This window comes from Tinamus guttatus, unplaced genomic scaffold (genome assembly GCF_059628265.1).
Source record: "Tinamus guttatus ecotype Peru unplaced genomic scaffold, ASM5962826v1 Tinamus_guttatus_pri_ptg000033l, whole genome shotgun sequence".
Lineage (NCBI taxonomy): Eukaryota > Metazoa > Chordata > Aves > Tinamiformes > Tinamidae > Tinamus > Tinamus guttatus.
The window spans coordinates 6753564-6808286 of NW_028288567.1; the positions used below are offsets into that span (position 1 = coordinate 6753564).

The 54723-nt window shown below is 53.7% G+C and overlaps 1 protein-coding gene across 1 annotated transcript; it reads right to left on the bottom strand.

Moving 5' to 3' along the window:
• Positions 1-8916: 8916 nt before the first annotated feature.
• On the bottom strand, positions 8917-43561 carry ITPKB (inositol-trisphosphate 3-kinase B). The gene is made up of 7 exons (XM_010226543.2): positions 42695-43561; positions 15309-15408; positions 14740-14953; positions 13553-13757; positions 11801-11902; positions 11352-11423; positions 8917-9273 (listed from the first exon to the last, which is right to left on the bottom strand). Exons 1-7 carry the CDS (start codon positions 43559-43561, stop codon positions 9058-9060), a joined length of 1776 nt encoding a protein of 591 aa, XP_010224845.2. The 3' UTR covers positions 8917-9057.
• Between the last annotated feature and the right edge of the window lie 11162 nt (positions 43562-54723).

Consider the following 54723-nt stretch of genomic DNA (forward strand, 5'->3'; position numbering starts at 1 on the left):
ACAGGACATTAAATTGCCAAAATCCTTTTCTCCTGAGGTGTCCACTGTTAGACACTGGATCTCTGCATCAGATACCTGAGTCCTCTGGGAAGCTTTCCTGACAGGACAGGGACCTAAAGCCCTTGAAAAGTCTCTTGGGAACGAAAAAAGGCAGAGGATTTAGCACTTTGTCAGCATCACTAAGGTTTTGCTGGCTTACTTTCAGCAGACATTTGGCATTGCCTGTCTGTGTGCTCAGGTGAAGACGGAAAATCGGTGTAGCCATGGAGAGCTCCTATGGAAATGCTGAACTCCACAGGCTTAAGACTGCTGTTTAATTTACAACAGTATTGGCCATGTTTATTGCATTAGTGAGTCTGGAATGAGCAATGCTACACATGGTGCCAAACAGAGGCACGATGTGTGATGTACTTTTATGTTTGCCTCTGTAAGAATTAATCTTTGTGCTTCATTTTCGACCTATCCCTCAAACTGGTGAGAGGGAAAAAGCAGCCAACCTGCTGCTTGGAAAGCGCTGAAACCTTTTCGAGGGATGCGTGGAACAGAGGGCCATATTTCTGCCTGCCCCCATGGTTTACTTAATTGATTTTAATTAGCAGTAGACAGATTCCTGCTCAGTGCTTTAGGACAGGAACGACTTTGTAGGGCGGCTGGCTAGCAGGGAGCAAGAAGAGCTGCATGTTCCTCAGAGCCACCTTGCTGCAGTAATCAGAGCAACAAAGACGCATCAGGCCTGAGACTTGTGCACCAAGGAGAAGGACCACATAGGAAAATTGCATGCAAAGGACTAATAGAGTCTTCTTCAGTGAAATTTTTTTTCCTTTTTTTTTTTTTTTTTTTTTAGGGCCAAATTAATCCCCCGCTGCTTTCATGCCTCTTCCTGGAGAGGGAGGCTGCCTCCCCCAGGATGCGGGCACCCAGCACGGACCCCGTCTCTCTCTTGCTGGCCTTGGGAGTCCAGGGGCCTCGTCCTGCGGCCTCCTGCCCCGGCACATGCCCAGGCTCCACAGAGCGACAGAGATCGCGGTTCCCCCTCGCCCAGGCTCTGCAGAGAGATGGAGATCACAGTTCCCCCTCGCTCAGGCTCTGCAGAGTGACGGAGATCATGAGTCCCCAGCGCTCCCACCACACCGCCCCCTCGCTCGCTGAGTGCTGCCTGCGTGCACTGTTTTGGTGCAGCAAACGGCAAAAGACTGCGACTATGTCCTTCATTGATCCCTGCATACATCCAGCTCTGGATCTGGTCTCATGTGCATGGCACCAGGCTAATTCAGTATCATCTTTCACTCTATAAATATAGATGTTTTAGGTGCAATTTTACAACTAAGAAGTGATAGTAGGCAGTGAAGAATAAATACAATTGTTTCACCACCATCAGCTAGCAACAAAGTATGTTCTGGGGCTCTCTCCTCCTTATGAAAACAAGGTCTCTCTAAAAGGGCTTGAATGAAATCGTTTCTTGGTACTTGAACCTAGCCAGGCTGAAAGGGGTGATGTACTATTTGTTGGAAAACAAAGCCAGATAAGAACAAAACCGAATGCATTTATGGAATTTGTTGTAAATCCAAAATAGTTTCATTCTGGGTCAGTTAAACCATTTCAGGGTAGCACCCGTTAAAATCTTTCTGAATCTGTCAGTGCTGCCAAGCCTGTATTTACCATGGAAAAGGTGCTACAGAAGACAGCCCCTGCCCTCCCTTTGCCATCTGCCAGCGCTCGCTGTGGTGGTTGAGCACACGTTGCCTCCTAGATGTTTCGGGGCGGGGTACTATGAATGCCTACACACCCCTACACATATATTCGAGCCAGCACATACACTTGCCCCACATGCTTTCAGGTAGTGCAGCTAGTTATTTCCCAAACTGGAACTCGGCATTCCCATCCCTCCTCCCTCCACATGTGCTACCCACAGGAGCACCCTGCAAGCAGGGAGAGGGTCCCAGCCACGGCTGGAGCCCCACTGTCCCTGGGTCTGACTCTGCTCGGCGGCGCTGGACCCTCCACCCTGGCGCAGGAGGCTCCGGGCCCACCTGCCGCCTCCTCCCCGTGCAGGAGTGGAGCCACCCGCCCTGTGGCCGCAGCCTCCGCATGCCTTCCACGCTGGAGTGCCCCGCCGCCACACAGGGGTATTTGTACGCCTGTTCATACCGCAGAGTGCTTGGTTGTGACTTGCTGTGTTTTGATACTGTGGAATTTCTCTCTCCTTTTCTTTTCCTTTCTTTTTTTTTAAGTTAAATATATTCTCTTGCTGTACATCTGGAGTGAAACCCAGAGTCTCTTTCTGTAGTAGCCTCAAGGAACACACAGGGCACAGGGCTCCAAGGAGCCCCCTCTCCCTGCCCACCCTCGTGCCTCTGTGGACGGCAGGCAGAGGACTGGGAGCCTGAGCACCCAATGAGCTCACAGAGCTCATTGAGCTCCTCACAGAGGTGCCAGCAGGGAGTTCTGCTTCAGTGCCACCTCCTTGCACCTATGTGGCGGTGATGGAGCAGGTGGGAAGCCACCCTTGCCACCCCACCTGCACACTGGGATTTTCCTCCTGGCAGTACTTGAGCTCTCCCCATCCAACATCGCTCCACAAGAGCATGGATCATAGTCACCCCTTCTCTACCCACAGAACATTTACACAAGACCGGCTTTGGCTGCCCCTTGGGGGTGCCTCGGTCTGCTGCACACTCTTTCCTGTGCAGTTGGAAATCCAAGTATTCAGAGAGGAGAGTGCTGCCACCAGCAATTCTTGGCTGAGAGAGCAAAAATCTGAGTACCTCCCCTCTGTATGATACTGCCAGTGAAGCCCCTTCCATGGCCTGCGTGTCCATGGGGAGGAACTAAACTGAAGTAGCCAGAGCACCTGACCTGCACACACCAAGCACTGATACTGCACACCAAGGTCTAAAGCAACTTTGCACTGAGACATGAATCCATACCTTAAACCTGTTGTCATTTTAGTTCTGCAGGCTGAGGTTGAGGACAAAACTCTCCCAGACTGAGATCTCCAAGGACAACAAAAATGCTACCCCACCAGCATTAGTGCCAGCAGGGACTTCTCGGGAGGGAAAGGCACTGCCTGGCAGCCCTGACGGACCCCTCGTAGCCAGGCTTGGGAAGCAGTGCCTCGCTCCGGCTGCCTGAGCACAGATGATGCTCCCCTTCACACAGCCCAGCCAGCTTGGGCATCGCGCCACCGTGCTGCCTGACCCAGCACCTTGCAGCTTCTCCTGCCTCTTGTTCTCCATGGGGAAGCCCAGCTGGGCACTGGCAGCAGGGGATGTCCCCATCATCCACAGGGACTCACACAAAAGCAAGAACCATTGCACTTGGAAGCAGCAGGAGCTGAGCACCCAGCATGAGCAGGATTAAACACGGCCCCCACAGGGGTGAGTTATAGCGTGCAGAAGTTGGTGGCTGGCAGCAGCCCTGGCCCCAGAGAGCCTAACACACACACACTAAATAAGGGGCTGTGTGAGAGTTACAGTCTGAGTTTATAGAGGCAGCGCTGGCAGGAGAAGCACTGTGTGCGGCCAGCCCTGGCCACGGGCAGTTTTAGCTCACACCAGCAGCCCGGGAGGTGGCACTTGCTCTCCAGAGTGGAGCAGCTGTCACTGTGAATGACACTTACTGAGCACTGCCTGGCTTTGTGGTGCTATGAATTCCCCTTCACTGCAGTTGCATGCAAGCACATACACAAAAAAAACCCTGTGATCTGGCTTTTCACTACATTATCAGATGCAGCCAGATACTTTCCAGACAGCTCTTATGGCTGCCCTCCCAACTTGCCCACATCTTTCCAAGCCTTGTAGGGGACATCCAGGTTTGGATGTGTGCCACCTCCAAAGAGGTTTGAGATGTTCAGGGTCTAAGCAGCCCAGGTACAGCAGTGGCCCACATTGCCGTGTCCAAGGCCTCTTCGGGCACAGGGCAGCACTGGCTTGCTCACGCGCTGCGTCTCCTGAGATCCCTTGCTCCTCAATTCGTGTTCTCTATATACAGCATTAGCTCCATCCTCTCCCTTCAACCGCTCTATGCCAAAGGACCCCTTGTCCTGCCAGTACCAGCACGTGCTCCTAGGGCAGCCAGGAGAGCTGAGGTGCCCCAGGGGACAGCTGACTCTCAACCACAGCACTAAGTGAGCTGTAGGGACCAAAAGCAGTAGCCTTGGGCCAGCAGTGAGGTGGGGGTCCATGATGGGGTGGCATGGGCCAGGTGATGGGCTTGGGACCAAACCAGCGTTCCTCCTACAGCCCTTAACACCAGCCAATCGCCCCTATCAAAGCAGAAAGGGCAGTTAGGAGATCTCTTCTGCTCCTTCCCCAAATAGGAAAGGTTTCTCCCAGGAAAAGGACCTGCCCAAGGCCCTTTCTACAATGAGGCCACGTCTCATGTGGCTCCCAGCTGCCGCCGGCCTGGGGTATTTCCCAGGCCCAGACCTTGGCCTTGGCTCCATCCTGGCCACCTCCTCTGGGAGGTCACCGCAGGAGCACCCAAGGGCTTATCCTGCAAACAGGCACCTCGCTGCCAGCAGACCTACAGCAGACGGCACCTTCCTAAAGAAAAGGTCTTGGTTCAAGGCCAACCACATCAGAGTTGACTTCTGTTTGTAAATGCTGCTTGCATTTTCACACGAGGTCAAGCTGCTGCCCAGCACGCTATGGTCAGCCACCTTCACAGCCCTCACCACAGGGAATGGGAAAATCCCACAGGAAGGATACCGAGGATGTTAGAGACGCCCCACACAGTCTCCCACTGCTTCCACCACCTTCCTGCGGCAAACCAAGGCCAGGAGCACCCTGCTTCCACCAGGACTTGGAGGTCAGCACCCAGAGACATCCAGGGACACCCTAAACCTCTGCTACAAGCTGCTGGTCCCCACCACTTCATGCCCTGGGGTGTCACAAACCCCAGGGCGCAGCCTGGCTCGTGTGCCAGCCAGCCAAAGGCTGGGCTGCTGCGCTCACCTAACACCACGAACGTCACGGGCAGGGTTATTTATACTTTTGTGGGGGAAAGACAAACCCATGGGAATGGAGGGAGCCAAAATTCCCTGGCAGCCTCCAGAGTGCAGCCCAGGGTCCTGGCCTGCTGCCCAGCAGGACCCAAAACAGGGGCTCCCAGCATGGAGCCTGTGTGCCAGGATGGGGCAGCTCACAGGGAAAAGGAGCCGCAGGCACCCAGATGTTTGTGCTGCAAAGGCAGGCAAGAGACTTCTACCCCCTCACCCTTCCCCTGTTTTGTCATGGGTATAAACAAAGTCCGAATATAGCACTAGCAAGAGATACTGTGTTGGCAAAGCTGTAGTTAAAAATATTTTTAAGCCAAGATTGCTGCAGATTCATTGCAAAGGAGGAGAGGCCACAGCGAGCAGCACCTCCCTCTGGCTCAGTTCTGCAGAGCTGCGCCCCTTCCTCCTGCCATGTTCCGTATCTGAGCCCAAGTCCCTGTGCAATAGGAGGAACTGGTTTGTGGGCATCCTCACAGGAAAGGGCGGATAAATCCCCAACTCTCTGCCAACAAAACCAGCACACGAGGTATTGGGGGGATGCAAATTCTAACAGTTAACAGGGGCACTGGAAGCTGAAGCACATGCCCTTCGTTTCCCGGCTCTGCCCTCACTCGCCCGCCTGAGCGAGTTGCTTGGTGCCTCCGTTTCCCCCCGGCTCCTCTGCCTGGGGTGTGTGGGCAGCAGCACCTGGGCGCTGGGGAAGGTGCGTTTGCAGCGCTGCAGGTGGGAGCCCCCACACCTGCACAGGGCCCCCGCGCACTGCCCATCACCCCCCGGCCTGCGCCGGAAGGCCACCTCAGAGCCACCGGCACCACTGCAGGCTGCTGCACTCCCACCTCAGCGCGCAGGAATCCACAGCTCTGCTCCGCTCCCTGGCTGCTCACACTAGGAGCGCAGCTTCCCCGTGCTGAGGCTGCCAGGGAAAAGACCACAAACCCAGTATTGCCCTGTGGCATGAGGCTAGTCACCTAAGGGTGGGGGTAGACAGGGCATCCAAGGAAAAATCCTACTAGTGTGAGACACATGAACCACTGGGACACCTGGCAGAAGATTAACCCCTAAACATCTCCTCCCTTGCCCAAGGGCATTTCCCATGCCTGTGAGTGCCCCTTACACTTCAGTGCTGGCAGCTGGCACCTTCCCAAGTGCCAGGGACATCTCATGGGACACAAGTCCTCCCACTTTTGGCAAGGAGGCAGCCAGTCTCACAGCACACACGCACAGCACCAGGATGTGCACTGAGCAAGAGACACACAGTCAGGGGAGCGTTGCCACCTTCTGGGCTGCAGGATCAGCACCCTGCAGGCCAGGGAAGCCCTCTGATTCCAGGGACACCCCAGGCCAAGCAAAGGGCTAGAAGCCCAGCCATGCTGCAGAGGGGGCAAAATCACCTCCTGGCCCCTTGCTCCATTAGGAAGTGGCAATTTAAATCCTGCACAGCATGCAGGGCTTCAGTAAAGGGGCCACAGAGGGGAGCTAGAGGTAGGAGTTGGGCTTGTCTTAAGCTAGCACAGAAAAAATACACCTCAAGCACAGCTCCTCATGGAGGCCAGACACCAAGATTCACAATCACTCTCTCTAGGGCAATGGACAGGCCCCACACAAGATCACCTAGACACCACACATACCATTTCCAACCAGGCAGGAACCAGGAGCTGCCAAACACACCTGCAAGGGAAGAGCTCAGCCCCAGGGCCCACAATGTGCTCTCTGCACCCCAGGCTGGGACCACCAGCCACAGCACCCTGCTGTCCTCCACCTCACACAGCCACCAAAACCCCCATGCACACAGGACAAGCATGAAGGCTCAAGTGTCTCTCAGCCCTGCAGTTGCACAAGATCCCCCAACTCCCTCTCTCCAACAGCTTAGGGAGAAGAGGTAGATTTTTAAAGGAAACAGCTAATTAAGGAGGTAATTAGCTGTCCTGGCACCACATGAGCAGGGTGGCTTTGCCCCAAGCAGTGCTGCTTTGGGAGCCAGTTTGAACATGTGGGCAGCACCCAGGGGAGCTCTCCAGTCAAAGTGCAGGACGCTGCGTGGCTTCTGGGGTCTGGGCATGGGGTCAGGGCTCTGAATTTCTTTAGAGCAGCCCCTGGACAGGCTCATGCTCTCTTGTGCTTGTAAGTGCAACCAAGGGGGACTGAAGGTGTCTCCAGACTCTACAGCCTGACATCCTCCTCAGTGGAAAACCAATCAGGATTTTTTCCTCCTGGACCTTGATCCTCTTTACCACTCAGCAAGGAGCAACAGCATCTTCTCCTAGAAAACCTGCTTTGACATCTCGGCTGCTTTTTAATGCCAGGATAGGCATTGAGAGATGGAGAAGCATGGCGAGGCCGCTTGCTCGTGGGCTGCCCCTCCAGCCACCCAGGCGGCCCTGGCTTCGCTCAAATCCAGTTCCCTTTTGCCCAAGATGCCTCCTAGGACCACAGGTCCTTTTCTGCTCTTGATTTTCCATGGCACTGTTGCTGGGGTGAGCAGACCCAGGCCCCGCATCCGTGCACCGCCACCAGCAGCTCCCACCCCACGAGCCGTGGACACAGAGGGCGCACGCTGGAGGACGGTTCCCATATGCCTTTATTTGGAAAGTTACAGGGTTTTTACAGGCACTGTGCGTTGGTGTTTCGGAACAGCTCGGATTTTTCTCTGTGTTACCCGATGGCCGGAAGGGGAGGTGGGAGCAGGGGAAATACCTCACAGCAAGCGCTCCGGCCTCCAGGAAGCCATAAGACATCTGAGTGAAACAACCCGCTTCTTTCGAAGCCACAAAGCAAGGGAGCTGGTTTATAAACAGGCTTAAAAAATAATATACATATATAAGAGAAACTCAAAGCTAAAGTACAGCGATAACTGGTTTGTATCTATGCATATCAAACCCTGTCTCCAAAGCTGGAGAAGGGGTGGTTTAAAAACTAAAAAAACATTTTTTTTTTTAAAAAAAGAGGGATTCCATGCATTAAGTTTTAGTGTTTTGTGCAATTAAAATGGGAGGAAAATAAATATAACTTAAAAAAAAACCAACCTTTCCCATGACACTAATGTGACAGAGACATGTCTATAAGGCACTTGCACCTGGGCAGCTCTAGGAAGCCTGGCAGGGAGCTAGAACAGTGCAGCCATCAACAACAGCATCATAGGAGCAAGAGACACCTCCCTGTGAGAGATGGATTCCAAAAAAAAAAAAAACAAAAAAAACAAAAACCACAGCTGAGGAGATTTTAATCCTGGGAAAAGAGGCTGGGGCACAGCTGCAGAACAACCTGTGGCCGGAGCCTTCTCCTTCACTGGTGCCTCTGCTCCCACTGCCCGGCCTGGGCCAGCCTGTGGCGAGCGGCTCTGGCATGAGGGAGCTGCGCAGAACATGCTCCAGGCAAGTAAGAAATGGCCGCCGCTCTCAGGGAGAACTGGCTGCTTGCACATCCCCGTCCCTCATGGCCGCAGCACCTCCACCGGCCAGGACAGCTGCCTTAGGTCTCCTGTTGCCCCTCAAAAACCACCTTCCTCTCCTCCAGCTCTGCCTGAGGGCTGTGGTCCCTGCGCGGGCCAGAGGTCCCTGTGTGTCACCAACCTCCACAGCATTCGTGGGTCACCTTGCGCAGAGGGAGAAAGCCCCACATCTGCCTTTCCAGGGGCTCCGAGGGACTTGGTCCAGCCACTTTCCAAGGGAGAAGACAACCAAAGGGCTCCTGCCCCACTGTGCCCTGCCTGGGCCACCAGATGAAGCAGGGTGGCCCTCCCAAAACATGGCTGCATGGGAGACAAAACTGCGATTGGAGAAGCAGGTGCTCACGTAACCAAATCCACCCGCGCCGAGGGCCTGGTGCCTAGGTTTCCAGTTCAGCTTTTGTTCTGGCGGGTTAGCTATGTATTTACAAAAACAAAGGAAAAAAGGAAAAAAAAAGGAATAACCCTAAAAAATACAACAAAAACACCTTAAATAGGGAGAGTATAGGTTTAAAATCAGGAGGGCAAGGGTTGGAAAGTGTCTTGTAGTGCAGTTCAGAAGAGTCAGTTGAGGGGCAGTGTTCAGGGTAGCGGCAGAGTCGGACGCCCGGCTTTAATGCAAGTCTTCGCTCTGAGACAGCTCCGTTAGGATCTGGATGAGGTTGTCAAGCCCCCAGAGGTAGCCGTCCTCTCTGTTCCCCTCTACCCAGGGCACATTGTGCTGGAGAACTTGTCCCTCTGGAAGTGGCGTGGTTTTCCCAAAATCGATCATCCACACTTTTGCCTGCTCCTTTTTGTCATGGATGAAGAGGAGGGAGCTCCCAATTACCTGCAGGGAGAGGAGACTCATTAGTCTTGTTTCTGTTTTCCATTCAGTGCACCCATGCCCTCCTCAGCCAGCCTTCTCAAAGACCTTATCTACAACTGCATTTGCAATAGGTTATGCCAAGATTTTGCATGAGCAAAACTAAGATTTTTGCTTGTCAGCTGTGTTTGCACATGTAAATCCGGCATTTAAACTGCTTCATTTACTCATACAAATCCGAGCTTTTGGCATAAGAAAAGGTTTGTAAAAATGCGAGCATGAAAGAGAGAGATGTAGTTCCTGAGACCAAGTTGAGCTCCTTGGGGAGGGAAAGAGATGAATTGTCTCTGCCTTCATATTAAGGTTTTTCCACAGCTTGATTCCTTATGAATGATTGGTGCAATATACCCTCAGCAATCTTGCAGGCATCACCTCAGGAAGCAGTTATACTGTAAGCAAGTTACATGCAAAGCTTAGCCTTGAAACACCTTTCATTTGCACTCTGATGCCACCAGGCTTTAATGAACTCTGAGGACATGTGCTACAGAGACATACGCATGAGTTTTCTTTTTCATGAGTTACTCTGCTGCATCTGCTTTGAAGAGCTCTTTTGCTCTGCTTGGCCTCTGGGAAAATCCTGCAAGAGATACCGGCCTGTGCAAGCGCCCGGGAAGCCAACGGGGGCTTGTGTTTGGGTCTGAAAGTCAAAGCAGGGTTGAGGTTTCCTTCCTCTCACGGTATCACCGTGTCTTGCCTGGCTCTCTTTGTGGAGAGTCCTCACCAAACTGGCCAAGGAGAGCTCAGAAAAACTTGGGAGCTGTTTCCTCCTCAGTTCTTCTTACCTCGGTGCCTTGTGCTGTTACTGCTGGTGAAAGGTGAAGCGCATTGTTGTCTCTGATTCCACCAGAACTGGATATGTTCTTACAAATTCACATTTCTGAGGACTTTCCCTCATCATGCACTGGCAGAATATCCAAGGTGGAGAGATTTGTATTACTCCCCAGAAATGCTTATTTTTAGTTCTTCTTTTATAAGCTCTTACATCTCCCTGTTGGCCAGAAGAGGACATAGTAATTTTAGAGGAAGAGACTTCTACTGTCATTCTTCACTCTTCTGTCTACAACAGGTGAATTCTCCCACAGCGCCCTGGAGGAGTCCAGGGTGAGTGCAGGGACTTCTGCATAAATTCTAGGTTTCTTCTTGAAGCAGGACAAAAAGTTGAAGTTTCTTCAACATTTATCTGCATCTTCCAGTTGGGTTATGGTCCCACAGCTCTCATGGTGTCTCCCACAGCACCGTCAGAGGCAGAGCGATGCCTCTGAGAAGGTGAAGCTGCGTCTCCTGCTTCCTTGGGGTCAAGCTTTCCTATGAGGCTCTTCTTCCCACAGGACAACACATACCAAGGAAATGCAGTCTCATGTTTGGTTAAGTAGATGCAATATTATATTCAAATCAATACCATTGACACTATGTCAATGCTAAATCAATAAAGTTGTTTAATTAAATAATGGAGTGCCACAATTCCTCTTGAAATGGCCAGGAAGGGTGTGTTTCCTCTTCATTTTCCCATTCAAACTGAAATTTCACTGTAGAAAATCTTGTTTTCTTCAACTTTCCATAGGAAGAGTCTTGTCCAGCAAGCTCTATGCAGGCAGTTTGAAGACGATCAGCAGTTCATAGCTAACCTGAAGCCTTGTTTGAGTGCACTGAGCAACCGGCAGCCAAATGATACCTGACATTTGCATTCAGACAGGAATTTCTCTCAAGGAGACCCTTATGCAATGAGCATTTTCCCCAATCATTTGCAACCATAAACAGCCTGTGTAACTCCTATATTAGTTTCAATCCATATGAATGTTGGTTTTCATTAGATTTGAGTCCATGTCAGATGCACAAACATTACATCAGTCATCAGCCATACTTCCCTGTAAATACTAGATAAACACAGTTATGAAAATGCAGATATAAGAATAAAGTGCAGTTGTAGAAATTTATGGCTGCTGCCTTCAACCCCTCCTCTCTCCATGGATAAACTGAGATTAAACCATTCACGTTTACAAACAGAGCTGTCTAAATACCATGGCAGGAAGGAAATGTATTACCTCATGGCACTTAAAGAATGGGGATGTCTCCAAGGTAGCCCGGATACCCTTCAACCGGTTAAGGTAACTGTTCTGGAATTGCAAAGAAAAACAAGCTGTCAGTGCGGAAAGAAGCCTATGCAAGAAAAGCGCTGGACAGAGTAAACAAGAAAATCCTCTATCCCTGTATCCTGTCCCTGATAACGTGTGGAGAGATGCTGGGGACAAGTGCTCCATGGCCACCCCAGCAGGCCATTGGGAGGCCTGTGCCATTGGTGGCCTCCTGGCCTCCCTCCAGTAGCGTGTCCTGCCTCTTTGTGGACCCACTTTTCCTCTGTCCTCCTCAGCATCCCGGGAAGTCCTGGGACTTTCTATTTGCCATTTCTCAGGCTATGGCCAAAGAGAGGAGGACCCCGCAGGGCTGAGAGCTGGTGGGGTCAAGGCAGCCCCTTGCCACTGCCCCAACTCACCAGGATGTTGCGGTTTCCCTTGGTGAACTCTCGGAAGGCCTCGGTGACTTGCTCCTTTGTCCGCGTCTTCTTGAAGTCCCGGTTCACGGTGCCGTCCTCTTTCTGAAGGAGGAGGAGAGTGCCATGAGCGAGGGTGGAGCCCCCGGAGATGGGGCCCCCTTGTGCCCCCTTTCTGCACATCCAGGGCCAAATCCATCCCTTGGGTCAGGCCTTTTTCCCTGCAACAGGGCAGAGGCAGGGAGCCAGCTTGGCCCGGCCTTGCCGACAGCCCTTCCTGCAAGCCGGCAGAAAAGCAGCCAGGAAGCTGCACAAACTGCTCATGCTTTAGATTAGGAGAGAATCATCGAGAAGCTGAGGGATTTAGGGAGAATTAGAGCAATTAGATGCATTGGCTCCTAGAGGCAGCAGGAGGACTGATCCTGGGGCCAGCACCACCCAATGTGTTGCGGTCCAAGCGCTGCCTTCCCTCTCCCGAACACCCGTGACCCACATCACGCGGCAGGCGGCTTTTACTTCCTACCACAGTGTGTGCCGGCCTGTGGGGGAAAACAATTTCGTTTCATCACATTTTGCATTTCCAGTGTTTCACTTATGACCTGCTTTTGATGTAAGGGCCGCTGAACCAGGTCCTTGGGCCACAGACTGAGGAACACTGCTGGAGGAATATCCTCCCCTGCTGGTGGATGCATTGCACTGGATTATAAATATAAATGATCCCAATGATAGCAAACAAGCGGGGAGCAGCAACAGCATGCATGGGTCCCGGCTGACCCACTTGCTTTTTATACAGCCTGAGCTTTATACAGCCTGAGCTGATCTGTAGTCTGAAAGCCCCTTGGTCTGCAGACCAAGGCTGCAGACACATGAGTGGGTATTCTAGTGGAATCATGGCCTACTCTTGGAGGGGAAAAAACATCTGTGACCAAGAGAAGAACTGATGTCCAAAGGGTCCTGCAGGTATCCCCAGAAATCTGAGTGACAGTTTTGAGTAAAAGCACGGCCAGCACGGGCACAGCTGCTGCAGTGCCGCTTGTCGAGCAAGATGCTCAGACTGAAGTGAGAGAAGGAGCTCAAGTGCAGATAACATGAGCTAAATCTGGAGGTTAAACCCACAGCTGGGTACTTGCAGAAAACAGAGTTGGTTGTGTTTAACAGAGCTCAGACTTCACAGGGAGTTTATAAGCTCCGCTTCATGGGATGAAGCTGGTGAATTATCCTGAGAAGAGGTCTAAACACAGTGTAGTCACCATGCCCGTCTAACCGTGTGGGCCAACGTGCGCCTGAGCTGGGATTTGGGTCGATGCCTCAGCACAGCACAGCGGTGCTGAGAGCCTGCGCCTCGTCTGAGCCCTCGAGCTGGAGCAGAGCATGTTGCATTTCACTCCGAGGGACAGCGACCCAGGGGCTGATTTAAGATTGTGGCTAAGACTGCCCTCCTCTGCCTGGCGGTGCTGCAGTTTCACCGAGGCACTCGGCCGGGCACCTGGGTGCAAGGGCAGGGACCAGGGCGGGGCTGCAGCGCTGCTCTGTGCCATCTGCCCCCTCCAGCCTGCCGCGCTGTGAAACCCACCAGCACGCTCCACTCATTCTGGGCAGACGTGGCAGTTTCGCCAGGCTCCCTCCCAGGAGCCCTGGGGGACCAGGGGGATGTCCTGAGGTGTCACCGGTGTCGCCAGCAGCCTGCTCCGAGCAGGCCTGCGTTACCCGGTTCAGTCAGGAAGTATTGCCACTGCAGGTGCTGAGCAACCTCACCTTTATCCCCTCAATCCGGAAGCCCAGCGTGGCCGTGGAGCTAATGGTCTCCCTCCACTGCATGTAGCGGGGCTTGGTCACTGCCCGCAGCACGTTCTCCTCCTCTGTTGGGGCGTCGGGATCCACCTCGATCATCTTCTGGTACATGTCCTTCCGCAGGCTCGGCTTCTTCCTGGCCTTTATCAGCTCCTCCTCCAAGTAGGTCCTGCAAAGGACAAAGTGATTTTAAAGTTGCAGTGGCTCCATCACTTGTGTGCCTGGACACAGTGCAGGGCTTCACTCCTTAGTGCAGAAAATCGTCACCCACTAAATGCTGCCTCCGACATCGATCATCATGCACTCAGTAACAACTCCTGCAGCTCCCAAACCTGCCCTGGCTCAGCTCTGTGGGTGCCCAGGTCCTCTCTGAACAGCCTGGCAAGGCAGGAGCAGTGTCCCAGCAGAACGAGGTCCACAATACCCACCTGCCACCTACTTTCCCCAAATCCGAACTGCTCTTCACTTCCTGCTAGCCATGCCCAGCCATGCAGGGGCTGTCCCCTGTTCCTGGGGACCCCATCTCGTCTCTGAATGTGTCGTTACCCCCCACACCTCACAGAACATGCAAGGGAGGGAGACTGGGCAGACTACACAGGATGGGGTTCATCTATCTCCCACAGACTCACAAGGCAAGTGGGTGTCTTTGCGCAGAGAAGGCATTTGATGGCAGAGCAGAGAGCCCCAGGGCACTGTCCCCTCTTAGAAACAACACAGGTAAAAGCACTGGAGCTGGAGCTGAGCTCAGCAAACCCATGATTTTGGGGTGGGCAGTATAAAACAGAGGGTGCTTAGAAGAGCTATCTATCTTGCTGCTTGGAAAGCTTGGTTTCCTCCTCATGTGAAGGACAGACAACGTTTGCTTGCAGCTAGGACAGACAGCCTTTGCTTGCAGTTCGGTTCCCTCCAGGCTTTAGCCATCACCAGGGCCTGCCTGGCAAAGCTTCCTTTGGGAGGGCCCCCATGCCAAAGCCAGGTCAGGAAGGGAAAGAACAAATGTGCATCCCATCCTTCTGGCAGGGAGCAGCTGGCTAAGGGGATGGGGTTGATGTTTGTTCAGATGCTATTGGCTTCAGAGAGTCTTACCCAAGAAATATGTCTGCTTTGAGTATCAGATTTTACAGTCAAACACTGCTGCAAAAGACACTAACCTGACCCCCATTTTGCAGTCCATAACGCAGGGGGAGTCAAATTCAGCCAGCAAGTCTTCCATCTGGTTGTAGCGCTCCCCATCCTTTACAATGTCCCCGTGGTAGGCAGGGACGTAGGGCTTCAGCACGTCATTCATCAGGCGGTCCAGGCAGCGCTGCTCCGACTCGCAGTGCTTCTTCAGGATCCTGCCGTTGGCCGCTGCCTTGAAACTGCCTGCAGGGGACAAGGACAACGAGCACTCGCTCTGGGGGGGCAGTGACATGGTGCCTTCCCCAGTGAGGAAGGACAGACCACCACCACGGAAGTACCTGCAGATTGCACCTGCAGCCAAAGCAGCCCCCACTGATGGGGCCTTGCCTGGTGTAACAGGCTTGTGCTGCTGGAGTCACGTACAATGTCAAGGGTTTATGGCCAGCAATTGCACACCTCAAACAAGGACACGGCTGTAACCACCTTCGCCTAACGTAACGAGGGGGCTTTCCATGGCTCTGCCTGTGGTGGCTCTCACGCCCATGGGTGAGCTGCAAGGGCGCCAGGGTGTCACCCTTCACCTCTCGATGGCCCGTACCTGCATGTCCTGCCAGCTGGATCCAAGGGTACTTCTTCTTGAAGGACATCACAAATGGGGACCAGTGCACCATATTCTTGATCTTCCGCCATGATTTGCTCTAAGGAAAAAAAAAAATCATGAAGGTGAATGCGAAGCATTAAGCTTTTTCTCTCCACAGAGTCACTTGAGGGAACACATGGATGTTTTGGACAGGGGAGGAGACACCAGAGCCAGCGCAGGATGGAAGGCAAACAGAGAATTTGCTCTTTCCCACTGCCCTGTGCCAAGCTGGAGTCCCTGCGCCTTGATTCCAAATGCAGAGATCCCGAAAAGCTCTGCCGAGGTGGATGGCGTCCTGGCTCCATTCCAGCCGGTGGCTGCTGAGGGAGAGAGCCCAGCCACATGCACCGCCTCGTCCCACTCCCCGCGCGCCTCTGCGGGGGCAGCCTGGATGGTAGCCCATTTGCACAGGACGTTAGCCTGTTCCTGCAGACAACCACGGGAGGCCGACACTTCCCGCAATGCAGCACCGGAGCCGGGGGGCATCCCAGCCCCCGCACCGCGTGGGTTCGCTCACTGGCCTGGCCTGCTTGCTTTGGCAGTGGGGAGGTGGGGGCAGCTCCCCACCTGACAAGAGGATGAATGTTTTTATTTCCAAGGCGAGTGCCAGGACTTGTGCACTTTAGCTGTTCTTTGTTCTCCTTTTGGCAGCACGCAGTGGCCAAGGCGGGGCGGGAGGGTGTTCTCCTCCTTTTGTTTTTAAAATAGTAACATCGAGTTCTGACCGATCTCATTAAAAAGGAGGGGAAAAAAAGCCTCCAAGGCGGGTCGGCCTCCCAATGAATGTGACCCACCATGTCTAAATTAAGGAGAGGGAGTCCTCCTCCCCCGGCGCCATGCGGCTCGGCACTGTGCAGGGCCCACACTGGGAGCACGCCAAGGCAGTGCGTGGAGCTTGCAGCTACAGCCCCGGAGGACGTCAAAGCGCAGGGCTGCATTTGCAGGGGTGTCAGCCCAGGTTCGCGCCGGGGGGGCCCATCTCAGAGCCTGGTGTCCCGTTGGCGCCTGCTCCTGTGCTCAGCTCGTGCTCGTCCCCGCGCAAGGCTGCGGCGCGAGGCACCCGCAGCTTCTCTCTGCAAGCCACGTGCAGCAAACAGCAGCTCTGCGAGCGGCTGGCTGTGCCCCTGGCTATGCACTGTGCTGCTCACACACGGCAGTGCTGCTGCTGCTATTTACAGTAAAGAAACATGCCCCAACCCAGCCTGCGGAGGGCTGCACGGCAGTGCCTCCGGGCTCTGCTGTAACCATCGGCTTCTACTTGAAGGAGCTATTTAAATATGAGCACAGAAACATGGCTACGGCTGTACGTAAGTGCAGCTCCTCAAGACAAACAGTTTTTCAGCATGCCAGAAAAGCAGCTTGGCAGCGACTACTGCCGAGGGATGTTTCAGGCGAAGGGCTACACGCGCTTCCCCCCAGCCTGCAGTGCCCAGCAAGCTGGCAGCTATGCCGAAAGCAGCCGCTTCCAAACGTTCTGCACAACAGAGCCCAACTGAACCCTCAACCCCGCCGCAAGAGCATGTAACCTGTACAAGCAGGGACCATGCAGGTGGCATCTGCAGCCATTTGACACCTTTTATTCATAGTTTGTTTCAGCGCTAGCAAGTGCCGATGGATCGGCTGTTAAGCAGCAAATTATTTAGCGATGCTTAGTGAGGAGGGAGGCTGTTTGCACCCGTGCTCTGCCACGTGGGAACGAAGGTGAGCAACGGCAAAACCACCTCTAAATATTAATTTGGAAGCATTGTTTGAGCAGCCCGTGACTTTTCGAAGCCACTTGCCAGCTTTCCTGTGCTCATCTTGGCACGTGGTGCCTAGAGCAGGAGGTGGACGGGGGCCAGAGGAGTTAAGCACTCAGCACGAGCCACAAGTCACTGGGAGAGGAGGGCTGGGAAAACAGTTTTATCTGCTGCTTGTTTAACTTTACTTATCGGAAGCTGAAAGCAAACTCTGGGCTTTCCCCATCTGTCAATAGAGCTTCGTATGGAAAGAACAACATGTGGGAACTCGGTGCCAACCCAGAAGGTCAGAGGATATATTATGCGTAACTAGATTACACAAAAAATGTGGCTGATGAGCTCAGCAATCGCTGTGTGTTTTCCCTATAGCAGATGGCTTTCCTTTATGTCTGCTTTGGGGAGACGGGCCTCTCCGAGACTGCCTGTCCCCTCCCTTTCCCACTGTGGACTTTGGTGGAATTTTACTGGTGTTATTCCCTGCACACGGAGCTTTTCCCTTTCCATGCATGCCACCAGAGAGATATGCGGTAACTGATTTAATTTGCTGAAATTGTGTTTTCCTATGGTTTTACAGGACCAAATGTTCCTGGAAATAGCTAGAGCTGGACTCACACTTCAGTATTTTTTGTTAGCCGGTGCACAGAGTCAAAATCATCCAGCTGGGCCAGGGAAGGGCGAGAGAACTTCAGAGAAGATGCTGAAGATGCTCAGAAGGTGCTGAAGTAGCCTTGGGTCAGGAGGGACGGAGGAAAACGGAGAGGAGACGGCAGCGAGAGCCATCCCGTAGAGTCACCGCTCCATCGCTTCCACCGGCGCCAGGGCTTAGCCAGCAGCTGCTCATTGCTGGAGTCTCACCACAGGAGAGTCCCCTTTTCCTCCTGAGCGAGCAGGCGGCAGGAGTGCTCATGTGTGAGGTTCCCGCTGTGCCAGCCTGCTCAGAGGCCCCTGCGCGCACAGCCAAGGGAAAAGAGGCTGCTCAGTTTTCTCCTGGTCTTCAGCAAGCGGCCCGCGTTGCCCGAGTGACGATTGTTCCCCGCGCTGGGAAGAGCCCCGCGGGGCGGTGCACACAGAAGGCAGCCTTGTCCCTGAGCTGGCCGCCGTGCGGGGCGCCTGCAGGGAGTGGCAACGCTGCTGTCTCCGGAGCACGCTGGGTTTTGCAGCGCCCCTCGGCCCCACTGACGGATTTGCTTCCGCACTGCACAAGGGCGAGGGAACTTTTTTAGGAGGTCAATTCTTCCAGACAGGATTTCTGCTACTTCCCAAGGGCTCTGTTGCATTGAGGGACCCTAGTTACGTGCACTGTGTCTACGCCCTGTCTTGCGGAATCTTAGCCAGCCAGGATTTTGCATCCCATGGGAGAGAGGCCGCTCCATTTGGCTCAGGCAGGAACACCCTTTTCTCCAGTGGGACCAGGGCACAGCCCCGCCAAGACCAAGGATCTGGGGTAGATGGTCACAAGGACGAAGTTCTTGCCTGGCCTGCAGTCTACAAGAGACCAGCGCGCGTGACACAGGAGTGCGGATAAAGGACGCATGGAAGCCAGGAACATCTGCTTGGCTCATCAAAAATAATATTCCAGTGTATTGGAAAAAAAACAGGGAATTGTCGCAAACTCCCTCTTCCTGCTCCCGATGCAGCGAGAAGAATGAGGCGCAATGAGTGCGGAGCTGCAAGAAGCGGCTGCGCGGCCAGTCCTCCCTGCTCACAATAGAAGGAAACGCGGCGGCTGTGGGAGCTGCCAGAGCCCAGCACACCCAGAGCACATGCGAGCACCGGCAGCGTCATGCAGCGCATCCCACCTCGCGCATGGCGCGAGCCCAGAAGGATAGACACAAGGTCCGTTCCCGCGGCTCGTTATGGCAGAAATGAGAGGCACAGCCAAACTCCTCCGTCCCATTTGGCAAAGAGGGAAGAAGCCAAAATCGCCTCAGTGGGAGCAAAGGCGAAACCAGAGTTATGAGCTCGGAGGAAACCAAACCTCAGCCCTCTGCCTGCGCAGAGCATTTCTTCCTAATGAAGCGTGTTTATTTCAGCAGCTGAAAACTTCCTAAATCGCCTCAGTCGTGACTGACTTTCCAGTAAAGCTGGTTGAATTATTAATTGCAAGCATTGGAAAAGTTGAGCCTGCTTTCCTGAGTGGGAACTGATCCAGATCTCTGGAAATGCATTTGTTACTCATTAAGTACATACAAATTAGTTTTGTTAAGCAATTTTCAGCTTAGAGAGCATAAGGGAATAGTTCAGAAATGGCTTTTGGTGCTTCTTCCCCCGTAAGCAAATAGCTTTAAAATCCTGCAGATTAGAGAAGTACTTGCTGGTAGGCAAAACTAGGCCTGAGTGCCCTTATTCCTGCCCGGAGCCCAGAGGACCCATCTGTGCAATGCGCTTGTGTACAAGGCTGTGGGCAGTGGGGTCGAGCAGGCGCTGACCCAGCGGCCAGCTGAGAAACGCGACACATTGTGCAAAGATCTGATCCCGTGTCAGGGACCTCTGTCATCAGTCTTCATGGAGACTGCCGTGTTTCCATCCACACGCGCTTGATGTCTTCCTGAGTTCAGGACTCTTTCTGCCTCCCTGGCTTCAGGTGCCGCCCAGAGGCTGAGCGGGACAAATCGTAGGCAGAGGCTGCCCTGGGGCCGGCCATCGGTGCTAAACTGTGCTGGGTTTAGCACTTCTCAGTGCCAAGCTACTGGTGGGGGGAGGACCCTCCAGTCTTGCCAGCTCTGTCACTGTGAAGTCTGACTGGCTGTTAGCCACCACGTGCCATCTGTGAGCAGAAGACATGTCCTTTTCGACCCCAAGTGATGGAAGTTTCTAATAATTGTTTTCAGAGTCTGATTTCTTCCTCTCTGCTCCTGGGTGCAATTCAAGACAGCTCAAGTCTGTTCTTTTACCAGTGTGATGAAGTGACTCGTTACGCCTGCAGCTAATGCCCGCGCGATGCCGGACGCGAGAGGGTCCTGAGGGCCGGCGCGGGGATGTGCTGCCCCGGCTCCTGTTTACAGCTTTCCACGGAGTGCCGGCGGGAGGACGTGGTTCCTCTGCGGGGCTGCAGGGGAAACACTCATCTGAAACAGGAAAATGGAGCTTTCGACTGAGTGCTAATGATGAAAAATATCGGCTGCAACGACCAGGCGCACAGCGGGGAGCCGAGGGTCAGGGCGATGTTGAGGCGAGAGAGACCAGGCACACTCGGCCTTTATGAACGGACAGATGGAAAAGCAAATCGCTTCTCTTTTCTTCTTTTTAAAGTGAAAGAGCTAAACACTATGTCAAAGCGGCTGTTTCTGAGACGAGCGGCACGACACAGACGCAGTGTTTAGGTCTCCATGCCTGCCTCAGCGAGCAGCAGCCTCCCAGACAAGCTCCATGAGTGCGAGGCACCTTGGGCGCGCAGAAGCTATGGGCTAAAACACGCCCTCCCAGACAGGTTCTGCGCGGCACGAGGGGATGCCCTGAAGCCACTTTCCACTGGGAAGTGCCACAGGGAGCCCGTCACGAGCACGGGTGCAGCAGCAGCGCCAGGGGGAAGCGCACAGGGAAGAGCCGCGAGCACGGAGCAGCCGGCAGGAAGACTTAGTCACCTTCTCCCCTCAGCCCTTCTGCTGTTCACCTGCGCCAGCGGCATGGGAAGGACTCGGTCACCAGCTGTCCGACCTGCTTTGTCTTTTGTTCTTTGTTTGCTTGTTCAACTGGAAAAATAAATAAATAAATACAAAGGAGAAAGCCGGGCTTTTTCTTGGCTTTTTCTCGCAGAAGGGCAGGGGAAACCTCACTGCCTAAGCCAGTGATGCAGCTGGTTGCCCTCCGCTCCCTCAGACACACAGGCCACAGTCAAGGCTGCTTTAGCACATCAAAGGCTCAAGGAGTAATTGAGGAGACTCTTGCCAAAACCATGTTGCTCCAATGCATCTAGAAGAAGCCCTTGGATGGGGGTGACGCTGCAGCCTCTGGAGCCGGGAGAGCCCCTGGCACCACGCAGTGCCGGTGCTGGTACCTGTGGATACCGCTGCTCCAGGACTGCACGAGTGACTTGAGACACGGCGGGTCTCAGAGGACCCACCACTATGGAGCAACCCCTGTAGTCCCTTCTACTACAGTCCCGGGGCTGTTCTGTGCGGGTTTCGGAGGCTTCCTGTCACTCCAGCGACACCACAGAGCAGCAGAAATAGGTCTTTGCTTGTGGTGGCCGCGCAGCACAACAACCTTTCTTACCCTAAAAATAGGAAACACTGGGGCAGCCTAGAAGAAACCCCAGGTTTTCGCTGCAGCGCTAGAGGTGCCGCGGCCGGACGCTGCAGCCCAGCGTTTCCTCGGGCACCGCGGGGGCGGCGGGGGCGCCGCTTCCTCGCTATGCTGTGCCGTGCCGTGCCGTGCCGTGCTGCAGCAGGCGGGGGTTGCCGCGCCAGCTGCTGGCGCACGGGCCGCTGCACCCTCCATTTTTCCATGACACGGATGGAGCTTGCCGAATGCGATGAGGGAGCCATGGGGCAAGCCGGGCACTGCGCCCCAAGTGCCAGGCCTGGAGCACTGGCGCCGTCGCGGGGCTTACTGCCCGCACGCGGCAGCACTCACAGCGCACGGCGCATCTGCTATGCAAATGCTTTGGGTAAATCCTCTCTGTGCTCAATCACAAATGGGATTGAGTATGCAAAGCTGGTGCCTTTCCCAAACACCCCGCCAATGGCGACAGAGCTGACTGCTGCTGCTCCTCCTTGCGCACCTCCATCCCGCACTGGGACCGGGATCCCCAGCACCGACAGGGCGAGCTTGAGCCCCACGTCAGGCTTAAGCATCCCACAAGAGGTGAAACTGGGTTTGAGAATGTGAGCTTCGGTGCCCAGGCACTAGCGTGACAGCAGAACTAACCTCCTTCCTGAATCACCCTGAAGATTTCACCTTGGCCCCTTACTTGACCCAGTGAATGGCAGCACCGCTTGGCCTTCTTCTGTGGGGTTGTGTCTGGGAACAGGCACCAGCAGATGCGGGGTGAGCTATTTTCTTCAGCTTATAAATAACTGCAAGTGTTTTTGATAGTTGCAGTCTCTGGCCCGGCACGGAGAAGCATAGGTGCCAGAAACGGTGTCTTGCTAATGAACTAAGGCATTAAAATAGCCAGTGTGTTAGAAGTACTGATGAAAATGCCCTGATTCCTACCTGCGAAGTGACTGTTACTGGCGGGGAGTGACGCGGCAGATGAGCAGGGAGCGATGCCCAGGCAGTGGCTGCGCATCCCTGAGCACAGCTAGATTTTATGGGGGGGAATTCTTTTCGCTGCAGGGAGACCCAGGTACCCAAAGGGTCACCTAAAGCACGGGGAAACAGTGGCCACGGGTGGGAGGGCCTCTCCTGAGTCCCAAGGAGAGGAAGAGAAGTATGAGGATGACTGAGGATGGGGGCAAAATCCCAGGGGAAGCTTAAGGCGTGTTTCAGCTACAGAGTAATAAGAGCTGGAATTTGGGATTAGCAGCGCTGAATGCACTCTCGTTTTCCAGCCCAGGTAAAAAGCCTGGCAGAGCCGGGCCTGGTGATGCCCCAGCCAAAACTCGTGAATGTGCCCGGTGCCACACGGGCCGTCTGCGGCCGCCGAGTGCAGCCCAGGCGGCCTCGGCCCCGCTCAGCGAGCAGCCGGCGCGTGCGGCGCTATCGCTTTGGCACCCGCGCGCCTGCCTTGGCAAGGTGGCCCGCAGCTAAACTTTTCCACTGAGACGGGTAAACAAAGACTTTGCTTTTCCCCCTCCCGCAACAAAGCTTAGCCCAGGGAGTCACATGGAGGCAGCCTGCGTCCAGCGTGTGCATCCAATGCGTCCATGGCTCCTGGTGGCAGATGCCCAAGAGAAACCTGACATGGGAGCTGGCCCTGCCCTGGGAAACCCGATGGGCAGACGGAGCCACGCTGACAGGATCCTGTCCTTGCACACGTGGGCCCAGCCTGGCTCCTGGTGGAAGTGTGTCCCGCGCCCACTGTACTCGTTGTGGCGAACACATTGCTGGGGAGGCCTCTGGACAGCCTGGCCCTCCAGCCCGCTGAGCTCCGTTGTGCCGGCAAGCCATGCGCTGTCTGCCCTGGAGGCAGCGAAACAGGGATTTACTGACAGTCGTTTTCAGCTACTAGAGCAATAAATCTGCTCGAGGGTCAGCCAAAATGCCAGAGAAAAGAATTCAAAATGAGGGAAAAAGGGGGGGAAAAAAGAAAGGTATTATTAGACTTAAGTATTTTCCAGCACTGCTTAGAGACACAGCAGCGATCAACCAAAATCCCTGGTCCTTGAAGCCAGGCTTCCTTGCCGTGCACTGATCTTTCCTCGTTTCCAAATTCTGGGAAGCAGTTTATCCTAAGCCCTCCATGATGGCCGCGAGCGCAGCGCGTCCCTGCCCCCTCTCAAGCGAGGACAGGCGGAGGCCAAGGGGAGGCAGCTGGGAGGACGCAGGACACAGCGCAGGCCACTGGCTCAGCCGCTGGCTTGCGGGTGCCTCGCTGGCTCTGCCCTGCTGCTGGCACTGCCCGGCCAACAGTGCTTTGCTTGCTTTAAGGAATCCTGGAAAATGTTTTCAGTTAACTCCTGTGGCACTGCAGTCCGTCTTCTTCCCCTGCCTCCCTGGTGGGCTTCACAGACGGGGAAGCCTTGGCTGGAGCTCTGTGAATAATCACATTTCCCATGGAGTGGGGAGCCACTGCCGCAGTTGGATCCCTGCACTGGACTCCTCTTGCAAGCCCTCGTGTTGCAACAAGCCGTGGCTGCTTGGCTGGAGGCAGCAGCAGGCGAGTCAGGAAGTCTCTCTGTGCCCATAGTTTCTGAAGGAAACAAGCTGTCAGGTCTGCAGAGCTGGAGCTGAGAGCTACCAGTGGTGCCGCGATCCGCAGGCGCGCAGCCCGTTCCTGCCGGGCACCCACATCCTGGGATAGATGGTTACTTTCCCCGTGTTGAGCAGGAATGTGTTTCATCCGGCATGGCCTGGCCCTGCCACCCCATTTGGGCAGCTGCTACTGGAGCAGCCAGCCCGCTCAGCCAGTGCTCTCTGTACCTAGGGAATAGGCAGCTGCAGAGCTCAGGGCTAGAAAATCAGCTCCTTCGTGGCGAGCATTCCCAGCTTTAATCCCTGCCAGACCAGCCAGCGCTCGTGTCACGGCATGCAAGGGTCTGTGCAGCTTTCTGTGCTCGGCACCCAGCTCTCCTCACCTGTGTGCATCTGGTGCCCAGTGCCCAGCACCGCCCACACACGGGCAGAGCCCCAGCGCGGCAGGGACTGCGCCTGCCACCGTCCCCACTCCTCGCACCATGACTTGCCTGAGTGACCACTAACCAGCACCACAGGTACACCCAGCTACACATATGCACCAAACCCTGAGTTAGGAGCGTGCGGGAGGTGAGCACTCCTGAGGCAGGGGCAAAGCTCCCTCTTTGGAGTTGAGCTGAAACACGATTGCAGAAGTGAGATCAGCGCCAGGAGCAGGGCAGCAGCCTTGCGAACCGCGGGCTCCCGTCGGGTGGGTGGGCAGCCCCGGGGCCACTGAGGGAGCAGCCAGTGCAGCCACACCCTGTGCAAGACGTGTTGAGGAGGCACGGGATGCGGTGCCACGCCGGCACGTCCAATGCCACTTTGCACACACAAGGCAGGGCGAGAGGTTCGTACTCACGTTTGCGCTGCTTGTGGAGCGCGCGCGAAGTGGAGGCTCATAGCAACGACGCAGCTGAGGCGACAGGAGGAATCAGCCCCACTTGCCTTGGGCTTCTGCTCAGCCCTGACGGCGGCCGCGCTTCTCGTTTGCCGATGTCAGAGCGGCTGACTCAATGGGAACAACCCCCCAGGGAAAGGCTCTCTTGAAATATCTGTTCCTATTATTTACTCTGTGGCTTAAGCAGGCAGCTCTGTGGAAAATCAGCGAGCACCTCCTCTCCCTGCTTACCAAAAATAAGGTCGCTGCCGCTGATTCATTCACAGAGAGTTTCCCAGGAGCCAGACGGCTGCAGTGAAGCAAGGGAACCCCAGCCTGTGCCATCCCACGGCTGTCAGCACTGGGAGCACGCGTGTTGAGGACTCGAACCTCAAGGCACGGGCTCTTTTTCATGACTCTCTTGCAGGCCCAGAGCACCTCCGTTAGCACGGCCTCTGCGTGGCAAGAGGGGCGCTGCACATCCTCATCGCATGCATCTGCACGAGATGTGCTAGCAGGCACGGAGCCCGGCCTAGGAAATGTCGAATTTTGGCTTCATTATTCCAGCCTGATGCAAAGCTTCCTTTGAACTTTGGGCTCTTCTTTTCAGCACTGAGAGGGAACATCTGCTATTGTGATGGGCTCCAGGGGAAATGTTGCAGGAGCAACACGGCAAAGAGCCATTTGGCACAACCACATCTCCAACTGATAGCACAGCCATACTAAATTAAGCTCTTTTCAATACACGAGGAACAGGAAAGGCAGAGGGCCCCAGCCTCTAAAGAACTCAGGCTTGATACTAGTGCTTTGCCTGAGTGACATTTCTTCAAAAAAGCAGCAGCTAGTAAAAAGTCTGGTCCCCCAAGTCACCTCAGTCCAAGTTCGGTTATGTTCTTTCAGTCTTAGGCTGTGTTTGCTTTTTGTTAAGCAATGCAGACTTGCCCCCCCAGCAGGAACTCCGAAGCTGTGTGAGCAGCTACACAGGCAGCGCCTTCAAGCGGCTGCTTCTGGCCACCAAGCGTCAGCTGATTTCCCACTCTGGGCTGCGAACAGCCAGGTACCTAATGAATCCCAGACTCACAGCCCATCCGGGGCAGGGACAGTGCGGCACATGGACTCCACAAGGCACTAGGCAGGGGTTGTAAAGCCTCCTTCCCCCACCCCACAGGTGATCGGGAGGTGCTTATGAACCACCGCTGCCAGGATCAACAGGCAGAGCGCCTGCCATGCTCCTCCGCTGGCATCTCTGGTACTGTCTGCCCTGCACACCAGGACACATTGGTCCCGGCAGCCAAATTCCCTTCCTTTTTCACTCTATTCACCCTTGCCACATCATTTATCCCTGCTTAACCCCAAATCCCGTCACCACTCGCTCCGTGGCAGTGTCACTGATAGCAAAAATCGCTCTGCAGCCAGTAAAACCTCTGAAGGGTGGCAGGTCTGCGTGCACATCTCTATGGGGGCACAAGCGGGACAAGCAAAAATAAAACCAGTGCCAAAGCCTAGCAGGAGACGGTCAAATAGGGATATGTGATGCCTTTTGTGATGGATGGCTTTTTTTTACAGTGAGATTAGGTCAAATGAGGCAAGGGGCTTAGTTCCCTTGCCCGTGAGAATGTGCGCTGCGCCTGCCGCAGCCTGTCGCCTGCCAGGTGCTCCATTCACCCCCGTGTCCCCCTTCTCCCGCAGCATCTCGGCATCCTCAAGCTCCCGTCCCTTCCCATCCTGCCTGCAGAGCTGCCTACCTGCGAGAGGAGCTCCCACAGCCGCTGCAGCCCGCCATGATTGCCGCCTCTCCTCGGGGCCCCTTGCATGGCACCCCGGCTCGCAGCAGTGTGTCCCTCAGCAGCTGGCAGCAGCCCCGGCCACGGGGCGCTCCGCAAGAGCTGGTGCCCGCAGCTACCTCCTGCCCTGCCTCATGTTTCGTGCTCCGGGCTCGGAAAGCAGGTCCCTGCTGTGCCCAGCAGGCTTTATAGCTCTCAGGTGGCAATTCCTTAAGCTATCAGCAGTTCTCCCAGAGGCTTCCCGGATCTTCTGTGCAAGGCTAATGCCATAAATCAACGGGATTGCTTAGTCACCTCTGTTTGTCCAGCCCGTGCCAAGGCAGGTCTGTTATTTCACAGCATGTACCGTACAAAGTAGCCAGTTCCTGTACATTGGATGCCCCACTGCAAACTGAATTGCATATTGTTTTCTACATTGTCTTGTTTTCTGACGGACAAGGAGAAAGATCATAAATAAGGGAAAAAATAAGGAGTTGAGAAGTCATGGTAAAGGCTGGTGGGAGGTGTCCGACCGAGAGCCGTGTGTGTTACAGAGACCAGGGCGTGAGCCCGAGAGCTGAGGAGCAAGGAAGAAGGAGGTCTAACCTGGGCTTCTATCCTTGGCTCCTGCATATCTAATATCCTGGTAGCTCCTGGGCTATCCAGGCACTAGATAGGCTCGCCAAAGCCCCTGTCTTTCCCACGGGGACATTAATCTGCAGCACTGTCTGGCCCGGAGGTCTGAGACCCCGAGGGCAGCATGTGTGGGGCTGGAGCACAGCCCAAATTGATACATGATCTTCACCCCCACCTGCCTCAAACAGAGCTCCGAAGGGCCGTGGGTAAAGTCAGCGAGTCTCCTGCAAGCAGAACTATTGGCAGGCCCACGTCGAGGGCGGCCGGGTGGGCGGCTGGCTTGTAGCTTCGTGGCTGCCTCACGCACGCAGAGCGCGGCAGAGCAGGACGGCCTCCCCGGCACCGCGGTCATGGTGCGGCCTGAGCTGCCCCGGCCTGCACACGACACCTGGGCAAACAAATGACACCCATCCATTTTCCACTGGAAAGGCTTCTACCTCACTTCTCCTGGACATATTGATTGCATGATGTGTTTGATTTGTGCGGGCTGTACAGATGGAGCACTTAAAGCCCTGGAAGGCCCGTGGCAGAGGGGAGGGGTAATGAGGAAAGCATGCGTAGCAATGCCATGATAGTGTTTAAGGTAAACAGGAATCAGGGCCTGCTTATGCTACATCCTGTGCAATAAAAAAGATGATCCACTGCCACATCCTATAGCATAAACACAAAACCCCTCACAAAACCTTAGGGATTCCAGAAGCAAAGAAACCTTCTGCATCCCAGGAACGCAGCTGCCTCTGGCAGCTCCAGGTAGAAGGGCCTGGCGGGAGATGACAAACCACTTCAGCTGAAGGACAGGGCCTTCATGAGGAGGCTGCAGAGAGCCCTCGGGAGGCAGCCCAGGGAACCAGCACGCTGCCGGTGAGGCTACGGATCTGATGCATGGATTCGAGAAGGTTTCTGCGTCTTCGCAGAAGGAGGAAGCTGGGTGCCATAGGGACAAGGGTGAAAGCAGAGGGTGCCAAGAGCCGAGGGTTTGCCACGGGCTGCGGGTTTGGTATCCAGCTTCCTCCAGGGGATGAAGCCACAGAGATCTCAGCTGCCTCACTCGGGGCTTGGCAATGAGGGCATGCACACGCTCTGGCCTGGCTCGTCTGTCCTCACAAGGGGGGTTTTGTGCTCTGTTTTGGTGGTGAGAGCCACAGAGATGCTGCGGGCCTAAAGATCTTCTTGCTCTCCCCTTAAACAGCTTGTTTCACTTCTGACATCAGAATTAGAGAAACTGAGGATGCTCGTCAGGTTTGTGAAACTAAAAGCAAAAGCAACTGGACTAAAGCCTAAAATCCCATTTTATTTTTTTACTGTCCTTATTCAGACAAAACAAAACAAAGCAAAAAACTACCTTCACCAAAACTCCAGTGATGGCTTTGCTTCCCAGTAAGGATGGAAGGAAAACTGACAGTCTGGACATCCTGTGTCCATCTACACCCTGCACCAAGGCACAAAGGCCGTGGGCTACCCACAGTTCCCTCCTTCTCAAATGAGCTCGTCCTCCTGGTTCTGGGGCGCACTCCTGTGACATGAGGCGAGGCTGGGGCTTGGGGTTGTCTGTGTTTATGTGTGTGCTCATGCTTTCCAGCTCCTCCTCGTGGCACTTACTTACAGTTAACCTTGCTGAAGTGTGAGGCTTCTTCCGCCTGCACATGGCTGAACCTCAGGTCAGTCAAAACGGGCTGCAAGTGAAATGCAAATCTGGAGAGGAAACCCGTATGCCCCAGTTTGAGGGCTGCACAGAGCTGCTTTTATGAGTGCTAACCTAACCTGCTTGTCTTGGCAAGCCGCCAGCAGAAGGAGGAAACATATTGCTGAACCTCTTGCATGAGAGGACAAGGACTCCCCTCAATGTGAAGTGATGCACATCTCTGCTGCCACACAACACTACAACATCTGCTGTTGGACCCAGCCTCACTTCTGGGCTCCTTTGATATCTATTTTGGAACATGATGCTTGGAAAATGAGGGGAGGCAAGGATCCTCTGCTAGCCAAGCTATGGATTATAGGACTAATCGCTGCAAGGAGCTGAATGCATCCGGCGTAGCATCGTCCAGAGGAGCTTGTTGACTATCCAAATCAAGAGAAAAGTGGTGAGGAACAGCAGTGCACATATGGATCTCAAAATACAGATGTGGTCCCAGCAACGCCTTCTCTTGCCTAGGATAAACAGTGATGTGTGTTGGTCCCCGGGACTCCTCGATGCTACAGCAGGAGCTGCCAGGTGACTCTACCACTCGGTACTTCCAGCTTATCAGCTCCCTAGTCTGGTGCCGCTGCATCGAGCAAACCCTCAAAATGTCTCATGCATGAACACCTACCTCTAGCATCAGGCTCTGACCTGAAAATCCCACTTTTTTTTCAGGTCATGCAAGTAGACCACCCTGGGATAGGTGGATCTGAAACTGGTATTTACAGGTCCACGACGTCATTGGCACAGTTCGCTCACAAAAGCATATGAGGGGCTAAGATCTTAAAAAGCCTACTGATGTTCCTCAGAACCTGCATTAAAAAATCCAAGCTCTTGGTCTGCCAAGGTGCTGAGTGTGGTCACCGCAGACCCCATTGGGACAGTCCTCATAACTATTTCCACTGAAGCTCCCCCACAGATACAATCACAATTAAGGATGCATAAATAATGTTTGGGGTCTACTTCTTGTTGCTTAAAAAGCATGGTTTAAAAATACCCACTCCCCTCCGTGCAGGCATGGAGCTCAGCTGCGTGCTTTGAAACAGGCGCCACGTCACCTTGTTTTTCCGCGTTTCTCTCACTCTCTGCTGTGACGGAGCATCATGAGCCACACGACTGCTCGAGCCCGGGCTGCAGGAAGAGGGAGGAGCCCTGCGAACGAGGCGCTGCCGCTTGCCCTTCACGCCAGCGCTGGGGTCGGCGGCTGGGTCCTCCCCAGCCTGAACGCAAGAACGTTTGCTGCTGTGAAGGAAGCCAAGGGCATCTGCACCGGGGAGGGCATGGCAGTGCAAGACGCCTGGCAATGCCGCAGTGATGGCGCTTGTGCCGCTGCAAGTCCTGCACAGTGTCTCCAGGGGCTTGCACCTCCTCTCCCAGCTCAGGTCCATAGCTTGTGAGGTTGGGTCCAGTGCACCTAAAAGTCTCAGCCCATACCCTCAGGGGCAGATTTAACAGAAAACCAGGGCAACGCTCTTATCCGGCCTTTTGGCTCTGCCAGCTTGCGGGGCGCAGGCCACAGGCACAGCGGAGCCGGTGCCATGGCACACTGTCCTCCAGCCCAGCCCTGCCTCGTGCTGTGAGGGGAGCCTGATGGTCGCCCTTGCGCTCAGGCTGGCCCTGAGAGTGCCTGAGGCAGAGCCCTGAGGTGTCAGCAGCGCCTGCCTAGAGGGTCTGCGCCCAAGGAGAGGATTGCGGCTTCTCCAGGCCCGGGGGCGCTTCCTTCCAAATTCATCACGCGAGCTGTTTGTCTTGCTTTGCTGGACAGGGTAAGTAGAAATGAAGGAATGGAAGAGTTTTCGCAATAATCTTAAATATTCCACTCCAAGCCCATGAGCTTGCAGGCTTGATAATCCCACACATAAATTCTGCACATCGCCTGCCCAGCCATGTTACCAGCACCTCTCCAGTTGCAGCGCAGGGCTGCCAGAAGGAAGGTTTCAAACAGGCTGTCTGGAAACTCCTGCCACGATCAGAAACTGGTTTACTGGGTTTTTGCTAATCCCCTCTAAATGCACATAAATCAGTTTAGTGGGATGACACCCAGCTCCAGCGATACAACGTGTTTTGATGGCGAGTGCGCGTGTGGCAGCACGGGGAGGGCAGCCTCCACGCTCTAACATGCGCCTGCCAGCACACCGCCACAGTGACACAGCCCCTGGGCGTTCCTGCCCGCTCCAGCTCCTCACGGAGCCCAAGGAAAGCTGAGAGGGGAGGGAGGCAGCTCCCAGAAAGTTAATTTCACACACCAAAATAATAAAAAAGGGACTTTTCCAGACTGTCTGCTGCCGCGAGTTCAGCTTGGCACCTTGCTGCTGCCAGACTGGCCCAGGTGCGCGAGTGATGCGTGCGTTAGTGCCAGCAGGACCCAGGGGCCTCTCCTCAGCGTGGAGCGAGTCCCACTGGCTCTTCTGGCTGCACCTGCTGTCCCTGCTCTCCTCGCGCTCCTCTCCTGCCTTTCCAGCCAGCCTTACACGACTCTTACCCAGTGCCTGCCTGCAGCCCCACAGCTGGCTTTGCTCCCTGCTTTCCGGCTCTGTGAGGAGCTTTTGCCCTCAGCTCCCCGCTGGCTCCTCCCACCCGCACGCGCCACGCCGCTCGCAGGCCGCATCCCGCGCCCCACGCCACACTGCCCCTCATGCGCGCCATGCTCACCGCCCCACGCTGCACACGGCCATGCTGGCTCCGCGAGTGTGCTGGTGCCTCTGACCCCCGGCCATGCTGCGCCGGGAGTGCACGGCACCTGAGTGCTCTGCGTGGGGCCAGAGCACATTCCCAGATGGCCGAGCAGCTTCCCGTGTATTCTCCCTGGCCTTCCTGGCCTCCTACTCACTTCCCTTTTCCATCTGCCTTCCCGCTTTGCTCCCTTCCTTCCTGCCCGCCTTATCTCCCCACACTGGCCCTGGTTCGCAGCTCTCCCTCGCTCCCCACAGCCTCCCCATCTCGCTCCCAACGGCTCTTCCTTCCTCCTCCCTTCCCTACCTCTCTTCTCCCAGCACCGTCTCCCCACCAGAATAGGGTAAGAGAGGAGCTGAGTTCTGCATACAGCCATGCTGGGATCTAAGAGTTTTTCCATGCCTCTGTGGGAAAGACAATCAAGGAAATGGAGACATGGTGAGACAGCAAAGAGGCAAAACCTAAGTGTAAATACAAGGAGAAAGGAAAACAGGAAAAAACAGGTAGATTCTTAGATGCATTCCACCCGCTTTTCTAAAATTTGCACTTCCTCTGAATTATCTCTGCTGCGGATACTTTCAGCCCAGCCCCACTTCCCTGAAAAATGGATCTGCCGCTCACTGAGTTCCCTCGTCAGCTTGCAAAACGTAACAGACGCCGCAAGCGTCACCAAAATGCAGGGCCAGCCCTGGCTGGAGGCAAAGGCCTGAGCATCCTCCTCCTCCTTGGCAGCAATATGATGCCTCCTTTCTCTTGCTGCCCTGCCTCATCCTGACGCCCCCAGGCCCAGCTACCAATAAACCCACGTTTGTTTTTCCTCTAAATGGCTTTGTGGGTGTTGCCAAGCATAGGGCATCACAGAGAAATGCCCTTTTTGAGGGCAGACGTAACAGTGGAGGCCATGAGTCCCCTGGCATGAAAAGCAGCCCTGATCTAAGAAGAGAAATTGCAGCAATTTCAAAATCGTCAGCTGCACTTTCACAAAACGTACCCAAACCTTTTTTTTTTTTTTCCATTGATCTGACAACTCTGGTTACTCAAACAGCTCCTCAGACAACTTCCTGTTCTGCTGGAGAGCTCAGCAGTCGTGTCAAGAAGCAGAGAAAAAAAAGTGAATTCTGGCTTTATTTTGAGGTCATCAGAAATAGCTCTGGAGGACGGTTCCTATTTTTGTTCCCAAACGTATTTATAACTTCACTCCCGCTGATCCGACCTGCCCTGTTCCCGGAGATGCCAGCCAGGCATGGCAGTGCAGGCAGACCCTTGCAGCACTGCCAGTGGCATACTCAACCCAGAGCAGAAAAAATGAGGGAAAAACATAGTTTTAAGAGGCTATGAGCTCTGCCTTGGCCATACGGTAGCAGAAGACAGCAAGGGAACGTGTAGACAAACAAGCTTTTTGCAGTGGGATCAGCTGGGACCTGTGGCTGTGGAGTCGGCCACTGTGCGTACACCTGGAGTCTCCCTCCCTTCCAAAAACTGCAGGATATTTTCAAGATCAGTGCTGAAATCTGTAGCTTTTCATTATCCAACATGAAAATAAATGTATCTTAGGGGTTTAAAGGTATTAGGAGGTATTTTCAGAACTATTTTATCTCTGGAGAAATTATTTCCCCCAATTAGCTGCGCTGCTTTGGAGAAGTTCAGCGCCAACCCGTTGCCAGCACTGCTTGGGCCAGGGCTTGTTTCTCCAGTCGCCGACGTGTTCCATGAGCCCTGCCACAATGCAGCAACACTCGTCTCGCGTGTTGTAATGCACCTTACATTACAGCTGGCCCTGCAGCTCAAACCCCTTGCAATTGAATTCCCAAGCAAGTTGCTTAATTGCACAGCGCGTGGAAAACGCAGCCATTGTGCAAGCCTGTGCTTCCTGGTAAGAGCCACTAATGCTGCTTTCCTCACTCGGCTTGTACCCTGGAAATGTTCTAATTCTGCATTCAGCCCATAAGTAGCTGGAGCTCATTTTCCAAGGGCAGCTGCTCTGCAGTTTCCCTGGAGTTAGCCTGGAGCACCTGAGAGGTGGCCTGGGAACAGGAGGCACCCAACATCAATGACTCTTCTTCGGGGAATATTCTCTTTAAACTTGTAGTAGCTCCAAGGCCCTGCTAAAAGGAAGCCATGGAGGTGTATCCTGTGAATGGGGAGGAGAAGAGTGATTTACTTCAAAAGGCAGCCTGGACCCTTTGCCTTTAGGGCAGCTGGAGGGCACAGGGTTTGGAAACACCTTGGTACCTGTACGCTGTTTGCCTGCAAGGGAGTTTGGGGTGCCTGAACAACCCAGTATTTTCCAAGCATTGTCAGAGCCCAATATTCTGTGTAGAAAGACACGTACAATCTTCCATATACCGTTGTCCCAGTGCAATTGTTCACCTGGAGAACTGTTGAGTTTGCTAAAATCCGACAATCTGCACTGAGAACTGTGCTCCCGTTTACCGATTAATATTCACAGCCGTTTTCCCATCTGTTAGGGTCGAAGACCTCCAAGTCCCCTTTCTTTGCAGAAGAAGTGACCAGGTTCAGAGAAAACCCAAGAGGAAAGTGACAGGGCCCTCCATGCGTGTGGTCCGCGCCGCCCTGGATGCCCAGAGTGCTCTGGGATTTGCCTGGGCGCTGGTGCCGGGCTCACAGGGAGCAGCAGGAGCGCGATGTGGCTTGCTTGCCTGGCTGCTTCGCCGTGCGCGCAGCCCCCGGCTGTGACTCTGAGATCCCATTTTCAAAAAAAAAAGCGCCGTGCAGGCCTTGTGGCTCATGCAGACACTGCAAGACTTGGGTCACTGAGTCCACAGGAACTAGCAAATCTATCCGTCCAAGGGCTCCACCAGGAAAGCCATTTTAAGGCACCCCTCAGGACCCAGGGGTGACGCCGGCCTGGCCGTGCTGAGCAGCAAGCCACCACAGGGCCTGCTCCTCTCCCCGAAGTCCCCAGGCTGAGTCCCTTGCTCCTACAGCAGACAGCTCTAGCCATGCCCTCTGCGCTAGGCTGCGCTCCAGGTTTCCAGAGAGATTTCAGGGCCTCAGGAGTCTGGGTTCTTTTTTTAAATGGGGTTCAACACTGTGTCTTCTGGAGAAGCTGCCAGTTATCTACAAAACCTAGGGCTCGTATTCACTCAATACCACAGGTTTCAGTCTGAATCACAGCAGAGTGTGGTTGACCTCAGATTAAACTGCTTGCTCCATGGCATGAGACTTAAAGGTTGGCCAGCACAGGAGCTGGAAGGAGATGGGATATTTTTACATCAGAAATTCAAACAAAACCCAGTGCAGGGAGAGGAAACATTCAGGTCAGGCTGAACACAGTCGAAATCATGGGGCTTTTGAAGGAAAATTCTCCAACGCTTCATTCAGTGCCAAAGCAAAAGGCCAGGTTTCATTCTGCTTATGTAACTTCTGAAAAACCTTTCCTCTTTTCTCCCTTCAATGGGCTTTAGTGCTGAGGTCAACTTTTAAGTGAAAAATGCCACTCTGAATCAAATCTACATTTCAGGTGCTTGCAAAACATAAACAAACCATTCCCCAAATGAAACGGTTCATTTTGAAAGTGTCAGAATGACACACATCACTATTTTTAACATCCTTCCCTCTTCCCCCACCTCTGTATTTTTTTAGGCCAGAACGATTCAGAAAACGTGTTTGAAATCGTGAATCATTCTGACTCCCTCTTGACTTTTGTTGGAAAATTCACTATTTGGCAAGAATACCCCTGTTCTTCCAAGGCCAGGCAGCTCTCACACTCTTCCATCCAGCTGAAGGTTTGTGTGCAATGACAGCCCCCAAAAACAGGCCCCCAAAGCAGAGGGCAAGTGGATCACGAAGCTTGGAGATGCTTCCATGCAAGCTCAAGGAAAATTTGGTGCTGATGGAAAGGTGAGTGCCTCGAGGTGTGCTGCATGGCCCAGCAATCCATGGGACGACCCTCCTGCCTCCACGGCGTGAGTGGAGATGCTGCTGCTCCCATTTGTGAGTGTCTCGCTCCCACCCTGACACTTTTATCAAGCGGCAGACTTGCATCTATCTATCTCTTGTCTTGTCACAGCCTGCGACTGCCTGTGCGGGAAGGACCCACCAAAGCCAGGGGGCATGGGCTTCGACAGACAGCCTAGTTCATGATAGAGCAGTTTTTCACCAGCTTGTCTCAAACATAGGAGCTTTCAGCTGATCCCTCCATGGCAGCACAGCTTCCCCAGAGCCCGAAACTTGGGCGCTCTGCGCGCAAAGGTGGCAACGCAACACCCACCGAGGCAATGCACCTGCCTGGGGTTTTCCAAACACCGGGCTTCACCTGTGTCCTGCGGCCTTTCCAAATGCTTGTGGATGAGGCACAGGTCTAAAACCTCTCTCCTTTGCTCCCTGTGCCTTGCTTCCAAGGCACATCTGCCCACAGCAGCCCCAGTTTGCCCTGGTCACAGGCCTAGCCCAGCCTGCTCCCCGGCCAGGGGAGGACGAGGTGGTGGGACTCAGCACAGGCCCATGGGCAGCAAGTCCTCGCAGCTGTCACGCTGTTGCAACAGCTTTTATGGATATAAAAGCCCAAAATACCAATGTGTGGTTCCTCACAGCTGCTCAGTGCTAGCACCCAAGTGACCAAAGGTCACCTTGCGTGGTGACCATGAACCAGCCCCTAATGTTATAAGCTGATGTTATATGAGTATGGAAAAAGAAAAAATATTGGGCTCAGTTTCAGAGTTCAAAGAAATGTTTGAACCTGTGGGGACCTATTCAGGCTCCTCTCTAATTATATCCTGAGCTCACTGTTTTAAGCTAGTTCTGTAGCCCTCAGCAAGGGCTACTTTGTGGTGCTTATTTGAGCTCCTAGCCAATATGCTGTTGGATTTTCCACTTGACATTATGAGAGGATTAAGTTGTTTGTCTCATCATCTTTTATCTGTCCTGCTGAGTTTCCTACAAATAGACGTTAGCCAGACCAGAAAAGATAGGGGGTGGGAGACGCTTTCAAGACACAATCGTGATTCAGGATTTGTCCTTATTATTGTTTAAATTTATTACTTAGGATATGTAAACTCTGCTGACTCCTTAAATCTGGAATGTATTAAAGAAAGCATTAGGCATTACAACATGTCGTTGGATTATACAGCCCTGATTCAGCTACAGCTGTGGAAGAAGTATATAACAGGAGATCCTGCGGAGTTATACGTTTTAGACTTGGATCATCAATTGCCATAGAGAAGATAAAAACAAATGTAGCTGAGCCTGGAAAGAATGTTGCTAAAATTGGAGAAGCATTTAATGTGAGTAGCCTAGGGGTGCAATAACTTTGCCTTAACTTAACAAAACCCACCCACATAAAACATACCAAGAGAGATTGCAGATTGGACTCTCTGATCCACGGGCTGCCAAAAAAGCAAACCTGGCTTTTTCTTTTTTCTGCCTTTCTTTCTTTTCCTGTCCCTGCAGAGCATTAAATGCACATTGCCTGTAATAGCGCCGCGGTTATGTTTGGGCACGTTGCTGGTTCTTGCCGACCGCAGCTTGAGGACAGCCCTGGTGACGTCGCAGGGCTCAAGGCCGCTGGCCGGGCACTTGCTCTGCCCCCGTGGCGAGGAGCCCGCTCACCTCCCCCTCCTCCTGCCTGCCCTCTGCACGGAGCGCCCTGGGGTCGGCTCTGCTCGGGTGTACGTGGGGTCCCTCCACCACTGTAATTCAGTTCCGCCCTTAGTGGGAATGTTTTGGATGCGTTTAGCTCAATGGGATAAAAGCTATCCTTACGCCTCCGGAGAACACGCCACATGGCTCCCGACAAGCTGCAGGCAAGGCTGCTTAGCGAGGCACAACAACAGCAAGCAATCCCTCTCGGCCCTAAAACGCAGTTTCCAAGCAGTCACCCTGTGTCTGTTCCCATTTGTACAAGCCCTGTCCGCAAAGGTGCTGAAGTGATTGCGCATGCACAGGCAAGAGCTGTGAGGTTCTCTGTTTCATTAACCCGGCCTCGCGTGGGCCCCGCCGCAAGGCGCAACTGGGTATGTGCAGGACAGGGCAAGGCGGAAAGAAAAAGGCCCAAGGACCCAATCTGGAGCACACCCGCTGGCTTCGGTGGAGCTACAACAGCTTTTATCAGCATTTTATCTGACCCTAACAAAAGGAGCGAATTGTTTAGCAGAGGAAGAGGGTTCTTTGATTGTATCTTGCTGTAGATGAATTGCCCAAGCAAGGGCAAAGGGACAGGAAGTGTCGGGGGAGGAGGAGGAGGAGGAGGAGGAGGTGATGCTGAAGGTAGGTGCTGCTGCTGCTGAGTCCTGCGCTAGCTGCCCCCAGCACCGCCAGGTCCTGGCCCTCTGCAGAGCCCCATGCACCCGTTTCACGCTCCCACTGAGACACTGCACTGCTAATTCCTAGCGTTAGTGTTTGCTGGTGGTTGAGGCCAAGCCATTCAGGTTGAAGGGAGTTTTGTAAGAGCGTAGCCAGCAAAATGGGACTCTCTGTGCCACACACAGAGCCTGACTTGCCAAAGCACCAAGTACCGGACTTAGAGCCAAGTGAAAGCACCAGCAGCCAGGGAGGAAACCCTAGGCAAAACCTGGACAAATGCAGCGAGCTCTACGGCACAGGAGCTGCAGGCACCAACATCTCTACAAATCAAGTGTGTGAAGCAAACAGCAAAGAGACAGCCCGATGCTGCATGTTGAACCAAACTCTTTGAAATGGCCGCGTGTCACCCCCGAGCCCATATATGTCTTTCTAGGGGATGAAGGATGCTTTACTATTACTTAAGAACCGCAGCGGTGCTGAATGTTAGTGCAGTTCCTGTTGTGTCGTAGCTGATCAGATAATACACTGTACTACTTACATGGAGTTTGAGGTGCTAAGAAGCCCTTGTTGTTTTACGCGCTAGTTCTCCTTCCAGAAGCAATTCATATTTTTTTTTGGCTAGCAATAAATCTTAGATCTGAAAGAAAGAATTGAATTCCTTTTACTAGACTGTCTTCTTTTCCATGTCATTAGTGAAAAGGCCCCATTAGTATAAAAAAAACACACACACACACAATTCTTTCCTTTCATCGCTGAAAAGCATGATAACATTGAAAATAACCTGAGTCTTAGCAGCATGCCGCTGCTCTAGACATTGACATTGCTCACCCAGGAGCAACTACAGGGCAGAAAGGGCCAGACTGAAGCAGCTTCCTGAATTACTCAGAGCCACTGTGCTGAGTGCGACCTGGCTCCGTGTGTGTAGGAGCAGGAATGGAATTTTGAAAAATCTTATAGAAAATATTTGTGGATAATTTAGGAAGAGCTTGCTCTGTGTCCAGCCTACCCTAGGCTAGTCCTCAAGGCCCCATCATGATCAGGAGAGATCAGGAGGTACCACAGGAGGGGACTCACCCCCAGAGTCCACATTCCCCTAAAGGTCACTTTTGAAAAGAGGGATTAGGCTGCTAAGTTACTGGCAGCTTTTGAAAATGCTAATATTAGGTTTTTGCTGTCTGTTAAACACTAACGTCCCTTTCCTAGAAAGTTTGGCTGGGCTTCATTGCATAAAAGCAGGTAAAAATAACATCACAAATTTACTGACCGCCATAAACACAAACAACCCCTAACAGCCCCTCCAGACGAAGCTCAGCCGGAGCGAGCTGTAACTTCACACATAGGTGCCACTACTTCCCCGGTGACTTACAACAGATTTACATGCAACAAAAACATTACCCCATCATTGGCTTGAACTCACTGCTCGGTGCTGTGCTAGTGTTTTCTTCACATGCAAATCTGTCCTAACACATGATAGAAATAATATGGAAAACATGAGGCAGGTGCTGACTATGATTTGATTCTTTTTTTTTTCTTCTTCAAGGCCTGAAAAAGGTGTAGATGAAGCTGCAAAGTTTCCACTGATCTGGGAACTTATTTCTGCGGATGTCCAGCTGAGCACCCCGAGGATCCAACCAGCAAAGCTCCCAAACACCTGCGAGTCCCAGCTCCAAGGCAGGGAGGAATCCTTGTTGCCCGATGAGCAACAAGCCTGAAGTGTCCTCTGGGCTCTCTTCTGGCACTGCAGAGATGCTGTGGGCTGTTATTTCCCCACTTTTTATTTTCAAGTAATGTTTTCTGTGTAAAATTGTTGTAAAAAACAAAAGATGCAAAATACGACAGATATACAAACAGATATATGAAGCAGATCTTCTCTCAGCCATGTGGACCTTGCCTAGAGATACATGTCACTAGGATAACTGTCGTGCCTGTGCGCAACTGCGCAGGGCCCCTCCATGCTGGATTGGTACCAAACTGGTGACACCACCCATGGGCTACAGGCTCATGACATGAACATGGTGGGAGGAAGGAGTAAAATACAGCCAGAGAGAAGAGCACAGAGACATACATACGCTCACGGGCCTGCACGCATCGCTAGCTAAACTTGGCATGTCTTGGAAACACGCTACAGCCCCTGCAAGTCCAAAATAACACATGCCAGTGGTCAGTAGCATCCCACTCACACCTGCCAGAAGCTCCTGTCCTTGGGCCCATGTTGGCAGCAGCCTCCCCATCCTGGCAAGTGGCTCTGGGAGCTCCCCAGTGAGCAGCTGCCCCACTGCATGCCCTTGTGTGTACAGCGGCCGAGGGAAGGCGGTGATGAGCCCTTCCTCCCCTCAACACTTGTTTTCCTGCGGTAGTAAATACTTGCATTTCCCCTTGCTCCTCTGGCTTTGTCACACAGGAACTGACCATTTAGGGGATTTAGTTCAGCAGCCACTGCTGGCTGCAGTGCGCAGCCCTTGAGCACCTCTGGCTTTGAGGGTGCAGGTAGCTGCTGAGCACCTCTCACTTCAAGCAGCTGCAGTCCCATCCAAAAGCACCGCTGGGCCGAGCCATCCCTCCCACACAGCCCAACAAGTGTTGTTGCTCAAGTGCCTCCAAAACCTCGCGCCTGTCCATAAGCAAGTGCGCGGCTTTGCCAGAGCAGCCCATGGCCAGGGCAAGCCGCAGTGGTGCCAGACTTTGCGCAGGCCCTAAGTGGCTACGCAAAGCCACGCCGATGAATTGTTTGCAAGACTTCGCAAGTCTGCATTTATAGCCAGGGCGGAGCCCCGGGGCAGCTGCGATGCACCCCCAAACACTTTCGGTAAACAAGGTTGGAATCGGCGCCAGCAGCGCAGCCCCGGGGCGGCTCCAGGGTGCAGTGTCACAGGAGGAGGCCAGGCCGCCTCCCTTCCTTTCGCAACACCGTTTTCTTGAGATTACCACCCAATCTGGAGGCTGGAGCACAGAGTCAGCTCCCTACCTGACCTGCCAAGGCGGCAGGGCCCAGGCAGAGGTCCCGCCAACACCAAGAGTAGCTGCGAGAGACGGCCGGACATCCCTGCCAGACCTGCCATGCCGGGCGGCCTCCAGAAAGGAAGGGCAGAAGCCGCCCCGCTGTTTATCGGCGCTGTAAACACGCATGGCGGGATGTGCAGCACGGAGCGCGTCTGCAGCGAGGACAGCCTTCCCGCTGCGTGCTCTCAGCACCCTCCCAGGTGCCGCCGGCCTTCCCCAGCGCATGGCTGCAGCCTTGGCACAGCAGCACTGGCTCCTCCTGGCCCAGCACCGCAAAAGGGCTGTCCTCACCCCGACACACGAGTGTGAGTGGCAGGGAGCCTCTTGCACACTCTGCCCTTACACTGCTCCTTTCTGGGAAGTGTGTGGGGCTAAAATGAATTAGCAAGTGAACGAAGACTGATGAGGCTGCAACCTGAGACTAGGGATTTGGAAGAATTTGCCAACCCGTATACAAAGTTATTTGGGTGTTATTTATATGAATCAGCTTTCAGCTACTGGGCATTTGCGCACAATCCTGCTGCCAAAGCCAGCGATCAACCCTGCCATGGGACATTTGGAGCACAGTGGAAAGCATCACCATGAATTAGTCCAGCTGAGACTACTCCAACACTGAAAAAGAAAAATCACATGAACCTCCTTGGGCTCCACAGACACATTTTGGAGCAGATCATGCTCTCATTCAGCCTGGAGTAGAGTCTCTGAACCCAGCAGAGTTACTCTGATCTCAGACCTGCTCTGATCTCACACTGGTACAGTATGATTGACTCACGACCAAGTCATGGGCCAGGCCCTGCGCACTGAAGGCCACCAGGTCTATCATAGTTGTTGGTATGGAGAATAGGTGATAGAGATTACTATAATACGAAGATTACTAAATTGCAGTTCATAACTTCACAAACTGTTTTTACTCAGCTACTTCTCCGCCCTGAGAAGAACCCAGCCCGACTTCTTGGAACAGGCAGAAACGGGGAGAAAAGCGAGGATGTTTACCTCAGACTAGCGAGTGCTTTACAAACCACACCATGGCAGTTCTTCATCATGACTTTGATTCCTTCGCTCTACTTAGATGTTTGCCGCACTGGTCTTCTTCATGTCATTGAGCCTAACGAGTTTCACTATCATGTGTCTATGGAAAGTTAGATATGATGAACCGCATCACTGAGAACCAACGGGCCACTGCCGTACTTCAGCACTGAGGAGACACCAGGCTGCTCTAGAGTTTTCAGGGTTTGCGTACATGAGGCTTCAGTGCCAGTTTCGCATGGATTTAACGCACCACCTGGTGAGGCTGAGAAGGCCACATGCTGGTCTGAGAAGCTCATGACAGTCGTGTGGCCCTGAGTTCGGGCAGCCAAAGCGCTGTGGATACGCAGTGTGACAGCTCCGAACAAAGCCCACTCTGTGGAAAGCGCTGAGATGTGCGTGAACCCCCAAGCGACGTAGCGAGTCCAGCACGCGCGCATCCTCGGAGCATGCCGTGAAGCCCTCCCTCCCGAAGGGCCCCTTCTGCTCCAAGAGCAGCACAGCACTCTCCCTTGCCTCCCAGGTAGCCCCAACACAAAGATCCAGAAACAAATGAGCTTGATATAAACACCTCGTGCAAAACACACTTGCTTAGCATGTAGGGGGCCTCACGAGCAAAAAAGTGTCAGAGACTCCTGACTCCCTGTGGAAGGCACACAGGGACTGCAGGGATGGACATGGGTATAAATCCTGACAGGTAGTTAGCCCACACAGTTTCGACTCTGAAGAGGGAGTATATTCACCCCCAGGCTCATGCAAACCCTGGGAAAGCTCCTGGCGCTGGGAGGAGCCGGAGCTCCTTGCCGTGCGAGGGAAAGTGAGCACACCTCTGAGCACGCGGCTCTGCCCTCCTGCCTTGGCATGTGCGGTCAGTCCTGAACCCCTGCCCAGCACCCGGGACTCACCACTCGGGGCTTCTGCTGATCCAGGGTCTGCAGGAAGGCGGGCGCCTGGTCCAGCGTGCGCTCAGGGTCACTGGAGATGTCCTCCTCGGACTCCTCCCAGGATGAGGAGAAGCCAGTGGAAGAGGCTGAGGACGAGGAGAGCTTGCGGACAGGCAGGCTGATGGGGGGCACGGCGCCCGCCTCCTCCTCCGGGCCCCCCAGGTCCGTCACGATGACAGCCGGGATGCTTCCACCGCCCACTGGGCTTCGGCCCTCTAGTCCCGCGGGGGCCACCACCACCTCGTCCTGCCGTGGGCCGGGCCCTGGGGGCTGCAAGTGGCTGCCGCCCAGCACCTGCCCCACACTCTGCATCTCCTCCGAGCTCCCAGGAAGGCCCCTTTTGCCATCACTGTCGGCCTCGCTCTGCCCGTAGACCCACGGCTGTGGGCTGGGGCCGAGTGCTGCGGCAGCAGGCGCCGTGGGGCTGGCGGGTGCCGTGGGGCTGGCGGGCGCCGTGGGGCTGGAGGGCCGTGACCGTGGCAACGGGGGCTGTGCGGTGGAGCCGTGCGCCTGGATGTGCGCCTCGAAGAGCCCCACTTTCTGGTTGACCTGCACGTGGTGCAGCTCGCGCTGCAGGCGGCGTGGCGCCGCGGGGCCTGGCAGCCCCTCCTCGGGCGGCGGGAAGAGGAAAGCAGGGCCGTGGCGGGGTGAGCGGGGCGGTGCAGGCGCCGCGCTGAACACGGGGAGCGGCAGGCGGCCGCCGGGCGTCTCGGGGCCCCCAAGCAGCGGTTGCCCCGAGGGAGGCGGCGTGTTGCTCCCGCCGCTCGTCGCCTCGCTGCTGCCGCTCATCATCACCAAGCTGTTGAGCGCATAGCAGTACACGGCCATAGTAGGCGGCCGGGGCGTACAGGGGGGCCGCCGCTGCCACTGCCTCGGCGCTCAGGACCCGCGGGGCTGGCGTGGCTCGATCCGCAACAGCACCTGCAGCATCACCAGGGGGCTGTGGGGTTGCTCCATAAACCGGGGTGGCTGTGGGTAGAAAGAGTAGTGATGAGAGTGGCCCTGCGCCCCTCTGCCCCCAGCTGTGCTCCCGAGGGCCACCATACACAGCCACCAAGAGCCAGGGGGATTTGGGGCAGAGGTGCCCCACCTGCTCCCTTTCCATGCAGCCACGGGGGCTGGGGGGGGACCGAGCCCCCCAGCAGGTCTTCCCCCTGTTTCTTTCCCACAGCTTTGGCCACTCGTTGCCGGCCGTAAGTTGGAAGCTCTCAGGCTTTGGCTCCAACGCCAATTCTACTTTTTTTTTTTTTTCTTTTCTGGAGGAAGGAAAAAAGCTCCAAACAGCTCAGATTTGCCACCTTCCGGCTCGTCACCTCCGACCGGCCAAGGTCTGGTCCCGAGCAGGGATTTCTCTGCGCGGAAGCGCAAGGGCTCCCTGCTCACGCTGTTTCCCCTGCTTTCCCCCCTCCACATCCGCAGCAGCCTGGGCTTCCCCTGTCCCTGCCCCATGTGTGCCCAGTGCTTCCTCCAGCTCAGATGCCCTACACCACCATGCTTGGCCGTTTGCCCTGCCGTGGTGAGCACACGTGGGGGGACCCTGCTCTTGCAGCAGGCTCTTTGCAAGCCTCCCTGTCCTAGCACGCCTCCCTCAGTGCCCTGCTGCACCGTGCACCACTGGAGCCGCTACCCTGCTCTCACATTGGGGCATGGAGACCCTGGCAGGGCTCTGGGAGCCGCTGCCAACGTGAGTTTGCGTGTGGGCTTGCGCGTGGGCGCAGCATACATGTGCCCACATGGACGATGCCACCAGCGCTACCGCTCAGCAGCCCGGCTGCAAGGCCCCTCCATCCTGCCTGCATCCCCATGGGGCAGCCAGACACCTCCATCCACCCCCGGTGGGCACGCAAGCCGAGCGCTCCCCATCACCCCGGGCTGGGAGGTTCTGCCAGCTCCCACACTGCCCACACTGGCGTGGGGAGTGTGGCCTGGGGTGGGGGAGCCCGCGGGGCCCGTGGCCGCCTCCGCTTACCTGCGCGCAGGCTCCGCGCTCAGGACGCTCAGGGCGCGCTGTCCCACAGTGCCCGGCAGCGCCGGCGGCCGCAGAAAGCTGCAGCAAGCATGTCGGCGGGCGCGCTGCAGCCTCAGCCAGCAGCCCCGCGCTGTGCCCGTATTTAAGCAGCTCCGCTCTCGCCTTCAGTGCGGGGGGGCAGCCGGGGAAGCCCCGTGCTCCTGCTCTCACTCCCTGTACCTCCGGGCGTTGTGTGGACGCCGGGCGCTGTGGCCAGGTCCCCTGCAGCTGGAGGCGCAGGGAGCAGGAGCGGCGGCAGGAGAAGAGGAGAGCGGAGGAGGAGAGCGGAGGGAGGGGGTAGGAAAGCAGGAAGGAAGTTGTGAGCCTGTCTGGGGTTGAACTCAGCGGAACAAGTTTCTTTTTTTTTTTTTTCTGCTCGCTTGCTCGCTTGCTCGCTTGCACTCTGATGCCGCTTGGCAGGGCCGCTGGAGGGAAACACTGCAAAAAAAAAAAAGTTTCCATTGTTAGTGATGAAAAAAAAAAAACATCTTGGCCTCTGCGGGTTAAAGATACACGATCCATTTTCCACTGCTTGCCTCGGCGTGCAGCACGCATCTCACCGCTGCAACCCTGTGCGCTCCGCAGCGCGGCCCTGCAGCGGGCCTGGCCCCCCAGTGAAACCTACCTGCTCGGAGGGGCAAGCGGGAGAGAAACCCTCCCAGTGTCTGGCCCTGCAGCCTGTGTTTCGCTCTCCGGCTCCCTGGGGTGTCCTGGGCTTCACCGGGGCCAAGGAGGAGGACAGTCCCTCTGTCCATAAGTCCGAGGGCCTAAGGATCACCGAGGTCCCCTCTGGAAGCAGAGCCGTGTTGCCTTGCGTCCCCTTCCCTCCCCATGCATCTCCGTCCCGATCCTGTCCTGCTTTCCCTCACACCAGTCACCCGCATCAGCCTTACGGGAGGGCAAAGCCCTCCCTTCCAGGCACGGGCGACCCATGGGCAGGAAGCGCTGAGGGATGCGTGAGGACAGAGAGGTCTCCCCGGCTCTGCGTGGCTTTCGGCAGCGCGCGGGATGGAGGCCGTCCTCCCTGGCGCAGGAAAGGCCGCAGCCAGCACTTTCCGCATCCAGGCACAGGCCCACCTGGCAGCGGGAGCAGGCTCTCAGCCGTGACACGGCATGATTTCTCTATCAAGATACCTCATTGAAAATAGTTGCCTCGGTGTCAGTGCTCCGGCAGGCAGGACTGCCATTCGCTCCCAGAGTGGGGTCAACGTCAAGCCCCACTGGCCGCCTGGGGGTCAGTTTGGACTGGCTGAGGGAAAAAAAGTAGAAATATTTTAGGAAGATCTGCAATTTGTCTCCGCCAGGTTTCACAGCTAGGAATTTCCCCTCTGGGGGGAAATCGGTGTTGCAGCGGATCAGCTTTCTGTAATTAAGGCATAACCTCTGGAGTGTAAACAGGGGCAGGAAGGTCTCTGGATCTGCAGAAGAAGGTGCGGATTGCCAATCCCGCGGGCAGACAGCGAGAGACACCCAAAAGGAGCTTATGTTTGTTTTTCCAGTAAGAGAAATGTTATTTCGAATTCAGGGCAGGAAAAGGGATTTTTAGACTCTTTCCGCCCAGATCTGTTCCCTCCATGCGTGTGCTCAGCTAAGAGCTGGTCTTTCACAGAGCGAAGTTACGTGAGCAGCTCTCCTCGCAGGAGGGACCCCCAGAGCATAATGCTCCTATTCATGGCAGCAGCTTACCCGTGAGGGCCAAGAGCTGCAGATTTTGGTTGCGTGCAGCTCCCATTCCTAAAAATAGGAGTGCTTCACGGAAATAATACCTTCAGGAATACAGGCGGACCAACACACATCTTCCTTGCTAGAAGAGCTGGTTGACGGCAAAGCACACGCCTGTGCATCCAAGCGCTGCGGCCTGGCTGTGTGTGCGTGTTTTGACCATTTTGAAGGGCTGTTTAGACAGAGGTTATTTACAACAGCATAACCACAGCGGGTGCTTAGAGCCACACAAATTCAAGCACCATCTGATATTCGTGCTGATCTCTATGGAATAGGGAAAAGCAGGCGCAAATTCACTGCGGCATGTGTACTCATACAGAGCTCGCTAGCACAGGCAAGGTCTTAAAATCCAGCAGGGTTTCACCACATTACTGAAATACAGGATGTCTAGAGCTAGATCTGTTCTGTGCATGTCACATGAAACATCAGGCTCTTCTTCATGAAGTGGCTAATAAAAGTGGAAAGAGAAAAACAAAATGTGGGGATATATTGCTTCTGCGAATTGGTAGGGGCAGGAGAGAAATAGCTGCCTGCAAGCTGGAGGCGGGCAGCAGTCCATGCTGTGCGGAGAGGAAGGAGCAGGCAACCTGCAGCATGCCTGTTTCCAAGCAGGTGGGAACCGAGTGTCTGAGGACAGGCAAAGTGCAAAGCACACCCTGAAACAGGCTGCCAGCCCAGGCAAGGAACAGGGCAGGAGGGAAAAAGCAGGCAGGTTTCCCTCTCAGGTGCCTCTCAAGGACATCTTCAGACACAACCCCATGCAATGGCTGCTGGGCAAAATGCTCAGAGATGGTCCTGCTGCACTCGCTTGCCATCTCCACACAGGCTCACCACGTGCAAGGGCGAGTCTCCGTCCCAAACCATCTTGCTTCTGCTTAACTCACCAATAAAGATCGTGTCCTTCACAGGAATTTATGCCTCTCGTTTCCAAAGAAAATCATTGCTTGAGATACTGAAGCAGGCTGGGATAAGGCCATGATTCACAAACAGGGGATCCAGCAAACTTCTGACTAAGGCCAACCGCCCGTGTAGCTTGCCCATGCCCAAACCCATGCAAGAGAGCTCGTCAAAACGAGCAGGCTCGTCGCCTTGGCCTCCAGGAATGCACCGCAGGACAAACATGTACAGAAGTGCATGGAGCTGTCCCAGGTGGGCAAAAATCTCCCACCAAAACACGACTACACAATTCTGGGGAAAGAAGTATCCCAGCTGTAAAACTTAAGGGCTTCCCAGCATGAAGACAGTGACTGTGACCTTCTCCAGGCGCCCAGGGACGCTCACTGCACCTTTGCAAGGGGCCGTGGCTTGGGAACAGTTGCACCGGGACTGGGGTGTGCTGCAAGTCTCAGCACTTTCCACTGCTGCAGGTGCACGGCCTGTTTCTCTGACCTATTTTCCTTAGGAGCAACACAGAGACACATGTATCCTGCTTTAATGAACCCCTTCCCCCACCCAAGGCGAAGCGACAAGCAAGCAAATCCTGCCAAAGCGAGATGCTGCGCTGCATAAATTCCCACTTCCATGGAGCGGGGCGAGCAGTAGCACCACAGAAATCAGACACACTGTGCTCTTAGGTACTTGGAGGCACTCAGTTAATGTGGTGTGGGCTGCATGACAAGCACAGAATAGCACAGAATAGACCACAGCCTGCTTAGTATCAATCAAACTGAAAACGAAAATGTGGAAAAAATCATTAAAATCTAATCATAAAAACAACTACACTCCCAAGGCATCCTCCTCCTTGTGTTCCTCCTTTACTCTGGGATTTTTAAAAATATTACACCCTGCCACTCTCTTTTAAAGGTGAATTCTCCAAGCTGTTGCCATTCATCCATTTGGCATTAGAGGGACTGTCAGCACGCTTGCAGTAGAAATTAATATTTTATGGCATTTTGTCACCAGTAGGTTGAAACTTACAGCCATGTAAAATAGAGAAGCCAGAACAACTCTATAGTCAGCATCCTTAATTCATGCTTATGCTAGTGTGATGGAGAATTAATGTGACTAACATTTTACACGTAGAAGAACCACAGCAGACTTGGGAGGAAACACGAGCCTGCGGCGTGTGCTGAGAACGCACGGAAGGAGAGCCCGTCGATGCTGGGCCCAGCGCAGGGCAGGCCCTTGGCTGCCCTTGGCTTCCTGAGCTCTCAGCTAGGTCAGAGTTGGCTGCAGTGATGATTTGCTCTGCTCCATCCCATCGCACAGAGACAAGCACCATGGCAGCACCAAGGGGTGACGGGTCAGTGTGTTTTGCACCAGTTCCCATGCAGGGAGAAGCACACGGGGCTCTGCAGAGGCCCCTATCGAAAGGCAGGGTGTGCTACACACTGCACCCATGTCTGCCTGGCCCGGCCGAGCAACCCAGGCTGTGGAGGAACCAGTTTCGTCCTCCCGGAGCCTCCTCCGCACATTGCTCCCGCTCCTCACCCTGTGCTGCAGCAAGGGATGTATCCATGCCACACATCCATGGCAGCGGTCCCGCAAAGCCATAGAGCTGAGCCAAGCAAGCCAGGCCAGATTACATGCTCTGCGTTTTGCAGCAAGACATTGGAGAAGCATTACGGAGCTCAAGAGCTTTAAAATGCATGTATGGAAAATATTGTGCGTAGCTAAGCAAGCCAACAAAGAATTATAGACACGAGGCAGTTTGTGAACCTTGTCTCGAGCACAAGGTGTTCGTTGCCATTCATCCTGATGCAATGCACACTGGCCAGTGCTACCCTTACTTTTCCCTCAGCCAGTAAAGCCCTCAGGATGACGATACGAAGGTCTGACGCGAGTGTGCAGGGGCTTTAGCTCTGCGAATGCTCACTGGTTTCCATGCTGCTATTCCTGCTTTTTGCTGGTGCCGGAGCAGAGGCCAGCACCGCATCGGGGCTGTCACCCTCATGCCTCATGGCTCGGTCTTGCAGCACCAAGCCGGCTCATGCTTCCTACTTGCGACTATCGAGGACACAGTACATGTGCCCGTTTGGGGAGTAACCCATGATTCAGCATCAATATTTCCTTTTTTTTTTCTTGCACTGACCTAAGAAGACGCACTAGGAACACATTAAACATATATTGTTATATCTTCCTGAAGTTCAGTAAAAAATTAATTAAAATGGCAAATCTCTCCCTATTGGACTCTGAGGCTATTAGAAATTGTACCTAAGTCTGTGGGCATAAAACGATGTGGGTTCAAATACTGCTTCATTGTCTGAAGAGCTTTTTCCTGCTAGTGGGTCACAGTTATTCCACTAGACTGTGACCACATAACCATAATTGGGCAGCCTTGCATTTGTTTGAGATAGCTAGGGCCATGGCAGGAAGAAGATGAGCTATTTTTTTTAAGGCGCGCAGTATGTCACACACGCTTTGGGGTGTGCAGAACACACGGGGTATTGTCGGTGCTCCGGGGCTGCGAGGCTCCGCCGCACCTTTTAGGGACGAGATGACCGTGAAATTGCAAGAAAGGCTGTCAAACTTTTCACTCTATAACGAGTGATCTCTGTGTTTTGAAAAACTGGGATAAGAGAGGGCACTGCACAAGACACGATTAGTAATTTTAAAGCCCATATTGGGCTGCGGGCATTTAGCTTAAAATAAAGCATATTGACTCTTTCCAAGTATCTGTTTTTGCATCCATCTGAAAGCCATAATAATTTGTCTTAAGGATTTACCAAAATATTTCTAATAAAGTACCCAGAAAAGGGACAGATGTTTACCTTTCTCTGTCCTTAAGTTTGTGAAAGGGAACATGCCTAACTTTGAACAAGTACAGCAGATCTTAATAAACTTGCAGATCTAAGTTGATTCTCCACAATTTTGAATAACTAAAGCAACGGAGCTATGAGAATACTCTCCGGTGACGTTGCCGGACAACAACGTATCATCTGTATTCGTCTCCATACATGGTACTGTTCATTGCCACGCAACAAATCACAGAGATCAGCGGACCCCAACGCTGAAAAAGCAGCTGTACTATAGTGGTCACTGGAAAAGACCAGCCCTTGCATGTAAAATTGCATTGTCTGGGGCAAGAATACCTTTCCCCAGACAGACTGAAACCCACACATGGATCAAGCTCGCAGCACACCTGTATGTACTCGCATACCTGCCATGCGGAGCGCTATCCAGATGGCTTTTCCATGCCCAGCTGGTACCAGCCGCAGCCCTCCCTCTTCCTTCTCTTCTCCAGGCTGCACAGTCCCAGCTGCCTGGGTCCCATCTGCCAATTTAAGTAGGCATTTAAGTGCATATTTAGGTGCCTGAGCAAGAGGATGTATTTCAAGCGTGGCAGCGACCCTCCTTCTCCATGAGGTCTGCGGCTCTTCACAAGCACGGCCTTTTTCTCCACACCACTCTTTCCTGCTCCCAGGAGCGGGCTGCCCATTTCCTTTTTTCCAGAGGGAAGGCAGAAAGAGCTTTCGTGGTCTGGCTCACAGTGTTTTGCTGCTTGAAGCGAGGTATCTAGAAAGCCATTACATCTGGAGGAAACATTAGGCATCTGTTTGCAAGGCCCATGAGCAAGGGGGAGCTCTAATGAGTTCCTAGTAAGTACCTGCCCCTGCTCCCTCCTGGATGGGGATCAATGCCACAGAATTAGTGATGGCCACTCTCAGGGCTTGTTTTTCCCAGGGAAATTCACCTAATTGCCTAAGTAGCTTAATGAGCTACAAAAGTGAGGGGGAAGAGGTGCGGTGCTTGCAGTTTTCAGTAGAGCCACTGTGGCTTCTTTCCACTGCTTCTTTGATCCTTTTCGCTCCTCCTTTCTGGACTGATCCATGCAGAGAAGTCCTTGCTGTGCCCTGTGTCACATTAAGGTCATTAGCATCCCTAAGGAGTGGGTTCTCTGGGCCTGCAGGCTGAGGGTGATGAGGAGCAGGAAGGGCATCCCTGGGCAGAGCCCAAGGGTGAACATCACGAGGGTGTCTCCATACAAAGAACTGTTTCACTTCTGCCAGGGTCTTTACTGCGGCTTTTTCTGCTGAATAGGAGAACTGGGACAGTGCAAGAGCTCCAGGCAGCTGCCACCATCATCCCATCTCCAGAGTCAGGGAGAGGGAGAAATATTGATAAAAGGTATGAGAGGAGCTCTGGCATGATGGCAGAGGCAGACAGTATCCTGGAAACACCCAACTTTTCTTGGCAAGGATATTCACTTCACTCAATGTATGACCAAATTTCTTTAGCTCTCCTCAGGGTCATTTTTGCATGGGATTGCAAGTGTATTTTATAATAAAAAACCAACAACTCTATTTCCTTGTTTCACATTTTTGACATTTCTGAAAAGGAACAAAATGTTAGAGCAATGAAACATCTTCTTTTTCTTTTTTACAGACTCATCTGTCATTAAAAGCCAGCTTACTTGACCTCCCTTCTCCTCCGTGAAGCTGATGGATGGGGCTGGACAAGAATTACAGGATCCAGTAAGTGAGGTGCTATTTGCGTCATCAGCAGCAGTGGCCCTTGGGGAATCATCTACCATTTTTATTGTTTCAGAGAGAGATGTGAAGGAAGAGGGGAGCAGACTGTGATTTATTATAGCTGGTGGAATTGTATTTCAAGTTAGGCAAATGGAAATTTGGAATCTGTGTAGGTACAAACCTTGCATGAGGGCCTTGCTTTTCGCAGGAAGGTTTCACAAGCATATTCATGCTTGAAACCTCCAAGAGAGACTGAAATTGTGTTGGAGGCTGACTTAGGAATCAAGAAAGTCGTGTGCCAGTGAAGAGCCATAAAGCAGACTTACTCAGGACTGTCCTATTCAGAAATCTCTGCTCAGATTTCTGAGTTAAAATCAGAAGTTTATGAGTTAAAATCACAAGTTTAACTCTACCATGTTGAAGCTGCTGGAGACACAAGAAGGGACAATAAAATAACTGGTGAAATTCTAGTCTGCTTCGATTCAATGCCCATTTTGCATTTGCCAGCAGGACTTCCTCCACCCTCTTAGACCACTGGAGACTAGGGGACGAACCCTAACATTCAGCAAAACCCAGCCACCAAATCTGCTGTCTAAACAGTGGTCTTGCCCGCAGGGTTTTTAAGAGGTATCTTATTCTACCCAATGCCTGACATGAAGGGCCCTTCTCTCTCCTTCTCCTGGGGAAGTCTGCCTGGTGGGTAAGTCACCACCATACATGGGGCCTGCGAGGTTTGGGGATATTTTTGAAAATCAGGAGATGGACAGAGCCCAAACCCGCCCGGTTAGCTGGAGAGCTGAGCATCTTGCACAGCTCCCCAAAGCCCTGGCAGCCGGTGCCAGGGGCCCTTCCACTGCCCAGCCTCAGTGAAACTCCTAAGTGCTCTCAGCTTTAGCCCACGCCATGCCATCCTCCCCGCATCTCCTCCTCCAGCTGCAGCCAACTTCTACTTGTGGGTAATCAGCCTGCAGCAGTGCTGCTCCAGCCAAAACACTGGATCATGTAAGAGTGGAATCAGGCCCTAAGGATTCAGTAATGGATTCGACATCGACACAGAGAACTGCAGATAGGGGCTGCTTCAAGAAAAAGGATCTGATCTGACCAAACACTTGACATATTCCTCCCTCCAGCTTCCTCCACGAAGGCAGTTATTTGTCCCAGCAGTTAAGATTCACGCTTGTCCATGTTCAAACTAATTCCCTTCACATGACTAATCAGCAGCTGCAAACAGGTGATGTCATGGGCTCTGACATTAGATTGCCATCAAACATGACATTTCTCACCTTTTAGCTAAACAACGGCCATGCTGGCCATGCTGGCCATTGGCCAGCCTGAGGCCCTGCACGGAGAGGTAACGTTAACGCTCACTGCCTCTCTTTTCCCATAGCGTCTCAGTTTACCCGCTGTCTGGTGGAAAAATGAACTTCCATATGGCAAGAATCTCAGCAGCACCTGCAGTGTCTCAAGGAATAAACACACTGCTGGTAGCAGGGAGTCCTCCCGCCCCAGGCAAGGCAGCAATGCCTCCCCTGTCCCTCGCAGGAGAAGCAGCACTGGGCCTGCATCAGCAACTGAGTGGTCACACACAAGGATTTCAGTTTTGGGCAGAAGACATCTGGAAGGAGGATGGAGTCCTTCAAATGCAAGCTGTCACGAGGATCACGCATTTCCTTTACATTTACATGAAAAACATGTGCCTCAGCTTTTGGCTGCCTCAGAAAGAGAGGGATGATGGTTTTCCCAGGCAGGGTGCAGGCCATTTAACTGCTGGCGAGATCCGCCTGGCAGCTGTTAACAGATGATGTCTCTCAAGTTTACCAGAAATGGGAGCCTGTCTGGAGTCAGGGTTGCGCTTCATTTTCCATTAAAAACGTGATTTGCAACTCTCACCTTCTTCTCTCTCAACGCTGCGTTCTCAAAGCCTGGATGAGTCTCAGAGGCTTTATCCAAAGGCCAGGGTGAGCCCGAGGCACTTGCCAGATGAAGCAGCTCGTAAAAGGGGGAGGCAGGGCCCAGCCTCCTCCAAAAACCTGTGTTTTTTGTCAAGTCCTATCTCCAGCAAGGGATCAGCTGACATCTGGTCTAACCTGTTCTCCACAAAGAAAAGAGAAAGATGTCTTTGACAAGGTACTCTGGAGGGATTAGTTTTGGAATAGCTCTGTGGTTTATTTTTCATTTTGGTTTTCAAACATTTCAGACTGTATGCAACACACTGACAACACAAATGCAGAAGAGTTTGGGTTGATTCTGCCTCACCGACACGAGCTGCGCTGCAGGCAAACTGAATTAGAACAGCTATTACAGCACTCGGTCCTCCAAACCATCACGGAAGAATGAGATTGCAGTCAAATATTTTCCACTAATAAGTTTAAGCATTAACAATTATGGAAGCTTTTTCATGAGTAAATGCAATTAAATTATGGCAGCAATTCAGAGTATCAGTGGGGTTTGAAAGCCTTTAATTGATTTTGATTACATTGGAAATAAGCATAATAACTTGAGAATAACAAACCAGATCGGTCCTCAGGATTACTTCATTAAAATGGATTACATCATACCTGAAATAAATTTTGGCCTTTTTTCTGGCATTTAGATAAGCCTTGAAAAATCCTCAAGTGGCTGATGAATGTTAAAGGAAATATAAATTATAGTCCTCATTTGTGACCCACTTCTGTGCAAAGGGAAACACCTACTGATTGCAACAGGCTGTGGAGCAGGTATCACGCTGCAAAACTCATCCAGAAAGAGCTGTCCCTGGGGAGCAACTGACGAAATTCCCTTCCTCAGAAGTTGGCTCCAAATCCAACCAAACAGCCTCCAAGGAAGTACTTTTTGTTTTCCCATTTTCT

Excerpts from the sequence above, each read along its gene's own strand:
- ITPKB (XM_010226543.2), bottom strand. The coding sequence starts at position 43,561 with ATGGCCGTGTACTGCTATGCGCTCAACAGCTTGGTGATGATGAGCGGC. Across the intron at positions 14,954-15,308 it reads CCAGCTGGCAGGACATGCAG|GCAGTTTCAAGGCAGCGGCC; the intron begins GTACGGGCCATC and ends TGTCCCCTGCAG. Across the intron at positions 9,274-11,351 it reads CATTCTTTAAGTGCCATGAG|GTAATTGGGAGCTCCCTCCT; the intron begins GTAATACATTTC and ends CTCTCCCTGCAG.